This window comes from Oncorhynchus nerka, linkage group LG28 (assembly GCF_034236695.1).
Source record: "Oncorhynchus nerka isolate Pitt River linkage group LG28, Oner_Uvic_2.0, whole genome shotgun sequence".
Lineage (NCBI taxonomy): Eukaryota > Metazoa > Chordata > Actinopteri > Salmoniformes > Salmonidae > Oncorhynchus > Oncorhynchus nerka.
In genome coordinates, this window is record NC_088423.1 from 81,169,919 (window position 1) to 81,242,007 (window position 72,089).

The 72,089-nt window shown below is 47.0% G+C and overlaps 1 protein-coding gene across 1 annotated transcript; it reads left to right on the forward strand.

The window, feature by feature from the left end:
• The first annotated feature begins 1,128 nt into the window (after nucleotides 1–1,128).
• Nucleotides 1,129–42,362, forward strand: LOC115113771 (protein naked cuticle homolog 1-like). The gene is made up of 10 exons (XM_065013174.1): nucleotides 1,129–1,450; nucleotides 1,578–1,610; nucleotides 1,891–2,024; nucleotides 27,522–27,579; nucleotides 31,758–31,864; nucleotides 32,028–32,123; nucleotides 33,735–33,882; nucleotides 36,293–36,374; nucleotides 36,555–36,715; nucleotides 37,208–42,362. Exons 1-10 carry the CDS (start codon nucleotides 1,426–1,428, stop codon nucleotides 37,744–37,746), a joined length of 1,383 nt encoding a protein of 460 aa, XP_064869246.1. The 5' UTR covers nucleotides 1,129–1,425; the 3' UTR covers nucleotides 37,747–42,362.
• Nucleotides 42,363–72,089: the final 29,727 nt, after the last annotated feature.

The window sequence follows — 72,089 nt, forward strand, 5'->3', positions numbered from 1 at the left end:
GATATACAGGATTCAAATACAGCTGTGTCTGTCCTGAGCTCATCTGCATGGAAACTGTGACAGGGGGAGTAGAAAGATGAATGTGATTTGAAAGAACCTGAAACAACTGTCACTTGTTTAAACCATAACAGAGGTGTGGGGTGTTGGTTTCATTTGGAATAAACTTTTAACTTCATATTTACCACTGTATCAGTACAAAATAGCATTTGAAATAAATAGGAGAACGGTTAAATTAGAGACGCCCCAAAGCTTGACTTTTGTTGCATTTAGGGGAGCTCATGTCTCATTCGGGGGTCTGAGCCCCCTTGTAATTCGCACACTGTCCAGGCATGTGGGTTGGTGGTGCAGGTGGCTGCATGGCTTGATAGATCTAAACTGCTGCAGGAGGCTGACCAGGCCTGTAAACTTAAACATAGCCTTGACTGTTATAGAGGCCCGAGATCATTTAGGGGCCATTACACTTGGGCCACGTGGGAGCCATCCTGTGAAATTGTGCACTTTTTTTGTTAAAGCAATAATTGCCTTTTTTTGTAAGACCTTGTACAAGTCTCAAAGCTGTATGGGACTTCATGAGATTTGAAATGTAGCTAGTATTATATACAACAAAAAGGTGATGTGTCTCTAAACTGTGCTGTCAACAGGCTCATACAGTATGTTGTAAAATGTCTGAAGGGGATTTATGGTTTATCAAATGTATGCCTCAAATGAGTTTGTCTTGTGTTTATTTTAGTTTTAAAACTGGGATCATAAAGTGTTCTATAAGTGCCATAAATATTATAAATTGTATTCTATAAATATTAGTTTGTGTTTATTCAGGACTCTCTCCCAAAATGTGAACTATGAATTTTTTTTGTAAACAAGTTATTATAGGAAGCAATTAACCCAAAGTTTGTATGAGTCATAAAATATTATGTTTGTATGTCTATCAATCAAAGACATGTTTTTAATCATTATTTTTTTTAATCGTCCTGCGAAATATCCTTTTAGCCCTATTGCGCTGCTCTTCGACCACTGCGCCTACTTGGCTGGCTGGGAGTGGTGGTAGTGGTGACGGGGGCTGCTGCATTGCTGCTCTTTTTATATGTGGAAACTCCGAAAGAATCTCGGCTGGCTCTCATGTGCCGCCTTCGTCCAATAAAACAGAAGAGGGCCTGCCTGCAAATCGACTAATCTTGGGCGAGGTGTCAATCATGTTCATTCAGCGGTTGAAGTGCGGGTTTTGGTAACCGCCTCCTTTACGCTTGGAAGGGAGACGAAGGAGGGAGCTTTCTTCGGATCAAAGGCTGGTGTGGCGCTGTTGCCGTAGGATGTGCAGAGTGCAGCCTGCTGCTTTCTTTACGGACGCTTCTTGTATCGTCTGGATATCGCTGATTTCTGGATTATAAATACATTTGATGGTTTTCAATCCCAACTCAATGCAGAGAAATGGGTAAACTTCACTCGAAACATGGTAAGATATGATGTTTTACCGAAACATGTCACCCCTAATCGTTGATTTGAATGCTCACTTGCGGTAATACATTCGAGTAATGCCTATCTTTATGTTCTCTGTTTCTCTCGACAATTGTCCCGAAAAGCTGCGATTTGTAAACCGAGGGAAAGTCCGGAGGGTGAGTAGCCCACAGGCCTAGACTTAGGACAGGCTATATATTTGTTGTCTATATTTTATTATATTTGTTGAAAATATACATTGTTAAAAGTATGTCCAGTCTATCATCCCATTTATCCATGCACCAATAATGACCAACTCGTTGACAACATCAGACGAAGTCTGCTATCATTCAAGAAAAGTTAGAAAAAAAACACAATGCTGAAGAAATATGTTACATTGTAACCTAACCGTAACATGTTGTTTACATTGTAATAACACACCTTTTATGTTGATTTCAGGCGACAGTTTTGTAGTTAATGCCTGTTTGGCAAGGAAAGGAATTGACGATTGGCTCGTGAAACAGAAATACTATTGCTCACGGCTTGAGCAACAGGACTGTCACCACACGAATAAATGCGGCTTGTCTACTCGGGTAAGTTAAATACATGTTTCAATAAATTATTATGATTTCAAAAACAAGATTGTTAATCTGTTTGATGTTGATACAATGAAGCCTGTACGGTCCTAACTTTCTTAGCTTCCCATTCGAGGTTTAGCCAAGGCTGCAATTTATTTTTACTGGGATAAAGTTTGACTGAATTTATCGGTTGTTTCGAATTAAGTACATTAAAAATAAATACCATAGTACAAAAGTAGATTCTCAGTCACCTTATTGCAGTACACCAATGGAATGAGAATAGCCTTCAAATCTTCAGATGTTGCCCGCTTAATTTTTCTTCAAACACTCGTAAAGCAAAAAGTCATCTTCTGACGTAGACCTATTCAATGACATTCTCAAGCAATTTTGCTTATTTATATGTATTCTGTGCATTATGCAGAAGTTGAAAAGAAAACCAGAAATGTTGTAAAAAGAAAGTAGCAGTGTGTTTAGTTATAGGCTTTTTGAGGGAAAGTTATAGGCCAGACTAATAATCTCAGTAAAAAAGGAAAATAATAATATAAAACTGACATCATATAGATAGTCAGCACATGCACATGTCTTTTTTTGTTTGTTTACATAATCATTATTTGCTTTTTTGGCTAGACAACATAGATAGACATTCTTGACTCTCTCATCCAGACACATGGAAATGATTGAATGCAGTGGCACATTAGAAGTCTCATGCAGGTGTGGCAAGATAAAAGCTGCTATTTAAAATTCTGTGTGCACGAACTTCATCCTCTTCTTTACCTGTGACGTTCTTATCAGTGTGTGCATTTCATTCCCATTGTAAACTGCTAAGGATGTTTTGTGATTCTGGAGAATACAAGTGTGACATGTTATCTCAATGACATGGCTGTTGACAGTACACACTTGGCCCCATATACATGATAGACCAAATATTTAAGTGGGGAAACTTTGTAGGCTTGTCGAAACCTCTCTATTAACACATTTATTTCCCACAACACTTTTCAGTCTTTCAGCCATGTTTGTTTCAACATACAGTACAAAACAGCATATGTTAATACAACTTTTTACAAAAGGAGCCCTGACTTGCTACACACTGCTTGCGTTGGTAACTGTCTAATCATCAGACACTTTTGGTGCATGGGAACAAATGTGTCACACCACCAAGAACAGATGCTGCTAAAGTTTATACTCTAGGCAATAGATCACGGCTGAGTTGAAAGCATTGCAGTCTGACAGACCGGTGACAGGACTGCATTGTAAGGCTAGGATAGAGGTGGTGGAGGTCATGTCTGTTTCAGATTTGTCATCCCGGTAAACACACAGTGGTTACATTCCAAATGGCACCCGATTTCCTATATAGTGCACTACTTTTAACCAGAGCCCACTGGTCAAAAGTAGTGCACTATATAGGGACTAGGGCTCTAATCAAAAGTAGTGCACTATATAGGGACTATGGCTCTAATCAAATGTAGTGCACTATATAGGGAATAGTGTGCCATTTGGGACGTAACCTGTGTTGTTGTCGAGAGGAGAAATCCTTTTTTGGAAAAGCTTCAGAGGAGCTGGGTGTAAGCCTCTTTGGTTAGGGATGCTCACTTCACAAAGGCAGCATTTTTGAGGATTGGGAGCTCATCAAAAAATCCACCAGGACTTTTCCACTTCTCAGCTACTGAGCTCACTCAGCCCACTGGAACAGAGGGAAGCTAATACACTCTGTCCAGCAAAGTGGCCATCATGTTGTGACCACAGACATACCACCATTAGGATGTTTACATGCTACATTTCATGCTGCAGTTGCGTTCAATGAGAATCATGCATTCACTGTCACACTATTTCATGGACATTGAATTTCTAGTGAGCTGCTCATGCTTGTGTGCATGAAAAGCCTTGTGTTAACTGAATAAGAGGCGTTTGCTGTTGTTTCTCTGGTTGGATTATCCCAAGCATTTATCACCCCAGCACTTTACAACTTTGGCAATGCACACAAAGGAATGTATCTAAACTGAATCTTTTATGTGATTGCATATGCCTCTTTTTGCTTTGCTTCTTCTGATTTATCATGTCATTATCATAAGGAAGTGACCGATAGCAGCGCATACCAGACCAGTCTGGTTCATTTCATTTAAATGTCTCTGGTATGAGGAAGACACAGGGATATGCTGGTGAGGAGCCAAGTCAAGGACTCCTTCAGGGACTGACAATCAGCCTCATGCACGCTGGCAACATATCTTGATCAAAGTCCAACCTGTGTCTAAAGTACACAGTTGTTTTCTCTATCCCTGCCGTGAGGTGTTTTTAATAGCATCACATTGGTCGGCGGGCTGTGAAGGTGTGAGGCTCTATTAGCCCAGGGAGGGCTACGAGAAAAGCAGCGGGCTGTGAAGGTGTGAGGCTCTATTAGCCCAGGGAGGGCTACGAGAAAAGCAGCGGGCTGTGAAGGTGAGAGGCTCTGTTAGCCCAGGGAGGGCTACGAGAAAAGCAGCGGGCTGTGAAGGTGAGAGGCTCTGTTAGCCCAGGGAGGGCTACGAGAAAAGCAGCGGGCTGTGAAGGTGTGAGGCTCTGTTAGCCCAGGGAGGGCTACGAGAAAAGCAGCGGGCTGTGAAGGTGAGAGGCTCTATTAGCCCAGGGAGGGCTACGAGAAAAGCAGCGGGCTGTGAAGGTGAGAGGCTCTATTAGCCCAGGGAGGGCTACGAGAAAAGCAGCGGGCTGTGAAGGTGAGAGGCTCTGTTAGCCCAGGGAGGGCTACGAGAAAAGCAGCGGGCTGTGAAGGTGAGAGGCTCTGTTAGCCCAGGGAGGGCTACGAGAAAAGCAGCGGGCTGTGAAGGTGAGAGGCTCTGTTAGCCCAGGGAGGGCTACGAGAAAAGCAGCGGGCTGTGAAGGTGAGAGGCTCTGTTAGCCCAGGGAGGGCTACGAGAAAAGCAGCGGGCTGAGAAGGTGAGAGGCTCTGTTAGCCCAGGGAGGGCTACGAGAAAAGCAGCGGGCTGTGAAGGTGTGAGGCTCTGTTAGCCCAGGGAGGGCTACGAGAAAAGCAGCGGGCTGAGAAGGTGAGAGGCTCTGTTAGCCCAGGGAGGGCTACGAGAAAAGCAGCGGGCTGTGAAGGTGAGAGGCTCTATTAGCCCAGGGAGGGCTACGAGAAAAGCAGCGGGCTGTGAAGGTGAGAGGCTCTATTAGCCCAGGGAGGGCTACGAGAAAAGCAGCGGGCTGTGAAGGTGTGAGGCTCTGTTAGCCCAGGGAGGGCTACGAGAAAAGCAGCGGGCTGTGAAGGTGTGAGGCTCTATTAGCCCAGGGAGGGCTACGAGAAAAGCAGCGGGCTGAGATTTTTATGACTTATGCCCAGTTTGTATTGAAGTGCGAGTGATCAAGTGTAGCACTGAGTGCCGTGATGGGGTCAGCCTCAGGTCTGCTTGTTGTATGCACATGGTGTCAAAGCCACTAAGCCTGACATGCTGTCAGGCCTCTAATAAACATCTTCATATTGTAATCGGACCCTCCTTATGACATCATCATCGGGGTAGGAAGGGGTTCGGTGTTCTGTTCCGTGTAGTGTAGCAGCCCTCTGGGCACAGTTAGGGTATCCATGGGCCCTCTTCAGTTCAGCAGACTCACCAGAGGGAATTGTGGGATACATGTGAAAGGGTGGGATTGTTTTGTGGAGCTCTTTTTCATTCCCCAGATGGTGTGAAGTGATATTTGGCCTGGATGGAAAAGGCACCCCACTGAAAAAGTAGGATGGTTTTGAACAATTTGGGCTAGCAGGGTTTTCTGTTTTACAAATGATTTATTTCTATGTGCCTAATGGCTTTCCCAGCGCTGTGGGAAAATTAATAGAATAGGACGAAAAGTGTTCCTGACATCAATATTTATTTGGATGCTTTTCCCTTAGTTTTTTCCCTTCAACAAAGTGGTCTTTAGAACTTGAATATTTCATTGTAATGTTTTTAATATTTTGTTTGTTTGCTTTGACATGGCATTTCATGTGTTTATTTTAGGGCTTATTTTAGGGACCATCTGGCATTTTAGATTTATTCACAATTTTTTAAAATATTTTAAAACACTTAAGTATGACAAGGCTTGAAATGAATGAGATATTAACTAGCAAATGTCTTATAAATGATCTATAACTTAACCTTATCATGAAGCGTTAGCATTACGAAACTTGACAGGAAGTTTGTGGAAGTTACTGCTTTCCATAAGTCATAGTAAATACCCTAACCCCATAGCATTGTCAAATGAAAAGGGGCTAAAACCTTAGCTAGGTGAGAATGCAATGCAAACAACCCTCTTTTAAAAGCAGCCCATGTTGTATAGGATACATATACTTTATAGGCCGTTCTTTTTGCCTCCCGGCTGAACTGGGGTCCCGGAGAATGTGGGTCAGATGGTGGCAGCAGTGGGGAGTCTGAGACTGGAATCCTTTTGATCTGAAACCTCCCAAACCAAACTATCATATTCTTGAAAGGAGAGAGGGGATTACTGCCATAGCCTACCTCCATTAAAATGAAATGCCCATTTATGGAACATGTTTGTTTTGTAGAGCTTACATTAGCAAGGTTATCATTGGTTGAGGTATATATGCATTGAGTTGTGTTATGTGATAGGGAGAGGAGAGACTCCAGAGTCAAGAAAAGTTTTCTTGCATATAGATGTAGTGCATATAGAGGATTTTAAACTCACTTGTTCTTATGTATTCGAAATCAAAATGTAAGTAAGTAAGGGGAAAAAACTGTTTGTTTTTCGCAGTAACTTCTTTGTTGGTGTGTTATCCCAAACAGATGTGTCAGTTTCACCACTAAGGTTTACAGCTTTAATTCTGACTCTAAGCACAGTTTTTGTTTTTTACTATGCTGTTTTTATATCTCCTATACATTTTTGTAATCTAGATTATTAAGAAGAAGTAGAGAAGTCAACAGTATATGATTTGGCAGTTCCAATGCCTGTCTGGTTTGTTGGGTCTTAAGAAGTCTCTAAGCCCAGGTGTTGAAGGTCTCCTGCCCTCCCCTGTCTTCTCCGGTCCTCTTCAGGCAATGTTGTGAGTTGTACCCTAAACCAGTGGTCTGTCTAGGGAATTTGCAATGTGCTGAAAGCAAATGTAAAAGATTTAATTTGATGATTTGTTAACACATTTTCCCCCACACCCTTGCCAGTAACTTTCATCCTCCCTTAAGCCCCCTCCCCCCATCTCAGCTCTCTCCTCTCCACCTCTCCCATTTTCCCTCTCAGGCTCCATCTGTTTCTTGTGTTTACCCTGTGGCCTTGCCTGGTTGTTTCTGATGAAATTAGACTGCATTTGAAGTGGGCCAGTGAGGTGAATATATAGAGGCCCCCTCTGTGAGACCTAACCCTCTGTGTAGTAAAAGGAGGCCCCCAGTGATGCTACTGCTGGAGTCGCCAAACTCCTGCTCTGGGCTGACAATTCCAAAGCATATTTTTTCAAAACCTTCCATCTAAGGTTTAGGTTCTAAACCCATACAAAACTGGGACAAAATATCTTAAGTTACATCTGACAACTAATAGCATTCCGAAATGAATCACAGAGTAGAATTTCTGCCCACATCCCCGTGTTTCTCACTGGGTTCTAGCGCTCTGATTTTTGAAGTAAAGCTTTTAAATGTGCTACCCTCAGCCTCTGAGTCTGATAAAAGACATGGCAGTTCTGGGCTTCTTTTCTTACTTCTTCTCCTGTATTGTTTTTTTATTGTCTTCACAAAAGCACAGGGTCCTTGTCTCAGTGCTGAATGCACCTTTCAAATGCTTACTCCTCTCTTCCTTTCTCTCTCTCGCTTTCTGTCCTCTCTCGCTTTCTGTCCTCTCTCGCTTTCTGTCCTCTCCCCATGCATGTGCTGTTCCCACCAGCTGTCCCCCTATGTGCTGTGCGTGACAGTGTGTCATATACCCCTCTCCCACCAGGCCGTACCCCTCCACAACCCCCTGGGAGGACAGGCCTGTTGTTGGTCTTTGAAGAGGCTGGGAGAAGTTTGGAGTTGTTGTCTAAGAAATGAAAGCGTTTGCCTTTGGGGAGAGGGCTGGGGAGTAGGGGGACATGCACCTGGCTCTGTTATTACAATGAGAATAGAATAGAAGAGAGGAGAGGAAGTCTTGGGTTGTCCTTTACGTATCTGGGAGACTGGGAGGGAGAGGAGACACAGGTGGCATTACTGTCACTTCCCAGATCGTGTGTCACATAGATTGCATAGCTGGAGAAATTTCACCCTATGTGACAATGTGAAGCAGATAACCCTCATTGGGTGTTGTGAATGGGACTGCCGGAAATGGTTTTGGTGAAAGAAGGAGATGATAATGATATACTAAATGAGGTAAAAGTATTGATACACATACATTAGATCTGTTGGCCCTGTTGTTTACAACTTTCTGTTGTGTGTTGTGATTAGAGGTCGACCGATTATGATTTTTCAACGCCGATACCGATACTGATTATTGGAGGAAAAAAGCCGATACCAAAAAAGCCGATACCGATTAATCGGCCGATTAAAAAAATAATATATATATATATATATATTTTTTTTTAATAATGACAATTACAACAATACTGAATGAACACTTATTTTAACTTAATATAATACATCAATAAAATCAATTTAGCCTCAAGTAAATAATGAAACATGTTCAATTTGGTTTAAATAATACAAAAACAAAGTGTTGGAGAAGAAAGTAAAAGTGCAATATGTGCTATGTAAGAAAGCTAACGTTTCAGTTCCTTGCTCAGAACATGAGAACATATGAAAGCTGGGGGTTCCTTTTAACATGAGTCTTCAATATTCCCAGGTAAGAAGTTTTAGGTTGTAGTTATTACAGGAATTATAGGACTATTTCCCTCTATGCCATTTGTATTTCATTAATCTTTTAATATTGGATGTTCTTATAGGCACTTTAGTATTGCCAGTGTAACAGTATAGCTTCCGTCCCTCTCCTCGCTCCTCCCTGGGCTCGAACCAGCAACACAACGACAACAGCCACCATCGAAGCAGCGTTACCCATGCAGAGCAAGGGTAACAACGGCTAGAAGGCTCAGAGCGAGTGACGTTTGAAACGCTATTAGCGCGCACTAACTAGCTAGCCATTTCACTTCGTTACACCAGCCTAATCTCGGGAGTTGATAGGCTTGAAGTCATAAACAGCGCAATGCTTGACGCACAGCGAAAGCTGCTGGCAAAACGCACAAAGGTGCTGTTTGAATGAATGTTTACGCGCCTGCTTCTGCCTACCACCGCTCAGTCAGATACTTAGATACTTGTATGCTTGTATGCAAGTATGCAACGTAGGACACGCTAGATAATATCTAGTAATATCATCAACCATGTGTAGTTAACTAGTGATTATGATTGATTGTTTTTTATAAGATAAGTTTAATGCTAGCTAGCAACTTAACTTGGCTTACTGCATTCGCGTAACAGGCAGTCTCCTTGTGGAGTGCAACGAGAGAGAGGCAGGTCGTTGATGCATTGGACTAGTTAACTGTTAGGTTGCAAGATTGGATGCCCCGAGCTGACAAGGTGAAAATCTGTCGTTCTGCCCCTGAACAAGGCAGTTAACCCACCGTTCCTAGGCCATCATTGAAAATAAGAATGTGTTCTTAACTGACTTGCCTAGTTAAATAAAGGTATAAAAAAAATAAACAAATAAAATCGGGAAATCGGCGCCCAAAAATAAAGATTTCCGATTGTTATGAAAACTTGAAAACGGCCCTAATTAATCGACCATTAGGATTACTCGGTCGACCTCTAGTTGTGATACTCCTGGGCTACATCTCACACGGTTCTCCTCCATTCATTTTAGGTTGAGTATCTTCACAATATTGTTCCATTGTTGATTTTGTCTCAGTTTATTGTTGGGTTCCATGTCTGTGTGTTGTTTTGATCTGATTATTTTGATTTGTGAATGTGTAAAAATAGTGATTGAGCATGTGAGGTATGGGGGTGTGCAGGGGGACGGCATGAGACGTGTGTGTATGAGGGTGCCGTGTGTCTGGGATGGGCTGTCCGGATGCACTCAGGAGATCAAAGCAGTCCCTGGAATGTGCTCTGAATCCCCAGGGATTAGCAGCTGAGATTTGGGCTTTGTTTCCCCAAATATCTGCTCACTGTGGAGCTACAGATATCCCAGGATCAATTGGAAGTGTTTCTCTTCTCTCTCTTCTTTTATGATGCTTGGCTTTCAGTAGGAGTTGTTTGTATGCTAGAAGAGCTACTTTTTGTTGTTGTAATTTTAACACTACGGACCACGGATTGATATATTCTCTTTGACTCTCCCTTTGCATTTGTTTTGTGACAGAGTTTATAGTTCAGATTTTGAGATGGCTTATTGAATTGATGAGCGTGTGCATATTAAGTATCAGTGAAAGGCCTAATTAGCAGATTAACCATCTAAATATAGAGCTAATCACGCTGACATCATCACGCTGAGATGAGATGCTTGCTTCTCTTTATCCTTTTGATGTGTGGATGCATCAGACACAGAACAACAGATTTAGAAAGCAAATACAGATGTAGGATCTTAATTTGAGCCAGTTTCCTACAGCGGGAAAATAATCCTGCAGCAAAATTAAATGTGGATTATAATTAATGGATTTTTTTTAGGAGTTGATACATTTTTCATTAGGGAAAATCAAGTCTGAAATTTCAAATTGGAAATGACAAACTTTAGAAGCATTTTAAAAACTCATACACTACAAGTTTGCACTTCCTGCTTTGCAAAAGAGTGATCAAATTCAGATCCTCTATCGGTAAACTATATCCCCATTTTTTTTTTTTACACTGGCTGATTGAAAAGGGATGGTCACAGAGAGTGTTGGTAGTAATGGATGTTATATGGGACAGGAAGACTTGGTAAAGATGGCGCGTGTGAGGAAGGACCATGTATAGACTGAGTGGGAGAGAAGGAGAGGGGGAGATTGAGAGGGACAGAAACTCCTGTAGTGGCGTTGGGTTCCGCTGAGCATTCCATGTGAAGCTCAGTGCCCGTTTTAATCACACACTTAAAAGGCTCTGCTGAAGTGGGCGTTTAAGCGTTTAAACCCTGAATAATTATCTCTTGTTTGTTTATGTGGTCCCCCAGTGGGTTGCGCTCCGGCCCATATAGTAAGCACTGAATAATTTGACTGAGCAGTCAAAGTCGCTGCAATTATATGGCTCTTATAAATAGGACAAGATCATCATCTGGGGCGGCAGGTAGCCAAGTGGTTGAGCGTTGGACCAGTAACCTAAAGGTTGCAAGATCGAATCCCCAAGCTGACAATGTAAAAATCTGTTGTTCTGCCCCTGAACAAGGCAGTTAACCCACGGTTCCTAGGCCGTCATTGAAAATAAGAATTTGTTCTTAACTGACTTGCCTAGTTAAATAAAGGTGTATATATATATATATATAAAAAATCTGAGTAAAACTGCAATCACACACATAGTCAGGCACACTCTCTCTCAACATATTTATTTACTTGTTGATTTAGGATTAGTAACAGCCAAATACCAATTTAGTCTACTTCCACATTTGTATGTTTTCATTAGTAGGATGACACCAATGATGGTCTCCAGTCTACAACTCTTGGAGTAGTTACTCTCTGCTTCAGACACAGGATGACCACTAAAGGAAGTGGGGCATAGATAAACATTAAACAGCTCTGGGACCATTGTGGCCTCCTCCTGACATCCAGCGTGGGACGTAGGCCCTTCCCATGGCGCCTGGAGAGAGGTTGCCTACCTGGGCCTGGATTGTCTGTTAGGGGATGTTTTCGGCATGGGTTGGAGGGAGCTGGCATGGGCTGGAGGTTGCATTGGATTGTCTGTTAGGGGATGTTTTCGGTTGAGTGAAGCCCAAACACAGGACAGGAGCGGGGGGCCCAGCTGTAAAGGAAGGCACTGCTCTCCGGTGTGTTTATGCTCCACAGGTGCCTGAGTGAGGCCCAGAGAGGAGAGGACTTTACCCCACGTCACAGCCTGTCACTGGGTCAGGACGACCAGGGAGGAGTCCCTGAAGGCCCATTTGGCCTGGCTGTTAACCTTAACCCCATTACTCATGCTAAACACAGGCAGAGGAACCTCAACCGGAAGAGTGCTTGGTCTGTGTGAACTCTGAATGGAACTGAAAGTAAAGTGGCCACAGGCTGTCAAGCGTTTAACTGTGGCTACTGGTTTGTGGGGGTACGTGGCTGGTTGGTTCTTCATCCGTGACCTCTGATTATATTGTCCAGAGTTGTTTTTGTTGGTTTATGTCTGCATGTGACTGTGTGGATGACGAGGACAGCTGGGGGAATCTCCTGAGGGCTAATGCCAGTGCTCCGGGGACAGGGATGAGTGTGTAGGAACATCCAGGGGCCTGAGCTGTAGGCCTCCCCACCAGGCAGATGTTAACACATGCCTCACTGTCTTGCCTCTGCTACCCCATTTCAACTCTAATAGCACAACTTTAATTACTAAACACTGTAACATCTATGGGTCATTTCCACTCCAGAAGCTTCAGTGTTCTTCTAGCTGACGTCTGCCCAGACATTGGACTGTGGTGGGCCTAGCTTAGGTGTTCCCAGACATTGGACTGTGGTGGGCCTAGCTTAGGTGTTCCCAGACATTGGACTGTGGTGGGCTTAGCTTAGGTGTTCCCAGACATTGGACTGTGGTGGGCCTAGCTTAGGTGTTCCCAGACATTGGACTGTGGTGGGCCTAGCTTAGGTGTTCCCAGACATTGGACTGTGGTGGGCCTAGCTTAGGTGTTCCCAGACATTGGACTGTGGTGGGCCTAGCTTAGGTGTTCCCAGACATTGGACTGTGGTGGGCCTAGCTTAGGTGTTCCCAGACATTGGACTGTGGTGGGCTTAGCTTAGGTGTTCCCAGGCATTGGACTGTGGTGGGCCTAGCTTAGGTGTTCCCAGACATTGGACTGTGGTGGGCTTAGCTTAGGTGTTCCCAGGCATTGGACTGTGGTGGGCCTAGCTTAGGTGTTCCCAGACATCGGACTGTGGTGGGCCTAGCTTCGGTGTTCCCAGACATCGGACTGTGGTGGGCTTAGCTTAGGTGTTCCCAGACATTGGACTGTGGTGGGCTTAGCTGATGTTGCATCCCTTTCTGCGGTACACCTGGGGCAGATGGAAATACTATTTCAAATGCAGTGTGTCGATCACCTCCTCCTTCTGAGTGAGCTATCTATGTGAAACGGTTCTGCTTTAACTTTCTGCTGCACTATCAGTGGAACCTCACAGATTTTGAAATCTGTGAGTGAAATACAGCGGTTGCCTGAAGGGAGTGGAAGTGGAACAAACTGACGGTGCCGATTCATATTTGATGCTTCAATGCCAATCCGCCTGTATGCCGTCGATGTGATACTTTCACTTGAGATTATGAGGCCACTGCTAATGCTACACATTTCCCAAGATCTTTGAAACCAACAAAAGTGAGAGGTTCAATGATGGAGTTCTAGATTCTGTGAGTGGGGTGCTCAGAGATTTGTTTTGGTCCTTCCTGTTTGAGTTCCCGTTTCCTGATTGGTTTGTCACTGGTAACTTTTCCTGTGTGTGCGTGTGCGGTAGTGCACACACGTGCTGTACAGGCAATTGTTTGTGTGTGTGCTTGCAGGGGATTCAGTCAAGCACAAGCGTGAACAACATGCTCCACCAAAGTTCATTATCATGACCAACGGACAGCTAACCCTGACCACTAGTTCTGGTTAGAGCTATGACTAGAAACCCTTAAACCTGCCACTGGCACCAGAGTGCTCTCTGGAGTTGGAAGTGCTTATTTCTGCCCCTGTGTTTATTTGCTAAGTTGAGAAGTTGTCTGTAATTAGACATAATGTTTGTGTAAAGTTTAAAGCTCAACATGAGAGAGTTACATATGACGTGGACTAGGGAGGGTGTCTGTCTGGACTGGGCTGAAAAAGTCCTCCTATAGGCTCTAATAAAGTCTGTGTGGTCTAAGGTGTGGTGACTGTCTTCCAGGTCTCTGGGTTCCTTCTCATGTCAACCTTAGAAAGTTTTCACCTAAACCTTATTCCACCTTTGTTCTAGGTTTAAAAACTAGACACAACTATCTGGAAGTGGCTGTGAATGGTCCCTTTAGATAATGGCTTGGGACATTGAAAGAAGGGCAGTCAGAGCAGATGTAGGACCAGATGTAATTTCCTGACAAGGTAGAGAACAGAGGTGTGTTTAGCTGGATATCTCCCCAGTGCTCTGTCTGTGGTAAGGCTGAAGTGCCTGTCACTTTCTACTTCCCCTGAGGGCTATAGACCCCTTCCTCCCTCCCACATTCTGAAGCACGTTAGACCTGCGTCTGAACCCACACATACCCCTACAGCACCGCCTCCTAAACCAACTCATGATACTTCAACTAATTACCCAGACTTCCTAGACACACTGTGTCAAGCCCTCTGGAACGCATACAGCTCTCGCTCTCTGCTGCTGCTTGGCAGTATAGCTAGATGGTTCCAAAGAGCTCCATCATTTCCTGTGCGGAGGTGAGAGGTATGTGATTGCAGTTTTAACCCCCCAGACCCTCAGACAGAGATGAGGTGTAACACTGTCGCTGCTGCCCATACTGCTCCTCTCCCCTCATCTCTTCCATTCTTTTGAAATGTGCTTCACTTCACTCTGCATTCAAAGACAAGGGCTATAACATAGTGATTTGCTACTGTTGGCAGACTGGGCCACCTGTAAATCAAGGCCAAGTGACAAGCAGTCACCATTCCTTTCCAATCCCCCTGGGAATGGAGGCTTTCTCCCAGAGAGGGTTCATCATGGCTGGGCTGGCTGGTGGAGAATGTGTTCGAGAGTGAAGAACAAACGCAACCCATATTTATGTGAATTTTTTTCCCTTTTGTACTTGAACTATTTTCACATCGTTACAAGACTGTACATAGCCATAATATGACATTTGAATTGTCTCTATTCCTTTTGAGACTTTTGTGTAATGTTTACTGTTCATCTATTTCACTTGCTATGGCAATGTAAACATATGTTTCCAGTGCCAATCAAGCCCTTTGGGGGGTGGGGTGGGGGGTGGTGTGTATGACTGAGACTGACTATTGGCTATACTTAAACTCTTTAACATCATCCTTAGCTCTGGCATCTTCCCCAATATTTGGAACCAAGGACTGATCACCCCAATCCACAAAAGTGGAGACAAATTTGACCCCAATAACTACCTGTTGGGTATGCATCACAGCATACCTTGGGAAAATCCTCTGCATTAACAGCAGACTTGTACATTTCCTCAGTGAAAACAATGTACTGAGAAAATGTCAAATTGGCTTTTTACCAAATTATCATACGACAGACCATGTGTTCACCTTGCACAACCTAACTGACAAACAAACAAATCAAAACAAAGGCAAAGTCTTCTCATCCTTTGTTGATTTCAAAAAAGCCTTTGACTCAATTTGGCATGAATGTCTGCTATAATTGATGGAAAGTGGTGTTGGGGGGAAAACATACAACATTATAAAATTCATGTACACAAACAACAAGTGTGCGGTTAAAATAGGCAAAAAACACACATTTCTTCCCACAGGGCTGTGGGGTGAGACAGGGATGCAGCTTAAGCCCCACCCTTTTTAACATATATATCAACGAATTGGCGAGGGCACTAGAACAGTCTGCAGCACCCGGCCACACCCTACTAGAATCTGAAGTCGAATGTATACTGTTTGCTGATGATCTGGTGCTTCTGTCACCAACCAAGGAGGGCCTACAGCAGCACCTAGATATTCTGCACAGATTCTGTCAGACCTGGGCCTGTCAGTAAATCTCAGTAAGACCAAAATAATGGTGTTCTAAAAAAGGTCCATTCACCAGGACCACAAATACAAATTCCATCTAGACACTGTTGGCCTAGAGCACACAAAAACTATACCTTGGCCTAAACATCAGCCCCACAGGTAACTTCCACAAAGCTGTGAACGATCTGAGAGACAAGGCAAGAAGGGCATTCCATGCCATCATGGAACATAAAGGAACATCAAATTTGACATACCAATTAGGATCTGGCTAGAAATACTTGAATCACTTATAGAACCCCTTGCCCTTTATGGTTGTGAGGTCTGGGGTCCGCTCACCAACCAAGAATTCACAAAATGGGACAAACACCAAATTGAGACTCTGCATGCAGAATTCTGCAAAAATATCCTCTGTGTACAACGTAGAACACCAAATAATGCATGCAGAGCAGAATTAGGCCGAGACCCACTAATTATCAAAAAAACCCAGAAAAGAGCCGTTCAATTCTACAACCACCGAAAAGGAAGCGTTTCCCAAACCTTCCATAACAAAGCCATCACCTACAGAGAGATGAACCTGGAGAAGAGTCCCCTAAGCAAGCTGGTCCTGGGGCTCTGTTCACAAACACAAACACACCCCACAGAGCCCCAGGACAGCAACCCAATTAGACCCAACCAAATCATGAGAAAACAAAAAGATAATTACTTGACACATTGGAAAGAATAAACAAAAAAACTGAGCAAACTAGAATGCTATTTGGCCCTAAACAGAGAGTACACCGTGGCAGAATACCTTACCACTGTGACTGACCCAAACTTAAGGAAAGCTTTGACTATGTACAGACTCAGTGAGCATAGCCTTGAAAGGCCGTCATAGGCAGACATGGCTCTCAAGAGAAGACAGGCTATGTGCACACTGCCCACAAAATGAGGTGGAAACTGAGTTGCACTTCCTAACCTCCTGCCCAATTTATGACCATATTAGAGACACATATTACCCTCAGATTACACAGATCCACAAAGAATTCAAAAACAAACCCAATTTTGATAAACTCCCATATCTATTGGGTGAAATACCATAGTGTGCCATCACAGCAGCAAGATTTGTGACCTGTTGCCACAAGAAAAGGTCAACCAGTGAAGAACAAACACCATTGTAAATATAACCCATATTTATGCTTATTTATTTCCCTTTTGTACTTTAACCATTTGTACTTTAACCATTTGTACATCGTTACAACACTGTATATATACTTATGTCATTTGTATTTTATTATTTTGGATCTTCTGTGAGTGTAGAGTTTACTCTTCATTTTTACTATTTGTTTCACTTTTGTATATTATCTACCTCACTTGCTTTGGCAATGTTAACATGTTTCCCATTCCAATAAAGCCCCTTGAATTGAATTGAATTGAGAGCAGTCCACCTGGAGTTCATATGGTCTATCTACTGTATCTCCATGAACACCTTCTCTGCTGCTGGGCTGGGGGGAACCAACTGCAGAATAACATGAGCTTTAAAGACCCTTGATCAAGCAGCCATTTTCTCCTCCTCTCTGTGAGATACTTGTTTGATAAACAGCCTGATAAAAGCTAATTGGTGTGGTTACATATTTTTCAAAGCCCTAATAAATACCTTGCTTTATGCCTTGAGAAACAGGCAGGTTACAGTGGTGTGTGTTGCTGAAGGGGTTAGCAAGCTAGCAGAGCTGTAAAAGATTATCTTTGCAGGTGTAAAAGTTTTGTAAATGGGTCATTAAGGCGTTGGCTAACTTCACACATGAACCACGAAGAGGGAAGGAGGGAGGGAGATTAGCTCAAATCAGCATGTTTCTGAAGCACAGAAATGAGGGCTGTAAATCTCCACTAATATTCTACTGAGCCTTTTAAGGGGAAGCCTTTGATGTGGATGAGGTCATGTGACCAGCAATGTTAATCTGATTTGGTTAAAATGACTGCACACGGCCTGTCCACCAATCAGACTATAAAAGCCAGAGCCAGTCATTAGGGGAGGAGTCTTCTGGGGGGGCTGTCAACAGAGCTGGATTCACGCAGACGGGCCCACATGCAAGCAGGCACGGTCATGCACACACACACACACACACACAATTTTCTCTCTCCAGGCCCATGAGTTAAATCTGGGATCCAAAGGCATCACATTCAGCAATGTTATGTTATGCAGTTGGTCTGCACAGACACACCAAATGTCACTAAACATACCAGCATTAATCCATGAGGTTGGATACCACAACACCTCCAATCACAGGACTTTTTTCCCCTTCCCAGTGTTGAGAGCTGTCTGTGTGTGACCTGTCCAGTTAACTAGAGATAAGATGGTAAGCCCACTGGCATGCATCCTTCCAGGCCTCTCCATCTCTCCTAACCAGCCCAGTGTAGCCATCACTTAGCCCTGGTGCTGCTCACTGCATACCATACACACCATAAGGCAGCTTCCTCCAACCTGACTGGCTGACTGACTGCTGACGAATCCCCAGCCTGTGGCAATAATTTCCTTCCTGGGTCACAGGCAGGAAGGGAAGACACGTGGGTGTGCTGTGAGTAAGCAGTGTCAGGCATGGGGCCGCAGAGTATGCACCGTAACCTCGTCGACTGCAATGAAGGTGTCTGGTCCACTCTGCTCCTTCAGAAGTGTCCAATGAGCCACCGGCATCCTCCGACCATCTGGCATGGTGTTTCAAACGGGCGACCTGGAGTTCAGTCAGTGAGTTGTTATGGTCCAGTTAGAGTTCAAGGAAACATTCTCTGTTTCCTTGAAGAGGGTTTTATCTGATCAGGCTGGACTTGGCTCACAAGTTGAAAAGAACCTCCAGATCAAACCTTGGATTGCCTTGACATTCTTTGATCTCAGCGAAAACATTCAGTTGATTATCAAATGTGCATCAAATAGCATTGTAAAAGAAAACAGATATGTCTCTTTTCTTGGCATGTCAAACGGCCTCTCCTCTGCTTTTATGCAGTTGTGCATAATAAAGATCTATGATGTTGGAGTCCGTCCAAGTATCTATGATTTTGGAGGGAACCCAAGAAATACCTCAAAGTAGCATCAGATGTTTTGGCCCGAGAGGATAGGCTCTTCACAGTTGAACAACAGAACAGGTCTCTCTGGTTCTGGCTCATAGTTCTACATGCTACATGCAGACACCTACATTATGTTTACTCAGTGCACAACGATCTAACAGATGTGTTGCACAATAATTGGCTGTCTGCTTTCTCCACCCTGGTAGATGTGTCTTTCTGTTTCCTGCCAAGTTCACTACAGTATATGATTATCTGAGATCTTAATTTCAGGTGTGCAAACCGATCCTTTTTGAAGCCATGCTTAGAGGCAGTGCTCCGTTCACTACCTCACAACAACACTTTCTATCTTGGAACGATCTCAAGGCGTCGTGTTTTGTCAGTACGTGCCGCCTTGTCTGACTGTGGCTGTTAAATGTCAGGTAGAGACGAGTGAGGAGGAGGAGCGGTTCACATGAAGAACTAAAGCTGAGTCTTGGGTCATGTTCATTATGGCAACAGAAAACACATTTGCATTTCTTATTGGACAAATCCATGTAGTTCCACCCCATTTGACTCAGTTTTCAACCTGCTCTCTGGTGTCTGCTGATGCGGTCTGTTTTTCCAAACAGTACCACACAATTAAAAGGGTCACTGCACTTCTAACTCTCTGATCCGGATCCTCCTTCTCAAGGATATAGTCACAGCACCAGACCCAAACCTTTGAACCAGCCTCCGGAGAGTCTCAGCTTACTCTGTTGGGGGCGGAGAGGGGATGGGCATTTGCTCTCAAGATGTCCTGTTCCATTAACACTACACCTTAAGCTCATTTCCTAAAACCAATATACATTTTGTTCTTTTAGTTCTAAGATTTCAACGTCAGCCATTTGTGTGCAGCAACCTATAGTATTGCCATCAAGCCATTTGGAAATGTCTTGGCTTTAAAAACTAGCAGTTTTAGTTGATTTCTTTCATTATGAATTGAATGTATATATACATTTCAGATGTTCGCAATGGTGTGGTGTGGTTTTCTAGGGTATTCATGACCCTTTCCTTTTTTGAAACCTGGGCTCCCTAGTGGCGCAGCGGTCTGAGGCACAGCATAGCATCCCAGTGTTAGAGGTGTCACTACAGACATCCTGGTTCGAATCCAGGCTGTATCACAACCGGCCGTGATTGGGAGTCCCATAGGGCGGTGCACAATTTGCCCAGCGTCGTCCGTGTTTGGCCGGGGTAGGCCATCATTGTAAATAAGAATGTGTTCTTAACTGACTTGCCTTGTTAAATAAAGGTTACATTTCCTCTGGCTTCGGGTAAGGCCTATGGGCTGTGATCCTCTATCTCTGTCAAAAGGACCCAGCAGGCCTAACAGACAGACAACCAGACAAACATGGCCACCAACCATTCCCTTGTTCTCCCCTCTCTCTTGTCTTCCTCACATTCCCTAAATGGCCTTCCATGTGTTGTTTCCCTCCCTGCTCGGCATGGTGGGCCTGTCTTGCTCCAGCCTAAATGTCAGACCTGAAGGTGTTCTCCAGTTCCAGCACTGCCTGGGAGAGCAGAGCAGAGAGCAGCGGGAGGCTCCCAACTCAACGCTTCACTCTCATCATTTGTCCTGGGTTTTGAAGGAGTGCTAGTAACACTGCTCCAACCCAACGCTGCTCCTGAGGCCTCCTGTTTGCCTCCACCGAACCCTGCGCCCCGGCTGGCTGGCGCACGATCAGGGGGAGCTGTCGTCGGCCGCCCAAGTAAATTGTCAGCCGCCTGTGTTGGGTGGAGGCAGACAGCGTTGAGACCAGGACCTTGTAGGACTTTCCACAACCCCACACTTACACACGTAAACACACACATGGTAGTTACACACGCACTCATACACTGAATGCACTCACAACCACACAGTCACACACATGTAATTACACACGCATTTATGCACACGTGCACGTACACACACACGGCCCAGTCTGTCTGTGAACACAGTGCCTGGGTAAGGCTGGCGGGCCCCCATGGCAACCTCATGCACTAACTTGCCAAACTTCAGTCAGTCTATGATTTGCTCTTCACCCCTGCAGTCAGTGGTTCCTTGGCTCACTTAAACTCTCAATATAACCAATGTTAGTTCTTAAAAATATTATTATTTGTAAATACGCAAATCTGGGTTTTCCTTTATTTTTCTTTATTTTCCCTTATTCAAATCCATATTTATGTGTCTCATTGTGGGTCCGCCATTTTGATTCAAAGGTCAAATCAAACAACCCTAGTAGACGGAGCGGGCAGCCTGTCCAGTACTGATGTAGCTAGCTGGGACGCTGTAATGCAGCATAGTCACACTGTGTTCCTGTCTTGTGCTGCTCTAGGAATAAATCACTTTCTGCGAAGGGGCTTTAACAACTTTAAAACACACTGGGGCCATACAATCCTCCATCCTCCAAGCCCAGAAGAGAAAACGCTCTGAAGGGTCTGGCTCCTGTTGAAAGCAAAATGCTTTAAACTTTGGTTTCCACAGAACATTAAACATCATGTCTGGAAAATTGTTTTTGGTGGTCCCAAGTGTTGGAGGAGAGGCTTGTTCATGTGCTTACAGCATTTCATGATACTCTGAAGCTCTGGAGTAGCACCCAAATACGTTCTGCAGAGCTGGGAAAGTGACACTTCACTGTAGTCTTCGTAAAACCTTCATAAACACTCCATAACACCAGTCGTGAACACACAGAAAAAAAGCCAAAAGACCTTTACACGTACAGTATCACGCAATGTTCATCATCTGAGCAATTCATTCTCCTCGACCAGTGCTTAACTGAGTAGCTGGGCCTTTACTTTTTTGTTTTGTATAGAGTTAGACCAGGGAAGCACGTTTGATTAGCATATATAGTATGGAAGACTATTACTGAAGGTATGAACGATACAGGAAGAGGCAGTGTTCATTGAGGTCTACTTGAGATGATCAAAGTGGTGCAGCTCTTGGCCTTGTCCCTGACTCTGTTTACCTTAAGCTGCACTCCTATTGTGACCCTTGACCCCACATAGGTCACCAGACAGGCCTGTGATTGGCTCATTGGCCTGACACGACAGGTCAAAATGGATGGCTCTTTTTAAGGTCAGCTGATTACCATGCTTATAGCCAGTGGAAAACACGGTCATTGAAGATAAAGAATAAAGGTTGGCTGAACAAAAGATGCTATCACTGAAAAACATTTTAACAATAGTATAAATTATTCTTTAATATAGTCACTTGTGTATTTGATCCCACATTGACCCTGAAGCAGAGGATGAAACAACATTGAAGTGGGAATTTAAAAAAATCAGTAAGGATCCTGTGTGAAATCTGCCATTTATTGAGCCAGCAAAGAATCCATCAATGAACTAAAACAAGTCCTAAACCTTTTTTAGAACCCCCTAAAAGAGGACAGAGGTCACTAGTCAGTATTCGCTAATCCTCAAACCTGGGGGCTGTGGGGTCCCTCTGAGCTCCCCAGGAAGAAAAGAGCAGTCAGTCCCACAGTAGAGAGGGGTTCGGGCCTGAGGGGTGCGGGCCTGAGGGGTGCGGGCCTGGGCCAGGTCCTCCATTGATCTAAATGGAGATGCTGAGGTGGCAGGGAGGGGCTGAAGACAATGGAGTGCTCAGTGTGTCACCACCAGAGTCTGAAGTGAGGTTCAGGGGATTAAACTTAATTCTCATAGCGCTGAATAAAGCTGGTCAAGCCCTCTGCCTGCCTGGTGAGGAGGTGAGGACCTGAGCCTCACGGAAAGTGTTATTGTAGCTCCATTAAAGCCTGCTGACTGGGCCACAACAGGCCCTGGAGCTGCTGAACAAAGAGAGTGGCCTTAGTGTTCCTTTGGGACAAGGCCCTGAAAGAAAGAACGAGAGACATTGTCACTTCACTGCTAAGACCAGAGGAATCTTAAGATGGGGAATTTTGGGCAGTTCTGGAATTTTAGGCAGTTCTGGAGTTCAAACTTTGTGTCGAGAGGGGGAGTGAGTGAGAGGAGAGGGGGAGTGAGTGAGTGAGAGGAGAGGGGAGTGAGTGAGAGGAGAGGGGGAGTGAGTGAGAGGAAAGAGGGGGAGGAGAGGGTGAGAGGAGAGGGGGAGCGAGTGAGAGGAGAGGGGAGTGAGTGAGAGGAAAGGAATGGGAGAGGGGGAGCGAGTGAGAGAGGAGAGGGTGTGAGTGAGTGAGGAGAGAAGTGAATGGGAGAGGGGGAGTGAGTGAGAGAGGAGAGGGGGAGGAGGAGTGAGGAGGAGGGGGAGAGAGAAGAGAGAGAGGTGAGTGAGGAGAGGGGGAGCGAGTGAGGAGGGTGAGAGAGAAGAGAGTGAGTGAGTGAGAGAGGGGGAGTGAGTGAGAGGTGAGGGGGTGTGAGTGAGTGAGAGAGGAGAGGGCGAGCGATGGAGGAGAGAGGGGGAGTGAGGGAGGGTGAGTGAGAGGAGTGAGTGAGAGAGGAGAGATAGTGAGGAGAGGGTGAGGAGTGAGGAGAGGGGGACTGAGTGAGTGATGAAGGAGATGGGGAGTGATGTAGGAGAGGGGAAGTGATGGAGGAGAGAGGGGAGGAGTGAGTGAGTGAGTGAGTGAGTGAGTGAGAGGAGTGGAAGTGTGATGGAGGAGAGAGGGGGAGTGGAAGTGAGAGAGAGGAGAGGGGGAGTGAGAGAGAGGAGAGGGGGAGTGAGAGAGAGAGAGAGAGGATAGGGAGAGGAGAGGGGAGTGAGAGAGGGGGAGAGTGAGAGGTGAGAGAGAGATGAGAGGGTGAGTGGGTGAGGAGAGGGGGAATGAGTGAGTGATGGAGAGGGGGAGTGATGGAGGAGAGAGGGGGAATGAGTGAGAGAGGAGAGGGGGAGTGATGGAGGGATGGAGGAGAGAGGGGGAATGAGTGAGAGAGGGGAGTGGGTGGGTGAGTGAGTGAGGTGAGAGCGTGAGGAGTGGAAGAGTGATGGAGGAGAGAGGGGGAGGGGTGAGAGAGGAGAGGGGGAGTGAGAGAGAGGAGAGGGGAGAGGGGGAGAGGGGGAGGGAGAGAGAAAAGAGAGAGAGGGAGTGAGAGAGTGAGAGATGAGAGGGTGAGTGGGTGAGGAGAGGGGAATGAGAGAGTGATGGAGAAGAGGGGGAGTGAGAGAGGAGAGGGGGAATGAGTGAGAGAGGAGAGGGGGAGTGATGGAGGAGAGAGGGGGAATGAGTGAGAGAGGTGAGTGAGTGGGAGGGTGAGTGACAGGGTGAGTGACAGGGTGAGTGGAGAGGTGGAGTGAGTGAGTGAGAGGGGGAGTGAGAGAGAGAGAGGGGGGTGGAGAGGGAGAGAGAGAGGAGAGAGGAGTGAGAGAGGAGAGGGAGAGTGAGTGAGTGAGGAGAGGGGGAATGAGTGAGTGATGGAGAAGAGGGGGAGAGAGAGGAGAGGGGGAATGAGTGAGAGGGGGAATGAGTGAGAGAGGAGGAGTGATGGAGGAGAGAGGGGGAATGAGTGGGAGAGGAGAGGGGGAGTGAGAGAGGTGAGAGAGGAGTGAGTGAGTGAGTGAGTGAGTGGGGGTGGGGGAGTGAGAGAGAAAAGAGAGGGTGAGTGAGAGAAGAGAAGGGGAGTGAGAGAGGAGAGGGGGAGTGAGTGAGAGAGAGAGGATAGGGGGAGTGAGTGAGAGAGAGGAGAGGGGGATTGAGTGAGTGAGTGAGAGGAGAGTGGGAGTGAGTGAGGGACATGGGTAGTGAGTGAGAGAGGAGAGTGGGGGAGTGAGTTAGTGATTGAGATAGGGGAGTGAGTGAGAGAGAGTGAGAGAGAGTGAGTGAGTGAGTGAGTGAGAGGGGGAGTGAGTGAGGGGAGTGAGTGAGTGAGTGAGTGAGTGAGTGAGTGAGTGAGTGAGTGAGTGAGTGAGTGAGTGAGGGGAGGGGGAGTGATGGAGAGTGGGAGGGAGGAGGGAGAGAGAAACGAGAAGGGGTGAGAGAGGGAAACGAGAGGGGGAGGGGGAGTGAGAGAGCGAAGGAGAGGAAAGGAGTGAGAGAAAGGAGGGAGTGAGAGCGACACGAGATGGGGGTGAGGGAGGGAGGGGCAGGAGAGAGGGCATAGGGAGTGAGAGAGAAATGAGAAGGGAGTGAGAGAGAGAAACGAGAGGGAGTGAGAGAGGAACGAGAGAGAAACGAGAGGGGCAGGGGAGAGGGAGTGAGAGAGAAAGGAGAAGGGGGCGAGAAAGGGGTTGAGGTTTTTACCGAATGTATAAAAACATTTTCAACATTAAGCAGCGATGCCAAGAGCAGATCCCGGAGTAACCCCAGCATACTAATAATACTGCTGCCATCCATCATCACAGACAACAACCAATTAGCACATTCCTCTTTCCCCTGTTCTCATGTTCTTGGCTAATCCCTCCATTTTGTGTCATTCATCAAAAACAGAAAATGTTTTCGACTCAATACTGAGTGTGAGCGTGAGAGGCTGGAGGAATGTTGATTGAGGGGTGATTTTTCTGGGTGTTTATGGAAGGAGGCTGTGGCCTGGGCTGGGTCCTGGGCTGGGGTTACTGTACAGGCCTGGACCTTAATTGTAAAGAGTACTGTAGACCTGGAGCTCTGGCTGTGGTGCCAATGCTGGCTGCAGTACTACTGACAATTAAGTTGTCAGCTGGCGCTCCAGAGCCCTCCTCCTCTGACCTGAAGAACTCTGCCTGCCTGTCTGACCTGCAGAGACAGTCCTGACGCCACTCAGGGACAGCCATCTGACTGCAGCTCTCTCTGTCTCTCTCTCTCACACACACACACACACACACACACACACACACACACACACACACACACACACACACACACACACACACACACACTACAGCTTAATCTGTGCTACATTCAGAGCCCCCTGCTGAGGATCTTGTAAATACGAGGCATTCAGAAATGCTTTACAGATGTGTGCTGGCAGCAGGATTTCAGCAGCGTTGAGATATTGAGGTCTCTGAGTGTGTTCTTATGTTGGCCAGGGATATCTTTTAAAGCAGCATACACATGGAGAGCCTCTCCTGTTACTTATCCTGTCTGCTGCAGACTGCTCTGCTGGCTGCCTCGCAAAGGCAAAGCAGGGGCTGAGTGCCTAAGCAGCAACACAACACTACTTCATATAACTCTCTCCCCACCGCCCCACCGCCCACTCCCTCCTATCTCCATCTCTACTCTCAATTCTTCCACACAGTCAGTGTCTGATTTTTATCTCCTGGGCTGGCTTCTTTTGGGCCTGACCATATTAGTCTGGGCCTAGTTTAAATAGCAGGCTGGTAAGGTTTCAGCTCCGTGGGGGAGAGAGGAACCTGGCTACATCCTGAAGAGGTTTTAATGATTCAGACAGCCTCAGTCAAGCTGTGTTCCAAATGGCACCCTACTCCATATTTAGTGCACTATAGTTAGTCAGTCAGTCAGTCAGTGATGTGGTGTATACTCCTCCTGAGGTGCGACCCCACTGGGTACACTGCAGAGCTGCTCTACTAGGCTGACTGGGCTAGGATCACACCAGCTGAACTCTACCTCTCTACTGGATTAAACCCAAATCTCTCCTACACGTTCTCACTGTCATAAATCCACCTCTTTAACACAGAGAGGGGAGTGGGGAGAGAGCTAGTAGCTCCACATAGACTAGATCAAGCAGCTCAGGTGTTGTTTTAGTGGTTTTTTATTTGATTGCTGGAGTAGGTACTTCACACAAAGGATAGGGTGTACTGTGTTTATAATGTAGTTAGTATGTCTCTGGGTTTATATCTCTGTAGGTTTATGGTGTGAGAGAGTTTTCATTATTATGTATGTCTATACCAGAGCGAGAGAGAGCGAGAGCTTTTTCCGATGTGTGTAAAAGAGAACTCTCAGATCAGGGGTGTGTGTCTGAAAGAGAACTCTCAGATCAGGGGTGTGTGTGAAAGAGAACTCTCAGATCAGGGGTGTGTGAAAGAGAACTCTCAGATCAGGGGTGTGTATGAAAGAGAACTCTCAGATCAGGGGTGTGTGTGTGAAAGAGAACTCTCAGATCAGGGGTGTGTGTGAAAGAGAACTCTCAGATCAGGGGTGTGTGAAAGAGAACTCTCAGATCAGGGGTGTGTGTGAAAGAGAACTCTCAGATCAGGGGTGTGTGTGAAAGAGAACTCTCAGATCAGGGGTGTGTGTGAAAGAGAACTCTCAGATCAGGGGTGTGTGTGTGTAATGGTTATTGGGCCAGATGACTGTAATGCCACAGAGACACCTGAGTTGGCATTTTCCATGGTGAAGCCCTGTGCTCACATATCACGCAGTCCCATTGGTATGCACTCACAGACACGGCTGCCAGGAGGGGCTCGGGTCGGGTGGACTGAAAAAACAATCCCACCAGCGTATCGCTACCCCCAATGACGATAGACCCCGTCACGGAAATAACCTCACAGACAACCCACAATTCCCCACAAGAAGATTGTGACCAGTGATTTGAGGCCGTTCTTTGACCAACTCCAGTACTGTGTGTCAGTGACAGTCAGTCATACGCTCACTCTGTTTAGATTCTTCAATTACAGTACTGTCTTCTCTAACTTTATGGTTCTGCTCAGCTTCAACTCACAGTTGTCAAACATATACAGTGTATATAGAGCTGAATACTGTCATTTGGATTTAGCCATGTCAGTATGTATTGGCGGCTCTAATGTAGATCTCCAGTGTCCATCTAGAATAGTTTGTTTATATGGTGACTACTCTTCCTCTTTACTGTATGTATGACAACAAACATGGAAATAAACTCTGTAGCTAAATCTGGTGGAATATATATTTGTTGTGCTTGGTCCGTGACAAATACACTAAAATAAATGTGTTTCTGTTTCTCTTTCTCCAGGATGTGTTGGACAAGGCGTGTGCAGAGGGGATCAGTGATGAACATTACCGTTTAGAAGGTATGACCCCCCCCAAAGCTCCTGAAATGTGCTGATGAGGTGGATGTATGGAACCCCTCCCCCAGCTCCTCTCTCCCCCCTTTACCTACCTTCTCCTTGGCCCTCCCCTCCCACTCTGTGCTTTGCAACCCACCTCCATCTATTCTGTTTTCCCCCTGTGTGGTGTGATCTTGGATTAAAGAATCAGGGTGAAAGGCCTCCCCCTTCATCTGAAAAGAGTACCAGAGCTCTGTTGTGCTACCTAACTGGCAGTAGGGGAGACTGGGATGGGACCAGCCCAGAGCTCTGTTGTGCTACCTAACTGGCAGCAGGGGAGACTGGGATGGGACCAGCCCAGAGCTCTGTTGTGCTACCTAACTGGCAGCAGGGGAGACTGGGATGGGACCAGCCCAGAGCTCTGTTGTGCTACCTAACTGGCAGTAGGGGAGACTGGGATGGGACCAGCCCAGAGCTCTGTTGTGCTACCTAACTGGCAGCAGGGGAGAGTGGGATGGGACCAGCCCAGAGCTCTGTTGTGCTACCTAACTGGCAGCAGGGGAGACTAGGATGGGACCAGCCCAGAGCTCTGTTGTGCTACCTAACTGGCAGCAGGGGAGACTGGGATGGGACCAGCCCAGAGCTCTGTTGTGCTACTTAACTGGCAGCAGGGGAGAGTGGAATGGGACCAACCCAGAGCTCTGTTTTGCTACCTAACTGGCAGCAGGGGAGAGTGGGATGGGACCAGCCCATAGCTCTGTTGTGCTACCTAACTGGCAGCAGGGGAGACTGGGATGGGACCAGCCCAGAGCTCTGTTGTGCTACCTAACTGGCAGCAGGGGAGACTGGGATGGGACCAGCCCATAGCTCTGTTGTGCTACCTAACTGGCAGCAGGGGAGACTGGGATGGGACCAGCCCAGAGCTCTGTTGTGCTACTTAACTGGCAGCAGGGGAGAGTGGAATGGGACCAACCCAGAGCTCTGTTGTGCTACCTAACTGGCAGCAGGGGAGACTGGGATGGGACCAGGCCAGATATGTGGGTCAGGGTGTCTCGGCTGGCTAGTTTTGTCGTTGAGTTGAGCTAGTTCAGGCTGGTTTATTTTAAGGGGTGGGCCAGGTATGCTTTGGTCCTCATTTAATTTATTTTTTATTTTTGAACCTTTATTTAACCAGGCAAGTCAGTTAAGAACAAATTCTTATTTTCAATGACTGCCTCATCACTGTCTTCTCCTCATAAACGTGCCTAAAGAGCTGGTGAAAAGCACAATGAATACAACCTATTATGGAACATGTAGCTATGATAATGTTAGATGACCACACACCAGACCTTGTCCATGTCAAAATCCCTCCGTGTGTCCGCTTCGGAGCCATCTTGGTCCCTTTCTCTTCCCCTCATTCTCAGAAGAGTAGAAACACCATGGTTCTCTTACAGACTCTGTAAAAGTACAATTTGTTGTACATTTCAGTAAGAACTTATGAGAGACATCTTATTATTAAAGTAGTTCTTGATTTCCATTTGGTACAATTCTTCTTTAGACCTGGGGGTTCATTGCTTAAATCACATTTAAACATGAATGAAAGCCTTTATGGAGCATTCCGGCTTCTTGATTCTTTATAACCCTGGAAAGAAAGTGGTTTGTTGAAGGGGAAAGGGACAGACATAGAGAGCCAGAGAGAGGTTACGGATGATCGTTAGGCCAAAGCACATATGAAAGCTTGTCTTTCCTCAGGGCTTCAGTAAGCATTTTCAAAGAAAGTTTGTGAGGATTAAAAAATAACTTGCTTGCAAAATTGCAAAGCGGGATGAAGCAAAAGGGATCCAGGATGGTAGTGTGTTTTGACTCTTTGGATCTTGCAGTTACGTCCTCTGTGCCTTTTCAAATGTAGTTTTCACAAGGCCATTAACTGAGGCTTAGATAACTCAATCAGCTATATAAACCTGTATCTCTGTGTCTGGTCACACTTGCGTGACTCTCAGCTTTCACTTCTGTGTGGATGGTCTGAGAGTGAGTGACAGCGGTCTTGTGTGTGTGTAATGGCAGGGCTGTTGGATCAGGCATGATGGCATTTTGAGAGTGCCAGCCCAGCCCCTCCTCCACTCCCATCAGATCACCAGCCAATCCTCTGGCAGCATTTAGTTCCACTCATGAAGAGCAGGCCTACTGTATTTCAGTGACGTCTGAGAGGTCTGAGAGGGAGATAGCAGATTATGTCTACATAGGGGATAGGGTGCCCTCTTGGACATAGCCTACAGTATTCCTCTGGGTCTTTTCATTAGCCTGGAGATAAGCATCACCATCTCCACATTGGGCTTGTTACCCAACAGATTTGCCCCCTCGCATGGCACAATGGTACCTTTGAGCATCTGTGATGATCAAAGACGGGGTTCAATTTTCCTCCTTCAAAAAGTTTTTGCTCCCCGGGACGCTGCCTTTCATTGTGCCTGCAGCCGAGAGGACATGAGACGGGACAGACATGATTGATCTGCTTGGATACGGAGGAAAGAGAACGAGGCTGTTGTGTCTGTCTGTCTGCTCCTTTGGCGACCACAACAAACGCTGTTTCAGATTTGACTTGGCTTAATTAATTAGTGATTCTGTTTTACAGCCGTCTGGTCTGATCCTTGGCCAAAAGGTTTGAGAATGGAACTTCAAAGTGCAACAGGGGGGAGGGGGTTGAGGGGGGGGGGGCTGTGTGTGTGTGTGTGTGTGTGTGCATGCGCAGTAACCCAGCCATCTCCTGATCCTGATTGGTCAGGCAGGAGCACAAGCAAAACCAAATGGCCACCAACTGCGTCCCAATGAAATGCCACCCTATTCCGTAAATAGTGCACTACTTGGACCCATGGAGTGACTCTGTGTATTCATGGCCTCTGCCCTTGGCCTATCAGTCTCTTTTTAATTTGTAGTACCCAGGTCTGAAACATCTCAGAGGTTTTAGTTGGATTCGGATGTGATGAGAGGATATGAAAGGACTGTGACATGTTACAGTAGGAGATGTTGGTGGGCTGACATACACTATACAGGTTTGATACTGTAGTTGGGGCCTACTGTTGATGAGGATGTGCGTAGCGGTGGAATAGGATGTGTGTGTGACAGACGAGGTGAGGCCTCCCTATGGACGCTGTCTGTCTGGGCTATATGTCTGGAAGCTATAATACTCAGTGAAACATCCAGCATTATGAGCTCAGCTACAGTGGGCACAGAGACCGAGGCAGGGCTCCCACGGGGTTCTTTGATGTTCAGATCAGATGATGTTCCCACTTTAGAATGTAATATCTTAAGCCACATTATACAGTAGCATCATGTCCTGTTGTTGGCATGTAGGGCATGTTATGTCTGTTCAGTTCCATGTTCTATTCCTCCACCTCCTCTCCCATTCCTGGGGCTATGCTAGCACTTTCCCATGGCAATGATGTGCATCCAAGCCCAGGAGTATTTTGTGTCTGTGCCTTATGCTTATTTATACACTGGATTCTTGACGTAGCTTACTGTAATATATCTACTGCTGTACATATCTACTGCTGTACATATCTACTGTTGTACATATCTACTGTTGTACATATCTACTGTTGTACATATCTACTGCTGTACATATCTACTGTTGTACATATCTACTGTTGCTGTACATATCTACTGTTGTACATATCTACTGCTGTACATATCTACTGCTGTACATATCTACTGTTGTACATATCTACTGCTGTACATATCTACTGCTGTACATATCTACTGCTGTACATATCTACTGTTGTACATATCTACTGTTGTACATATCTACTGTTGTACATATCTACTGCTGTACATATCTACTGTTGTACATATCTACTGTTGTACATATCTACTGTTGTACATATCTACTGCTGTACATATCTACTGTTGTACATATCTACTGTTGTACATATCTACTGCTGTACATATCTACTGCTGTACATATCTACTGCTGTACATATCATTCTTAGTTGATCTTGTGTACATTCTCCCTACAGTGCTATTTGGGTTGTCAATCAGATTCATCCCACCGTTGTTGATTTCTTGTCTTTTTTTGTATTTTCTTTCCTTACATTTTCTTTGACATTTTACTGCATTGTTAGGAGCTAGTAACATTAACATTTCACTGCACCTGCTACAACATCTGCTAAACTGTGTACGCGACCAGTAAACTTGTATTTGATCATTTGGTTGCGTGTCTGTTCTTACAGTGGCTCTGCCCCCGGAGAAGACGGTGGACAGTTGCTGTGTGGAGGAGAAGATGCAGGGGAGAGCGAACCAGGCGCCCACAGGCACACAGAAACAGCTCCAGTTGGAAGTGAGTGTGAAGTTGAACTGTGAACCACCAACATGGACCATTTATTAGTGCTTCTGGGAAGAACTAGAGCGACAATATAATACTCTTTCAGGGATGGAAGGAGGCACACTTGCACACAGTCGTGAATGTATTGATACTTATATGGCAATGCGATTCGTTTCAGGAGCTTGAGTGTGCCGTCTCTGTAGAGGAAGACAACAGACAGGAGTGGACATTCACGCTGTATGATTTTGACAACAATGGCAAGGTCACCAGAGAGGTGAGGGTTCAAACACATTTTATATTCAAACAGACTCTAACACATAACAGGGCACTTTCCTTTCCCCGCCCATGATCTTTTCCTCTTTCACACACACACACACACACACACACACACACACACACACACACACACACACACACACACACACACACACACACACACACACACACACACACACATACACACACATACACACACACACATACACATACATACATACATACATACATACATACATACATACATACATACATACATACATACATACATACATACATACATAGACTAAGGGAGACACAACCAGATGAAGTTACATTCATCCATTTCAATAATACAGCCACTAGGAACCAAAGAGACTTTTTCCTTCCCAGCGATAGATACCTAGTGGCTGGCTGCTGCCTTGTAAAGATCTGAGCAGTGCAGTCAGAGAGGCCTGTATTTTTGGAGAGCTGAGTTGAAACGGTGTGAAGAGACAGAAGCCGTCCTCTGTGTGGTGGGATGGTTGGATCTCCAGTTTCTCTGGCATCGCCCATGGCCCCGCGGCACATGAGACGGCAGGCGGCAGCTCACACAAAAAGAAGAAGAAGGAAATGGCTTTCTTCTCCAGCTCCCTTTCTTTATTTCTTCAGACGTATGAAAAAAATGGAAAACTAAAAGTGACATAGGAAGCTTTTTTTTTTACGCCTTAGCGTTTGAAACGGTATCTGGAGCCAGTCCCCAAAGAGCTCATAATAGGCCTTTATGTTGCATTGAGAGAGAGGCAAGGCAATAGGAATGCAGGCATTTGGACGTTTTAGAGGAGCGAGAGCAGAAGCTAGGCTAACAGGCCCAAAAAGGTCCCTATTTCTGAGTGGTTTTGTAAGCCCCTTTTCTCAGCAGTGACAGTCCAGGGAACATTAGTAGAAATGCAGTAATTACCTTCAGAGGGAAAATGCTAACAAGACTTGAAATATGTATAATTAAACATACTATGCTATTGATCCATCTGTGGATGTTCATGTTGCTCTCTTCCTGAACAGGCTTTTAAAGACTTAAGCGAGTGCAGATTTCAGATGTCTGCTCTATGCTCACGGACTTTGTGTGTGGATGTTATTCAGCCTTTCTACAGGAATCCCACCCTACAGGATGTTCCCTCTTATGTTCTCTCTTTCTTATTCTGTCTATGTCTGACTCTTAGCCCTGAGGCAAAGGTCTGTGCTATGGCCCTCAGCTACTCGACTCATTCAAAGAGCGAGAAAGAGAGAGATATTGAGAGGGAGAATACTTTTAAAAGCTCTTAATTGAACCATTTCCAAAGTTACACAGAAAGCCTACAGAGAGAAAGGGTAATGGAGGCTCTATTAAGAACAGAGCTGCTATAGAGTGGGTTGTGCATCATTTCATCTTTTAGCACTTCTCCTCCCACCTCCCAGACATATCTTGTCATGCATTTATCCTATATTTGTACTCTCTGCCTGATCACTTTACAGGTGGAACACTGAAATAAAACAACTGACAACTCAGCATGTACTTCTCTTCATCTCTCCTGTTTTCCTGTAACAGACTACAGTAACTGAGTTGTTGGCTGTACACTAACAAAGACCATCTCGCGCTCTCCCTTCCCCTCAGGACATCACCAGCCTGCTCCACACCATCTATGAGGTGGTGGACACATCGGTCAACCATTCCCCCAGCAGCAGCAAGACACTGCGGGTCAAGCTCTCTGTGGCCCCCGACTCCAGCCAGCGCTGGCGGAGCTGCACTCAGGGCCCCGCAGGTAACCACCAGGCTGGGGGAGGATCACAGGGCTGGGAAGGGGGAGGGAGGATGGGGAGACAGAGGGGGAAGAAGAGGTAGGGAAGGGGAGAGAGCGGTGTTCTTTGGGCTCCCCTACTTGACTGTTCTGCTGTCAGCACATCCAGAGTCTTGTTTGTTGTCATGCGGAAAGGCACCTGCTTCAGGCATGTCAGACTCTCTCTCTCTCTCTCTCTCTCTCTCTCTCTCTCTCTCTCTCTCTCACTCTCTCGCTCTCTCGCGCTCTCTCGCTCTCTCGCTCTCTCTCTGCCCGTGTCTTCATCCATTGCTCTCCGGCACAATGGGGTTCATTTTTAATGATGGGAGTAGTGACAGAGCTGAGAACCCTCCAGTGCCTTCAAACACTCTGAAAGAAACCTTAAGAGATGCACCAACTCCTTTTGATAACCACAACCATTTTATTTTTCTCCAAAGTGTTTCTTCTTCTCCCTCACCCCCCACTTCTCAGAGCTGTCGGTAAAATATAGCTACATTCCATGTAACTTTTCTAACTGACGACTTGGTAAGCAAGCATTGAGATTTTCCTTTAAATTGCTACAAAATATGACGCCCTGTTTGTTTACTTCCTGTTGTTGTGTCTATTTATAACGTCAAGGGATTCAAAAGAAGCAGGCTTTGAAAACGAAACATTAGCTGTCAGTCTTCACACTAATTTCAGCTGTCTTCATGCTAATTTCAAACCACAACATATCACACTTCATTAATAAACTCTGGGTTATATATACAGTACCAGTCAAAAGTTTGGACACAACTACTCATTCCAGGGTTTTTCTTTATTTTTACTATTTAATAGTGAAGACATCAAGACTATGAAATAACACATATGGAATCATGTAGTAACCAAAAAAGTGTTAAACAAATCAAAATATATTTCATATTTTAGATTCTTCAAAGTAGCCACTCTTTGCCTTGATGACAGCTTTGCACATTCTCTCAACCAGCATCATGAGGTAGTCACCTGGAATGCTTTTCAGTTAACAGGTGTGCCTTGTTAAAAGTTAATTTGTGGAATTTCTTTCCTTCTTAATGCGTTTGAGCCAATCAGTTGTGTTGTGACAAGTTAGGTGTAGTATGCAGAAGATAGCCCTATTTGGTAAAAGAACAGCTCAAATAAGCAAAGAGAAATGACAGTCCATCATTACTTTAAGACATGAAGGTCAGATAATCTGGGAAAATTTGAAGAACTTTGAAAGTTGCTTTAAGTGCAGTCCCAAAAAACATCAAGCGCTATGATGAAACTAGCTCTCATGAGGACCGGAACGAGAAAGGAAGAGTTACCAGCCTCAGAAATTGCTTCACAGAGTTCAAGAAACAGACACATTGAAACATCAACTGTTCAGTAGAGACTGTGTGAATCTAGCCTTCATGGTTGAATTGCTGCAAAGAAACCACTACTAAAGGACACCAATAAGAAGAAGAGACTTGCTTGGGCCAAGAAACACGAGCAATGGACATTAGACTGGTGGAAACCTGTCCAAATTTGAGATTCTTGGTTCCAACCGCCGTGAGACGCAGAGTAGGTGAACGGATGTTCTCTGCGTGTGTGGTTCCCACCCTGAAGCATGGAGGAGGTGGTGTGGAGGTGCTATGCTGGTGACACAGTCTGTGATTTATTTTGAATTCAAGGCAGACTTAAACAGCATGGCTACCACAGCATTCTGCAGCATTACGCCAGTCCCACTAAGCACAAACCAGATGTGATATAATTGTTTTTCAACAGAACAATGACCCAGCACACTTCCAGGCTGTGTAACGGCTATTTGACCAAGGAGGAGAGTGATGGAGTGATGCATCAGATGACCTGGCCATCCCAATCACCTGACCTCAACCCAATTGAGATGGTTTGGGATGAGTTGCACTGCAGAGTGAAGGAAAAGCAGCAACAAGTGCTCCGCATATGTGGGAACTCCTTCAAGACGGTTGGAAAAGCATTCCAGGTGAAGCTGGTTGAGAGAATGCAAGGAATGTGCAAAGCTGCCATCAAGGCAAAGGGTTGCTACTTTGAAGAATCTCAAATATATTGTGATCGTTTTAACATATTTTTGGTTACTACATAATTCCATATGTGTTATTTCATAGTTTTAATGTCTTCACTATTATTCTGCAATGTAGAAAATAGTACAAATAAAGAAAAACCCTTGAATGAGTAGATGGGTCCAAACTTTTGACTTGTACTGTATATATTTTTTCTTTGTCTTATATGAGGCCTGGAGTAAATAAATGAAGCATTGTTGTTTTTTCTCTTTTATAGATCTTCAAAGTAAAAGGCTGTGAACAAAGATTTCTTTCTTCTGAGAGAAATAGACATGCGTGTGTGCGTGTGTGTGTGTGTGGCTGTTCTTTTTGATAATGTCCTGCTCACTCTCTCACAGACATGCCCCACCCCAGAACCAAGACTGACAAGTGCATTGAAGACCTTAAAAGTGCAGAGAAGAAGTCTCGAGCCCTCCTCAGGTAACAGATGTTTTACAGCCTGCATCAAGGATTTACAAGACAATAATGTGTATCTGTGCATTTTTGACACCAATAACAACATTTCTTTTGACACCGACAGAATGTATGTTTTGCAATGCATCTAAAAGAGCTAAAATACTGCTTCAAGCTGTTGTAAAGTCGCATCTCTCTCCCCTCCAGGCGCCATCACAGTGACCACCACACTATCCAGCACCAGGTTTTGACCCAGCAGGGTCAGAGTCAGGGCTGCCAGCGCCACTGTGTGGATGAGAACCTGGAGCGCAGGAACCACTACCTCGACCTGGCCGGCATCGAGAATTACACATCCCGCTTTGGAGCAGGTGAGCTGGTCTGGGGGGGGGTGATGATGGAGAGATTGGAGACTAGAGGCACTGACCGATCACAGCACCCGGGTACTTTGAAGCTGTGTCCAGATAGAGGGAGGCCTTCATTACGCCAGCACCTGAGTGGAGGGAGACAGGCAGGCAGGTCTGGCCAGTAAAACATCTGGACCCACCGGGGCACAATACGATATGTCATCAGGGGCCAGGCTTCATCATGAAGTGAATTAAATTCTGTTTAATATGGGGCTGCTTTTGTTTAAATGTCTGTGTTGACGGGGAGTTTTTTTTAGTGTGACACCCTCTAGTTCAAAGAAGAAAATACTCTTTGTCCCGTGAAAAAAAAAAAGCAGAAAAAATGGGAAAAGTAAAATAGTATTGGGACTGGTAATATTAACGTTTATGAGTTCTCAGTCTTTCAATGAAGTTAGTGATTTATCAATTGACCCATCATGGGTTATTTATCCTGACCTGTATTTCTCCCCTCTCCAGCCCCCACCACAGAGCCTGTGAAAGCAGAGCCTCAGACCCGACCATCGAACCAGACCAGGTCTCGCTCTCATGAACCAGAGAACGGCCACACCTACTCCCACCACCGTCGCTCACAGGTGGCCATGGAGAGCAGCGCCGCCCCAGGCCCTGACACCCTTTGTCCCCCACGACCGAGTAAAGACTCAGGTAAACACGCCCTGCGCTCCCCCAAGACCCACAGCCGGACACACCCCACACAGACCACCACAGGCAGGGTGATGAGGAGCAGAGGGGCCCCACCTCCCCCGGCCCTACCCAGCCAGGCCCCCCCTCACCAGTCCTCAGCCCCCTACCGCAGGCACAAGCAGAGGGCCAGGGAGGGCCAGCAGCAGTACCAGGCCCTGGGGGCTCCAGTGGGGCCTGTGGTGGAGAAGGAGCAGGTGAGGGTCCTACCTAGTGTGCTCCTCTATGAAGGAGGGCTGGCCCAGATGGTTCAAAGGCACGAGCATCATCACCACCATGAACACCACCACCACTACCACCACTTCTACCAGTCCTGAGGCAGCCAGCCAGCTCCCTGCCCTGCTGCACCAGAGCACCTTCTCACAGCCCCACCTCAACCTGGCTCCACTGCCAGGCCAGTAGATCCTACAGACAGACAGACAGACAGACAGGCCCCTCCCACACAGCACAGCAACAGCACAGCCAGAACTGTGTCACTGTTAGGGGGAGTTGGGTCTTGCATGGCCCTGTGGGCTAAGAGGACAGGACATCAAGAGTAGTTGGACAGACAGGGGGAGGACAGGGGGAGGTGCAGGGTGAAGAGGGTTATTATGGGGTTGTCCAGTCATGAAGAGTCCCTGTGAGGCAGCGGGACAGTGTCTTGGTCTTCAGGTGTGCCAGGAGCAGGACACAGCAGAGGGATGTAACAGGGGAGCCTGAGAGGAACAGAAGGAGAAAAGAGACTTGACTGTAAATCCTTCAGAGGACTCCTCTCATCCCTCTCTGTCTGTCTGGTTCTCTGAAAGCCTCTACTCTGATGGACTAGGTGACTTTACGAAGCCATACTGGCCATCCTCACATACCTCTACGTTTTGGGGAATGAGAGGTGAGGGTCTGGTTTGGAGAGCGAGAGCGAGAGAGATTTGTGTGTATGAATATACAGTGTGTGTGAGAGCATGTGTTACCTGTCTGCTGTGACGCCACTGAAAACCACTTGAAAAGCACTTGTGGGTGCAGTTGCATTGGAGACACTTTGGGCTGTCAGAACAGAGGGCTGACAGGCATCGGCTGGATATGATGAAGACAAGATCATCCAGCTCCTGAATCTCACATGCAATACAGGACCCTCCCTGAGAGAACGATGTTGAAATGTTCAGTGAGAATAGAAGACTGTAATCAGCTGCTACCTCTAGTGTTATTAATGGAATTGTTGGTGTTATTATTATTGTTAATAATCAGATGCTATTTTTCAGTTACATTTTGTTTTATTTTTTAAAGATGACACAATCTGCAGTAATGTAGTGTTGAAACGCTCCTACATTTTTTACCTACATATTGTATATATTATCAACATTATAATCTTTATTTATAATGTGACGTTTGTATCAACAATCTACATTTATTTCTCACTCAACCCCATTTTCCCAATGTACCCTGTTGAAAGACCACTATGTATTCAATTTAGACCATCAAAGATACAACTCTGACTCCCCCTAATATCACCACACACAGTTCTTTCACACCAATAGTCAGTGTACACCTTCTCAAGTACATCTCTGCCTTCTGAACAGTGTCTGTCTAATCGTTGTGGTCAGCAGTTCACAGTAAGGCTCTTTCTCATTAGCTGAATCATAAGTATGTGGTGGTTGACAATCCACAGCAGTCCCATGATCCTCCAGGTCTGATCATAACACATGACTCTAACCGCTGTCCCCTCATGAGGCATCCCCCTGTCCCCAGCTGTCAGCACCTGTTTCACCAGGCCGCCATCACGCCATGTGTCCCCAGCACTCAGGCAACAAGGCTCTGTTTATGATGCTGGCTGGACTGGGATGGAGGCTCTCAGCTGTCTGTCTCATTCCTCTGGTGCGAGGTGACACCAGGCCCTGCCCGCAGGCTCCACCAGGACCATAACTCACCCTGCTGAAGGCCTGCTGTCGGGTAGGCAGCTCCAACCACACAGGACCTCTCAGATCTTCTCCCACCCTAGGTGAACCATCAGAGCCATACACCACTGTTTAGGACAGGTTACTATGGTATGCCTGCATCTAGTCCAGGAGCTCCTGACTGAGTATCATCTGGTCAGGGTAAAGAGGAAAATACTGTAATCAGCAATGTTCCCTCTATTTTTTTTCATCACTGAGCAAATTTCAGGCCTGCTGAGCAAACTTGAACATTGTGAAAATTCGGTGCAACTTACGAAGCACGTTTAATGTGAACACTGAGGCTGTACCCGATTAGGGTACACCTTTAACAGTGGTCAAGTAGGCTACTGTGGCTTTTTGATAATAATGTAGGCCTACTTGACTGGCCAACCATCAAAAACAATGGAGACAATTCACCCCATAATATGTTAACATGGAATAGCTGTTCTATCGTTTAGCCTACAGTAGCGGACAGTGTGTGGTGTTCAATGTAGGCTACATTCTATGAGACTATTGAATACTACATGTAGGGCTTGACATTAGCCTGTTTATCCACTTGTCCTTCAGACAAGGAGGTGATTGAAAATGTTGTGTTTGATGCAAGAATCCACTTTATAAAATGAAAAGCATCATTATTCACATACCATTATTACAGAGAATCAGGCAAAAATATTCTACCCTCTGCCTATTGGCTACACTGCCCGTTTAAGATAAATAAGCAATTTGCTTTTCAAAGATGTCTAGAAATGCACATGTTTTGTGCTCTTGTAGGAAGCAATCAGTCCCCCATTGCTGACTAGAAATGATCTATAACTGGGCTAATAACTCACTAACTAGTGAAGGATATGACCACAGGTACACATGTTGCTACATGCAGCTCTGGCTTTGATCTCATAACAAATTCATCTACTCACCACCACTCATGCTGTATAAACAGTTCAAAGTAAATGGCACAGATCCATATATGCCAATGGTCTATTTGCATATAGGCCTACTGCAGCTCTGATTGGTTATGGTCCACCCGTCTGTGTAGAGTATGGCCTATGTTGTGCCTGTCAATGCAATAAAATCCTACTCCGATGCGTTCTGCCTACAACACATCTCTTGCATGGTTTTGTTTCGGTATGTTGCATTGAAAGTGCCTAATATTGCATTGATTCGATCACAATTCCCACAGTAAACGGAAACGTTGATTGTGTTAACTAATGGGGGAAAACTCTAGACAGTTTGCTTCTCTTTGCGGGCTGATATTTCTTCTGCACGGCAGTCCTGGGGGAGCTGCATGCCTGCTCTCTCGCGCATCTGAGAGGGAACATTGGTAGTCAGTATGAGCTAATAGACATTGCTACTGGCTATGCGTTGTGAGTAGGTGTGAAGAGTTCACTAATTCCCCTACACCAGGTGTGTGGACATCAAAGCCAACTTTCCACTCTGGGTCATGTCTAGGTTTAGAGCTTTTACTACAAGTTTCCATTAGTGTGTGTTTTGGGTCATTTGGGGGAATCTGGTGCATTCCAGGCTTGTCCTGAGCTCCAGTGCTGCACTCCCTCACACAGCTGCAGGCTGTGCATTAGCAGAGGCACCAGTCAGGCTGGCCTCACCACAGGACACAGTCACCCCCAAGGGGAACGCAGCTGCACCCCATTCCACAGCCCCTCTCTCCCCTAGAATGCTGCCGCTCTGCAATCTGCTTGGCACTAGCATCTGTCTGGATTAGCATGGCAGCACCCCATCTGACAGGGCCCATCGCAATACTGTAACTCATGTTGTTGTCTTCACACCATGACAACACCACAGCTAAACAGTACAGGTGTTGATACTAGCACCTGCCCATAGGATAGACATGCTTCAGGTGGAAATGGCTTGTGGCTGCATTGGGGACTATATCAAGCCAGTGAGAGGCAGAGGGCTTGCGTCTCCCTTCATGGTGGTCCTCATTAGGCGTGTGTGTGTGTGTGTGTGTGTGTGTGTGTGTGAAGGTGTCTGCAGTGATCACCCTCAGACAGACACCATGGCTAATAGGCAGGGATCTGCTTGGGTTCTCATCCTCAGTTAAACTTACAAATCCTCCGCCATCTTCCCCCAACACCACAGACACTAGATGAATGGTGCCATGTGCCTCTAGAGTACTGTGGTATTAGTGGGGCAGCCGCTGGAACAGATATCTCTGTGGTGCTTTTGAAATGCAGCCCTATTCCCTATATGATGTACAACTTCTGAACAGGGCCCAGGGTCTGGTCAAAAGTAGTGCACTGTGCCTCTTTAAAGGGACACTCCAGCTTCACCGGCATCTAAAGTTCTGCTCCAGAATGACCCACTGTATCTTCTCCATCTGTAAATGTATTCAGTTTTGGTATTTACAGACAAGACTGAATTTAATTTTCTCACTGTATTGCACCACTTCTCCATCTGTAAATGATTTCAATTTTGGTATTTACAGACAAGACTGAATTTAATTTTCTCACTGTATTGCACCACTTCTCCATCTGTAAATGATTTCAATTTTGGTATTTACAGACAAGACTGAATTTAATTTTCTCACTGTATTCCACCACTAAGTTAAGTTTTGTCAAATTAATGTATCTCCATGTTAAACTAATGTATATAGTATATGGACTGCAGAAAGGTTATACCAGTATCGTGTAGAAGGAATAAACGTATTTATAATAATTGAATGACTGAGCAGAAATACAGTATTTTTGCCAAGCTATCACACTTGCCTACTATATTGTCACTTCTCTACAGTATCCACTGTGTCAATCAGTGCTATCAGGGAAGGGTAGTTGTCTCTCTCTCGCTCTCACTTCCTTCACTTCTTCTTGGTGATAGTTGTAAATGAAACATGTCTAACACTTGCTGTTCAGTTCCTCAATAGCAGACCAGACCCTTTCTCTCTTTTCCCTAATGGCTTTTTCATGACTTTGTTTAGTTTATATAGACGGTTTTTGATTAATTGCTTTATTTATTTGATAGCAGAACTGTGCCAAGGGAGATACCCTTTCATTAAAGTATGAACCTGTTCCCTAGAATACGTCTGCTGACTCCTTTATGTGGCTTTGTGCTGTGCGTATTTGTGTTGGATGAATATGGATGAGGGAGGGAGTGTGTATGTGTGATCTAAACCACCGCAGGTCGCATATCTGTCTTGGAATCTGTTTCTGCTGGACCTCTGTGCCCGTGGTGTTTTTTCTGCATACATTTCCTCATTGTGGTGTTTGTGCGTTTGGGTTTATTTCGGGCTGTTTTATCCGCTTGTGTGTGCGTTAGTCTGTGTGTGTGTGTTTTGATGTGCCTTGTATGCGTTTGTTTGATGTGGCTGAATGTGGGGATGAGGGAGTCGGAGGACAGGGGATTGGGGAAGGAGGGGGGATGATCCTTTCCATCCCACCCCATGGAGCCTCGGTGGGCTCCCAGATCTGGCTGGCAACAGCTGTCCTCCGTGCCACGCTCTCTACATGCACACCCTTTGATATGCAGCTTAAGCTCTTATCTCTCATTGGGACGAGCACAGAGTGTCCACGGCAACGTGTCTCTCGGCAACGTGACCTGCCATTCTCTCCCAAATACAGCCCATTTAAATCAACCACGTTTTGTGTCTGGAGAAGTCGGCATCATGATAAAGAGTATCTATCCCTCCGACACTGACACATCAAACCATTTCCAAAGCTCCCTTTCTTCATTTCATCTTTTAGTACATCAATCGTATCCCCAGCCCACTGCAGGGTCTACATGGAGATGTTAGCCAGGAGTGGGTATAGAAAACACAGCAATATCTAAGATCAGTCTTTCCAAGTCATTTGCATTCTTGGACTTGTTTGACTTTGACATGTCTTTTTGAACTCTGGTATTATGTTTATTAACTAACGCACAAATTGGAAATTGCACTGCTATAATTTCTAAGGTGTTTGATTTGCTCTGTACTGTAAGTATTTGCTCTGCTGAATTTCTGTTCTCCTTTTTGCCATCTAATGTATGTGTCATCTCCTGTTAATCCTCTCCGAGCAAAGCAGAGTGGAGCAGGCAGGTTGGTTTAGTATGATGAGCACAAGAGAGATATCACCACAGGAATAATTAGACTGACCTCAGATCAATATCTGGCTCAGTTGCTTGCTTTGGCTCTTTCTCTGCCTCTTTCTCTCTCTCTCTCACTCTCACTCTCACACTCACACTCACACTCTCTCACTCTCTCTCTCACTCCCCCTCTCCTCTCTCTCTCACCCCCCCTCTCCTCTCTCACTCCTCCTCTCTCCTCTCTCACTCACTTCCCCTCTCCTACATCTCTCACTCACTCCCCCTCTCCTCCATCACCCCTCTCTCCTCCATCACTCTTCTTCTCTTCTCTTCTCTCTCTCTCTCTCTCTCCTCACTCACTCCCTCCCCTCTCCTCACTCACTCCCCCTCTCCTCTCTCACTCACTTCCCCTCTCCTACATCTCTCACTCACTCCCCCTCTCTCCCCCCTCTCTCTCTCTCTCTGTCTCTCTGTCTCTCTGTCTCTCTCTCTCTCTGTCTGTGTGTGTGTGTGTGTGTGTGAGCATTCAGATGAACCCAGGTCAGAGGGTTATTATAGAGCCCTGATCATTTACAGACCACTGTAATACAGCCATTACTCTGTGATGGCCCCTGAGAGACATGGGGAGAACACGTTGGAAAGAAGGCAGTTAGGATGGTGCTCTGTTCACTCAGCTGAGGAAGAGCTCCATTCCCATCACACAGTGGATATTTAAAGCTACAATATCAAATCATTACTCATTCATACAGTTGAAGTCAGAAGTTTACATACACTTTAGCCAAATACATTTAAACTCAGTTTTTCACAATTCCTGACATTTAATCCTAGTAAAAATTCCCTGTTTTAGGGGAATTAAAAATTCCCCGTCAGTTAAGATCATTACTTTATTTTAAGAATGTGAATTGGCAGAATAATAGAGATAATTATTGCTTTATTTCATCTTTTATTTCTTTCATCACATTCCCAGTGGGTCTGAAGTTTACATACACTCAATTAGTATTTGATAGCATTGCCTTTAAATGGTTTAACTTGGGTCAAACGTTTTGGGTAGCCTTCCACAAGCTTCCCACAATAATTTGGGTGAATTTTGGCCCATTCCTCCTGACAGAGCTGTAACTGAGTCAGGTTTGTAGGCCTCCTTGCTCGCACACGTTTGTTCAGTTATGCCCTCAAATGTTCTATAGGATTGAGGTTAGGGCTTTATGATGGCCACTACAATACTTTGACTTTGCTGTCCTTAAGCCATTTTGCCACAACTTTGGAAGCATGCTTGGGGTCATTGTCCATTTCAAAGACCCATTTGCGACCAAGCTTTAACTTCCTGAATGATGTCTTGTGACGTTGCTTCAATATATCCACGTAATTATCCCCACCTCATGATGGCCTCTATTTTGTGAAGTGCACCACTCCCTCCTCTAGCAAAGCACCCCCACAACATGATGCTGCCACCCCCGTGCTTCACAGTTGGGATGGTGTTCTTCGGCTTGCAAGCCTCCCCCTTTTCCTCCAAATATAACGATGGTCATTATGGCCAAACAGTTCTATATTTGTTTCACCAGACCAGAGGACATTTCTCCAAAAAGTATGATCTTTGTCCCCATGTGCAGTTGCAAACCGTAGTCTGGCTTTTTTATGGTGGTTTTGGAGCAGTGACTTCTTCCTTGCTGAGCGACTTTTCAAGTTATGTCGATATAGGACTCGTTATACTGAGGATATTGATACTTTTGTACCCGTTTCCTCCAGCATCTTCACAAGGTCCTTTGCTGTTGTTCTGGGATTGATTTGCGCTTTTCGCACCAAAGTACGTTCATCTCTAGGAGACAGTCTCCTTCCTGAGCGGTATGACTGCTGCGTGGTCCCATGGTGTTTATACTTGCGTACTATTGTTTGTACAGATGAACGTGCTACCTTCAGGCGTTTGGAAATTTCTCCCAAGGATGAACCAGACTTGTGGAGGTCTACAATTTTTATTCTGCGGTCTTGGCTGATTTCTTTTGATTTTCCCATGATGTCAAGCAAAGAGGCACTGAGTTTGAAGGTAGGCCTTGAAATATATCCACAGGTACACCTCCAATTGACTCAAATTATGTCAATTAACCTATCAGAAGCTTCTAAAGCCATGACATCATTTTCTGGAATTTTCCAAGCTGTTTAAAGGCACAGTTAACTTAGTGTTTGTAAATTTCTGACCCACTGGAATTGTGATACAGTCAATTATAAGTGCAATAATCTGTCTGAAAACAATTGTTGGAAAAATGACTTGTGTCATGCACAAAGTAGATGTCCTAACCGACTTGCCAAAACTATACATTTTTTAACAAGAAATTTGTGGAGTGGTTGAAAAGGGGGTTTTAATGACTCCAACCTGAGTGTATGTAAACTATCGACTTCAACTGTATGTGCACCTCTGGTTACTCTAAGGCTGCATTTATACAGGAAGCCCAATTCAAATATTTTTTGACCAATCAGATTAGCTCTGAAAAAGATCTGAGGAGAAAAGATCTGATGTAATTTGTCAAAATACTAATTAATGGAAAAAATATTTTATAATATATTTTTGTGACCTCAGTGCAGTTTGCTTAATTTCTTGTGGAATGTGAACATTCCAAACCCCTCAAACCCCTCAAACCCCTCAAAGAGCCCAGAAACTAACCAAACTGAGACCATCTTGAGAGGTGGTCTGAGTTCGGTTCGCTTGAATTCCAAGGTTCGGTTCCGTTTAAAGGGCAATGTGAACAAAAAGCTCACCAGGTTCGCTTGTCATTATTACCACACACTAGACTACTGTTACACCATTTCCCCTGCCATAACCCCTCACACTAGACTACTGTTACACCATTTCCCCTGCCATAACCCCTCACACTAGACTACTGTTACACCATTTCCCCTCCCATAACCCCTCACACTAGACTACTGTTACACCATTTCCCCTGCCATAACCCCTCACACTAGACTACTGTTACACCATTTCCCCTCCCATAACCCCTCACACTAGACTACTGCAACACCGTTTCCCACGCCATAACCCCTCACACTAGACTACTGTTACACCATTTCCCCTCCCATAACCCCTCACACTAGACTACTGTTACACCATTTCCCCTCCCATAACCCCTCACACTAGACTACTGCAACACTGTTTCCCCTGCCATAACCCCTCACACTAGACTACTGCAACACCGTTTCCCACGCCATAACCCCTCACACTAGACTACTGTTGCACCATTTCCCCTCCCATAACCCCTCACACTAGACTACTGTTACACCATTTCCCCTCCCATAACCCCTCACACTAGACTACTGTTACACCATTTCCCCTCCCATAACCCCTCACACTAGACTACTGTTACACCATTTCCACTCCCATAACCCCTCACACTAGACTACTGCAACACTGTTTCCCCTGCCATAACCCCTCACACTAGACTACTGTTGCACCATTTCCCCTCCCATAACCCCTCACACTAGACTACTGCAACACTGTTTCCCCTGCCATAACCCCTCACACTAGACTACTGTTGCACCATTTCCCCTCCCATAACCCCTCACACTAGACAACTGCAATACCATTTCCCCTTCCATAACCCCTCACACTAGACGACTGCAATACCGTTTCCCCTTCCATAACCCCTCACACTAGACGACTGCAATACCGTTTCCCCTTCCATAACCATTCACACTAGACAACTGCAATACCGTTTTCCCTGCCATAACCCCTCACACTAGACAACTGCAAAACCGTTTCCCCTGCCATAACCCCTCACACTAGACTACTGCAACATTGTTTCCCCTGCCATAACCCCTCACACTAGACTACTGCAACACTGTTTCCCCTGCCATAACCCCTCACACTAGACTACTGCAACACTGTTTCCCCTTCCATAACCCCTCAGACTAGACAACTGCAATACAGTTTTCCCTGCCATAACCCCTCACACTAGACAACTGCAATACCGTTTCCCCTGCCATAACCCCTCATACTAGACAACTGCAATACCATTTCCCCTTCCATAACCCCTCACACTAGACGACTGCAATACCGTTTCCCCTTCCATAACCCCTCACACTAGACAACTGCAATACCGTTTCCCCTGCCATAACCCCTCACACTAGACAACTGCAATACCGTTTTCCCTGCCATAACCCCTCACACTAGACAACTGCAATACCGTTTCCCCTGCCATAACCCCTCATACTAGACAACTGCAATACCGTTTCCCCTGCCATAACCCCTCACACTAGACTACTGCAATGCTGTTTCCCCTGCCATAACCCCTCACACTAGACTACTGCAACACTGTTTCCCCTGCCATAACCCCTCACACTAGACAACTGCAATACCGTTTCCCCTGCCATAACCCCTCATACTAGACAACTGCAATACCGTTTCCCCTTCCATAACCCCTCACACTAGACAACTGCAATACCGTTTTCCCTGCCATAACCCCCCACACTAGACAACTGCAATACCATTTCCCCTGCCATAACCCCTCACACTAGACAACTGCAATACCGTTTCCCCTTCCATAACCCCTCACACTAGACGACTGCAATAACGTTTCCCCTCCATAACCCCTCACACTAGACAACTGCAATACTGTTTCCCCTTCCATAACCCCTCACACTAGACAACTGCAATACCGTTTCCCCTTCCATAACCCCTCACACTAGACAACTGCAATACCGTTTCCCCTGCCATAACCCCTCACACTAGATTACTGTTACACCATTTCTCCTGCCATAACCCCTCACACTAGACTACTGCTACACTGTTTCCCCTGCCATAACCCCTCACACTAGACTACTGCAACATTGTTTCCCCTGCCATAACCCCTCACACTAGACAACTGCAATACCGTTTCCCCTGCCATAACCCCTCACACTAGACAACTGCAATACCGTTTCCCCTTCCATAACCCCTCACACTAGACAACTGCAATACCGTTTCCCCTTCCATAACCCCTCACACTAGACAACTGCAATACCGTTTTCCCTGCCATAACCCCTCACACTAGACAACTGCAATACCGTTTCCCCTGCCATAACCCCTCACACTAGACTACTGCAACATTGTTTCCCCTGCCATAACCCCTCACACTAGACTACTGCAACACTGTTTCCCCTGCCATAACCCCTCACACTAGACTACTGCAACACTGTTTCCCCTTCCATAACCCCTCACACTAGACAACTGCAACACTGTTTCCCCTGCCATAACCCCTCACACTAGACTACTGCAACACTGTTTCCCCTTCCATAACCCCTCACACTAGACAACTGCAATACCGTTTCCCCTTCCATAACCCCTCACACTAGACAACTGCAACACCGTTTCCCCTGCCATAACCCCTCACACTAGACTACTGCAACATTGTTTCCCCTGCCATAACCCCTCACACTAGACTACTGCAACACTGTTTCCCCTGCCATAACCCCTCACACTAGACTACTGTTGCACCATTTCCCCTCCCATAACCCCTCACACTAGACAACTGCAATACCGTTTCCCCTTCCATAACCCCTCACACTAGACTACTGCAACACTGTTTCCCCTTCCATAACCCCTCACACTAGACAACTGCAATACCGTTTCCCCTTCCATAACCCCTCACACTAGACAACTGCAATACCGTTTTCCCTGCCATAACCCCTCACACTAGACAACTGCAAAACCGTTTCCCCTGCCATAACCCCTCACACTAGACTACTGCAACATTGTTTCCCCTGCCATAACCCCTCACACTAGACTACTGCAACACTGTTTCCCCTGCCATAACCCCTCACACTAGACTACTGCAACACTGTTTCCCCTTCCATAACCCCTCAGACTAGACAACTGCAATACCGTTTTCCCTGCCATAACCCCTCACACTAGACAACTGCAATACCGTTTCCCCTGCCATAACCCCTCATACTAGACAACTGCAATACCATTTCCCCTTCCATAACCCCTCACACTAGACAACTGCAATACCGTTTCCCCTTCCATAACCCCTCACACTAGACTACTGCAACACCATTTCCCCTGCCATAACCCCTCACACTAGACAACTGCAACACTGTTTCCCCTGCCATAACCCCTCACACTAGACAACTGCAATACTGTTTCCCCTGCCATAACCCCTCACACTAGACAACTGCAATACCGTTTCCCCTGCCATAACCCCTCACACTAGACTACTGCAATACTGTTTCCCCTGCCATAACCCCTCACACTAGACTACTGCAACACTGTTTCCCCTGCCATAACCCCTCACACTAGACAACTGCAATACAGTTTCCCCTGCCATAACCCCTCATACTAGACAACTGCAATACCGTTTCCCCTTCCATAACCCCTCACACTAGACGACTGCAACATTGTTTCCCCTGCCATAACCCCTCACACTAGACACTGCAACTGCCCCTGCCATTTCCCATAACCCCTCACACTAGACAACTGCAATGTTTCCCCTTCCATAACCCCTCACACTAGACTACTGCAACATTGTTTCCCCTGCCATAACCCCTCACACTAGACAACTGCAATACTGTTTCCCCTTCCATAACCCCTCACACTAGACAACTGCAATACCGTTTCCCCTTCCATAACCCCTCACACTAGACAACTGCAATACCATTTCCCCTGCCATAACCCCTCACACTAGACTACTGTTACACCATTTCCCCTCCCATAACCCCTCACACTAGACTACTGCAACACTGTTTCCCCTGCCATAACCCCTCACACTAGACTACTGCAACATTGTTTCCCCTGCCATAACCCCTCACACTAGACAACTGCAACACTGTTTCCCCTGCCATAACCCCTCACACTAGACAACTGCAATACCGTTTCCCCTTCCATAACCCCTCACACTAGACAACTGCAATACCGTTTCCCCTTCCATAACCCCTCACACTAGACAACTGCAATACCGTTTTCCCTGCCATAACCCCTCACACTAGACAACTGCAATACCGTTTCCCCTGCCATAACCCCTCACACTAGACTACTGCAACATTGTTTCCCCTGCCATAACCCCTCACACTAGACTACTGCAACACTGTTTCCCCTGCCATAACCCCTCACACTAGACTACTGCAACACTGTTTCCCCTGCCATAACCCCTCACACTAGACTAACTGCAATACCGTTTCCCCTGCCATAACCCCTCACACTAGACTACTGCAACACTGTTTCCCCTTCCATAACCCCTCACACTAGACAACTGCAATACCGTTTCCCCTTCCATAACCCCTCACACTAGACAACTGCAATACACTGTTTCCCCTGCCATAACCCCTCACACTAGACTACTGCAACATTGTTTCCCCTGCCATAACCCCTCACACTAGACTACTGCAACACTGTTTCCCCTGCCATAACCCCTCACACTAGACTACTGCAACATTGTTTCCCCTGCCATAACCCCTCACACTAGACTACTGCAACACTGTTTCCCCTGCCATAACCCCTCACACTAGACTACTGCAACACTGCAACATTGTTTCCACTGCCATAACCCCTCACACTAGACTACTGCAACATTGTTTCCCCTGCCATAACCCCTCACACTAGACTACTGCAACACTGTTTCCCCTGCCATAACCCCTCACACTAGACTACTGCAACACTGTTTCCCCTGCCATAACCCCTCACACTAGACTACTGCAACACTGTTTCCCCTGCCATAACCCCTCACACTAGACACTGCAACACTGTTTCCCCCATAACCATTCACACTAGACAACTGCATAACCCCTCACACTGTTTCCCCTGCCATAACCCCTCACACTAGACTACTGCAAACTGTTTCCCCTGCCATAACCCCTCACACTAGACTACTGCAACATTGTTTCCCCTGCCATAACCCCTCACACTAGACTACTGCAACACTGTTTCCCCTGCCATAACCCTCACACTAGACTACTGCAACACTGTTTCCCCTTCCATAACCCCTCACACTAGACAACTGCAACACCGTTTCCCTGCCATAACCCCTCACACTAGACAACTGCAATACTGTTTCCCCTGCCATAACCCCTCACACTAGACAACTGCAATACCATTTCCCCTCCATAACCCCTCACACTAGACTACTGCAACACTGTTTCCCTTCCATAACCCCTCACACTAGACAACTGCAACACCGTTTCCTGCCATAACCCCTCACACTAGACTAACTGCAACACTGTTTCCCTGCCATAACCCCTCACACTAGACAACTGCAATACTGTTTCCCCTGCCATAACCCCTCACACTAGACAACTGCACACCGTTTCCCTGCCATAACCCCTCACACTAGACTACTGCAATGCTGTTTCCCCTTCCATAACCCCTCACACTAGACAACTGCAATACTGTTTTCCTTGCCATAACCCCTCACACTAGACAACTGCAATACCGTTTCCCCTGCCATAACCCCTCACACTAGACTACTGCAACATTGTTTCCCCTGCCATAACCCCTCACACTAGACTACTGCAACACTGTTTCCCCTGCCATAACCCCTCACACTAGACAACTGCAACACTGTTTCCCCTTCCATAACCCCTCACACTAGACAACTGCAATACCGTTTCCCCTGCCATAACCCCTCACACTAGACTACTGCAACATTGTTTCCCCTGCCATAACCCCTCACACTAGACTACTGCAACACTGTTTCCCCTGCCATAACCCCTCACACTAGACTACTGCAACACTGTTTCCCCTGCCATAACCCCTCACACTAGACTACTGCAACACTGTTTCCCCTGCCATAACCCCTCACACTAGACTACTGCAACATTGTTTCCCCTGCCATAACCCCTCACACTAGACTACTGCAACACTGTTTCCCCTTCCATAACCCCTCACACTAGACGACTGCAATACCGTTTCCCCTTCCATAACCCCTCACACTAGACTACTGCAACATTGTTTCCCCTGCCATAACCCCTCACACTAGACTACTGCAACATTGTTTCCCCTGCCATAACCCCTCACACTAGACTACTGCAACATTGTTTCCCCTGCCATAACCCCTCACACTAGACTACTGCAACACTGTTTCCCCTGCCATAACCCCTCACACTAGACTACTGCAACACTGTTTCCCCTGACATAACCCCTCACACTAGACTACTGCAATACTGTTTCCCCTGCCATAACCCCTCACACTAGACAACTGCAATACCGTTTCCCCTGCCATAACCCCTCACACTAGACAACTGCAATACCGTTTCCCCTTCCATAACCCCTCACACTAGACTACTGCAACACTGTTTCCCCTGCCATAACCCCTCACACTAGACTACTGCAACATTGTTTCCCCTGCCATAACCCCTCACACTAGACTACTGCAACACTGTTTCCCCTGCCATAACCCCTCACACTAGACTACTGCAACACTGTTTCCCCTGCCATAACCCCTCACACTAGACTACTGCAACACTGTTTCCCCTGCCATAACCCCTCACACTAGACTACTGCAACACTGTTTCCCCTGCCATAACCCCCCTCACACTAGACTACTGCAACATTGTTTCCCCTGCCATAACCCCTCACACTAGACTACTGCAACACTGTTTCCCCTTCCATAACCCCTCACACTAGACTACTGCAACACTGTTTCCCCTGCCATAACCCCTCACACTAGACAACTGCAATACCGTTTCCCCTGCCATAACCCCTCACACTAGACAACTGCAATACCGTTTCCCCTTCCATAACCCCTCACACTAGACAACTGCAATACCATTTCCCCTTCCATAACCCTCACACTAGACTACTGCAACATTGTTTCCCCTGCCATAACCCCTCACACTAGACTACTGCAACACTGTTTCCCCTGCCATAACCCCTCACACTAGACTACTGCAACACTGTTTCCCCTGCCATAACCCCTCACACTAGACTACTGCAACACTGTTTCCCCTGCCATAACCCCTCACACTAGACTACTGCAACACTGTTTCCCCTGCCATAACCCTCACACTAGACTACTGCAACATTGTTTCCCTGCCATAACCCCTCACACTAGACTACTGCAATACTGTTTCCCCTGCCATAACCCTCACACTAGACTACTGCAACACTGTTTCCCTGCCATAACCCCTCACACTAGACAACTGCAAACACTGTTTCCCCTGCCATAACCCCTCACACTAGACTACTGCAACATTGTTTCCCCTGCCATAACCCCTCACACTAGACTACTGCAACACTGTTTCCCCTGCCATAACCCTCACACTAGACTACTGCAACATTGTTTCCCCTGCCATAACCCCTCACACTAGACTACTGCAACATTGTTTCCCCTGCCATAACCCCTCACACTAGACAACTGCACATTGTTTCCTGCCATAACCCCTCACACTAGACTACTGCACATTGTTTCCCCTGCCATAACCCCTCACACTAGACAACTGCAATACCGTTTCCCCTGCCATAACCCCTCACACTAGACTACTGCAACACTGTTTCCCCTGCCATAACCCCTCACACTAGACTACTGCAACATTGTTTCCCTGCCATAACCCCTCACACTAGACTACTGCAACACTGTTTCCCCTTCCATAACCCCTCACACTAGACTACTGCAACATTGTTTCCTGCCATAACCCCACTCACACTAGACTACTGCAACACTTGTTTCCCCTGCCATAACCCCTCACACTAGACTACTGCAACACTTGTTTCCCCTGCCATAACCCCTCACACTAGACTACTGCAACACTGTTTCCCCTGCCATAACCCCTCACACTAGACTACTGCAACACTGTTTCCCCTGCCATAACCCTCACACTAGACTACTGCAACATTGTTTCCCCTGCCATAACCCCTCACACTAGACTCTGCACACTGTTTCCCTTCCACCCCTCACACTAGACAACTGCAAACACGTTTCCCCTGCCATAACCCCTCACACTAGACAACTGCAATACCGTTTCCCCTGCCATAACCCCTCACACTAGACTACTGCAACACTGTTTCCCCTGCCATAACCCCTCACACTAGACTACTGCAACATTGTTTCCCCTGCCATAACCCCTCACACTAGACTACTGCAACATTGTTTCTGCCATAACCCTCACACTAGACCATAACCCCTGCCATCACACTAGACTACTGCAACACTGTTTCCCCTTCCATAACCCCTCACACTAGACAACTGCAATACTGTTTCCCCTGCCATAACCCCTCACACTAGACAACTGCAATACTGTTTCCCCTGCCATAACCCCTCACACGTACTAGACAACTGCAATACCATTTCCCCTGCCATAACCCTCACACTAGACTACTGCAACACTGTTTCCCCTGCAACACTTCCATAACCCCTCACACTAGACAACTGCAACACCGTTTCCCCTGCCATAACCCCTCACACTAGACTACTGCAACACTGTTTCCCTGCCATAACCCCTCACACTAGACAACTGCAACACCGTTTCCCCTGCCATAACCCCTCACACTAGACTACTGCAACACTGTTTCCCCTGCCATAACCCCTCACACTAGACTACTGCAACACTGTTTCCCTGCCATAACCCCTCACACTAGACTACTGCAACACTGTTTCCCTGCCATAACCCCTCACACTAGACTACTGCAACACCATTTCCCTGCCATAACCCCTCACACTAGACTACTGCAACACCGTTTCCCCTGCCATAACCCCTCACACTAGACTACTGCAACACTGTTTCCCCTGCCATAACCCCACTAGACTACTGCAACACTGTTTCCCCTGCCATAACCCCTCACACTAGACAACTGCAACACTGTTTCCCCTTCCATAACCCCTCACACTAGACAACTGCAATACCGTTTCCCCTTCCATAACCCCTCACACTAGACAACTGCAATACCATTTCCCCTGCCATAACCCCTCACACTAGACTACTGCAATTTCTCCTGCCATAACCCCTTAGACTACTGCCACTGTTTCCTGCCATAACCCCTCACACTAGACTACTGCAACATTGTTTCCCCTGCCATAACCCCTCACACTAGACTACTGCAACACTGTTTCCCTGCCATAACCCCTCACACTAGACTACTGCAACACTGTTTCCCTTCCATAACCCTCACACTAGACTACTGCAACACTGTTTCCCCTGCCATAACCCCTCACACTAGACAACTGCAATACCGTTTCCCCTGCCATAACCCCTCACACACACTAGACTGCAAACATTGTTTCCCCTGCCATAACCCCTCACACTAGACTACTGCAACACTGTTTCCCCTGCCATAACCCCTCACACTAGACTACTGCAACACTGTTTCCCCTGCCATAACCCCTCACACTAGACTACTGCAACACTGTTTCCCCTGCCATAACCCCTCACACTAGACTACTGCAACATTGTTTCCCTTCCATAACCCCTCACACTAGACAACTGCAACACTGTTTCCCCTGCCATAACCCCTCACACTAGACTACTGCAACATTGTTTCCCCTGCCATAACCCCTCACACTAGACTACTGCAACACTGTTTCCCCTGCCATAACCCCTCACACTAGACTACTGCAACACTGTTTCTGCCATAACCCCTCACACTAGACTACTGCAACACTGTTTCCCTGCCATAACCCCTCACACTAGACTACTGCAACACTGTTTCCCCTGCCATAACCCCTCACACTAGACTACTGCAACACTGTTTCCCCTTCCATAACCCCTCACACTAGACTACTGCAACACTGTTTCCCTGCCATAACCCCTCACACTAGACTACTGCAACACTGTTTCCCCTGCCATAACCCCTCACACTAGACTACTGCAACATTGTTTCCCCTGCCATAACCCCTCACACTAGACTACTGCAACATTGTTTCCCCTGCCATAACCCCTCACACTAGACTACTGCAACATTGTTTCCCCTGCCATAACCCTCACACTAGACTACTGCAACACTTGTTTCCCCTGCCATAACCCCTCACACTAGACTACTGCAACACTGTTTCCCCTGCCATAACCCCTCACACTAGACTACTGCAACACTGTTTCCCCTGCCATAACCCCTCACACTAGACTACTGCAACACTGTTTCCCCTGCCATAACCCCTCACACTAGACTACTGCAACACTTCCCCTTTAACCCTCACACTAGACATAACCCCCCCTCACACTAGACAACTGCAACACTGTTTCCCCTGCCATAACCCCTCACACTAGACTACTGCTACACCGCTTCCCCTGCCATAACCCCTCACACTAGACTACTGCAACACCGTTTCCCCTTCCATAACCCCTCACACTAGACTACTGCAACATTGTTTCCCCTGCCATAACCCCTCACACTAGACTACTGCAACACTGTTTCCCCTGCCATAACCCCTCACACTAGACTACTGCAACACTGTTTCCCCTTCCATAACCCCTCACACTAGACTACTGCAATACTGTTTCCCCTGCCATAACCCCTGCCATAACAATACCGTTTCCTCCCCTCACACTAGACTACTGCAACACTGTTTCCCCTGCCATAACCCCTCACACTAGACTACTGCAACACTGTTTCCCCTGCCATAACCCCTCACACTAGACTTGCAACATGTTTCCCCTGCCATAACCCCTCACACTAGACTACTGCAACACTTGTTTCCCTGCCATAACCCCTCACACTAGACTACTGCAACACTGTTTCCCCTGCCATAACCCCTCACACTAGACTACTGCAACACTGTTTCCCTGCCATAACCCCTCACACTAGACTACTGCAACATTGTTTCCCTGCCATAACCCCTCACACTAGACTACTGCAACACTGTTTCCCTGCCATAACCCCTCACACTAGACTACTGCAACACTGTTTCCCCTGCCATAACCCCTCACACTAGACTACTGCAACATTGTTTCCCCCCTGCCATAACCCCTCACACTAGACTACTGCAACATTGTTTCCTGCCATAACCCCTCACACTAGACTACTGCAACATTGTTTCTGCCATAACCCCTCACACTAGACTACTGCAACACTGTTTCCCCTGCCATAACCCCTCACACTAGACTACTGCAACACTGTTTCCCCTGCCATAACCCCTCACACTAGACTACTGCAACACTGTTTCCCCTGCCATAACCCCTCACACTAGACTACTGCAACACTGTTTCCCCTGCCATAACCCCTCACACTAGACTACTGCAACACTGTTTCCCCTGCCATAACCCCTCACACTAGACAACTGCAATACAGTTTCCCCTTCCATAACCCCTCACACTAGACAACTGCAACACTGTTTCCACTAGACAACTGCCATAACCCCTCACACTAGACTACTGCAACACTGTTTCCCCTGCCATAACCCCTCACACTAGACTACTGAACACTGCAACACTTTCTGCCATAACCCCTCACACTAGACTACTGCAACACTGTTTCCCTTCCATAACCCCTCACACTAGACTACTGCAACACTGTTTCCCCTGCCATAACCCCTCACACTAGACTACTGCAACACTGTTTCCCCTGCCATAACCCCTCACACTAGACTACTGCAACATTGTTTCCTGCCATAACCCCTCACACTAGACTACTGCAACACTGTTTCCCCTGCCATAACCCCTCACACTAGACTACTGCAACACTGTTTCCCCTGCCATAACCCCTCACACTAGACTACTGCAATACTGCAAACACTGTTTCCCCTGCCATAACCCTCACACTAGACTACTGCAACATTGTTTCCCCTGCCATAACCCTCACACTAGACTACTGCAACACTGTTTCCCTTCCATAACCCCTCACACTAGACTACTGCAACACTGTTTCCCTTCCATAACCCCTCACACTAGACTACTGCAACATTGTTTCCCTGCCATAACCCCTCACACTAGACTACTGCAACACTGTTTCCCCTGCCATAACCCCTCACACTAGACTACTGCAACATTGTTTCCCTGCCATAACCCCTCACACTAGACTACTGCAACATTGTTTCCCTGCCATAACCCCTCACACTAGACTACTGCAACACTGTTTCCCCTGCCATAACCCCTCACACTAGACTACTGCAACATTGTTTCCCCTGCCATAACCCCTCACACTAGACTACTGCAACACTGTTTCCCCTGCCATAACCCCTCACACTAGACTACTGCAACACTGTTTCCCCTGCCATAACCCCTCACACTAGACTACTGCAACACCGTTTTCCCTCACACTAGACAACTGCAACATATAACCCCTCACACTAGACAACTGCAACACTGTTTCCCTGCCATAACCCCTCACACTAGACTACTGCAACACTCCCTGCCACCCTCACACTTGCATCCCTCCACCAGACTACTGCAACATGTTTCCCATAACCCCTTACCATAACCCCCCCTCACACTAGACTACTGCAACACTGTTTCCTGCCATAACCCCTCACACTAGACTACTGCAACACTGTTTCCCCTGCCATAACCCCTCACACTAGACTACTGCAACATTGTTTCCCCTGCCATAACCCCTCACACTAGACTACTGCAACATTGTTTCCTGCCATAACCCTCACACTAGACAACTGCAACACTGTTTCCCCTGCCATAACCCCTCACACTAGACTACTGCAACACTTGTTTCCCCTGCCATAACCCCTCACACTAGACTACTGCAACACCATTTCCCTGCCATAACCCCTCACACTAGACTACTGCAACACTGTTTCCCCTGCCATAACCCCTGACACTAGACTACTGCTACACTGTTTCCCCTGCCATAACCCCTCACACTAGACTTCTGCAACACTGTTTCCCCTCCCATAACCCCTCACACTAGACTACTGCAACACTGTTTCCCCTGCCATAACCCCTCACACTAGACTACTGCAACATTGTTTCCCCTGCCATAACCCCTCACACTAGACTACTGCAACACTGTTTCCTGCCATAACCCCTCACACTAGACTACTGCAACATTGTTTCCCCTGCCATAACCCCTCACACTAGACTACTGCAACACTGTTTCCCTGCCATAACCCCTCACACTAGACTACTGCAACATTGTTTCCCCTGACATAACCCCTCACACTAGACTACTGCAACATTGTTTCCCCTCCATAACCCCTCACACTAGACAACTGCAACATACCGTTTCCCCTGCCATAACCCCTCACACTAGACAACTGCAACACTGTTTCCCCTGCCATAACCCCTCACACTAGACTACTGCAATACCATTTCCCCTTCCATAACCCCTCACACTAGACAACTGCAACCCCTCCATAACCCCTCACACTAGACTGCAATACTGTTTCCCCTGCCATAACCCCTCACACTAGACAACTGCAATACCGTTTCCCTTCCATAACCCCTCACACTAGACTACTGCAACACTGTTTCCCCTGCCATAACCCCTCACACTAGACAACTGCAACACTGTTTCCTGCCATAACCCCTCACACTAGACTACTGACCCCTGCCATAACCCCTCACACTAGACTACTGCAATACATAACCCCTCACACTAGACTACTGCAACACTGTTTCTGCCATAACCCCTCACACTAGACTACTGCAACACTGTTTCCCCTGCCATAACCCCTCACACTAGACTACTGCAACACTGTTTCCCCTCCATAACCCCTCACACTAGACTACTGCAATACTGTTTCCCTTCCATAACCCTCACACTAGACAACTGCAACACTTGTTTCCCTGCCATAACCCCTCACACTAGACAACTGCAACACCGTTTCCCCTGCCATAACCCTCACACTAGACTACTGCAACATTGTTTCCCCTGCCATAACCCCATCACACTAGACTACTGCAACACTGTTTCCCTGCCATAACCCCTCACACTAGACTACTGCAACACTGTTTCCCTTCCATAACCCCTCACACTAGACTAGACAACTGCAACACTGTTTCCCCTTCCATAACCCTCACACTAGACAACTGCAATACTGTTTCCCTGCCATAACCCCTCACACTAGACTACTGCAACACTTGTTTCCCCTGCCATAACCCCTCACACTAGACTACTGCAACATTGTTTCCCCTGCCATAACCCTCACACTAGACTACTGCAACACTGTTTCCCCTGCCATAACCCCTCACACTAGACTACTGCAACACTGTTTCCCCTGCCATAACCCCTCACACTAGACTACTGCAACACTGTTTCCACCTGCCATAACCCTCACACTAGACTACTGCAACACTGTTTCCCCTGCCATAACCCCTCACACTAGACTACTGCAACACTGTTTCCCTGCCATAACCCCTCACACTAGACCCACTGTTTCCCCTGCCATAACACTCACACTAGACTACTGCAACACTGTTTCCCCTGCCAACCCCTAACCTGCAACATTGTTTCCCCTCCATAACCCCTCACACTAGACTACTGCAACACTGTTTCCCTGCCATAACCCCTCACACTAGACAACTGCAATACTGTTTCCCTTCCATAACCCCTCACACTAGACTACTGCAACATTGTTTCCCCTCCATAACCCCTCACACTAGACTACTGCAACATTGTTTCCCCTGCCATAACCCCTCACACTAGACTACTGCAACATTGTTTCCCCTGCCATAACCCCTCACACTAGACTACTGCAACACTGTTTCCCCTGCCATAACCCCTCACACTAGACTACTGCAACACTGTTTCCCTGCCATAACCCCTCACACTAGACTACTGCAACACCATTTCCCCTGCCATAACCCCTCACACTAGACAACTGCAATACCGTTTCCCTGCCATAACCCCTCACACTAGACTACTGCAACACCGTTTCCCCTCCATAACCCCTCACACTAGACTACTGCAACACTGTTTCCCCTGCCATAACCCCTCACACTAGACTACTGCAACATTGTTTCCCCTGCCATAACCCCTCACACTAGACTACTGCAACACTGTTTCCCCTGCCATAACCCCTCACACTAGACTTCTGTTACACTGTTTCCCCTCCCATAACCCCTCACACTAGACTACTGCAACACTGTTTCCCCTGCCATAACCCCTCACACTAGACTACTGCAACACTGTTTCCCCTGCCATAACCCCTCACACTAGACTACTGCAACATTGTTTCCCCTGCCATAACCCTCACACTAGACTACTGCAACACTGTTTCCCTGCCATAACCCCTCACACTAGACTACTGCAACACTGTTTCCCCTGCCATAACCCCTCACACTAGACTACTGCAATACCGTTTCCCTGCCATAACCCCTCACACTAGACAACTGCAACACTGTTTCCCCTGCCATAACCCCTCACACTAGACTACTGCAACACCGTTTCCCTTCCATAACCCCTCACACTAGACTACTGCAACATTGTTTCCCTGCCATAACCCCTCACACTAGACTACTGCAACACTGTTTCCCCTGCCATAACCCCTCACACTAGACTACTGTAACACTGTTTCCCCTGCCATAACCCCTCACACTAGACTACTGCAACACTGTTTCCCCTGCCATAACCCCTCACACTAGACTACTGCAACACTGTTTCCCCTGCCATAACCCCTCACACTAGACTACTGCAACACTGTTTCCCCTGCCATAACCCCTCACACTAGACTACTGCAACACTGTTTCCCTGCCATAACCCCTCACACTAGACAACTGCAACACTGTTTCCCCTGCCATAACCCCTCACACTAGACTACTGCAACACTGTTTCCCCCTCACACTAGCCATAACCCCTCACACTAGACTACTGCAACATTGTTTCCCTGCCATAACCCCTCACACTAGACTACTGCAACACTGTTTCCTGCCATAACCCTCACACTAGACTACTGCAACACTGTTTCCCTGCCATAACCCCTCATAGACTACTGCAACACTGTTTCCCTGCCATAACCCCTCACACTAGACTACTGCAACACTGTTTCCCCTGACTACATAACCCCCTCACACTAGACTACTGCAACACTGTTTCCTGCCATAACCCTCACACTAGACTACTGCAACACTGTTTCCCCTTCCATAACCCCTCACACTAGACTACTGCAACATTGTTTCCCCCTGCCATAACCCCACACTAGACTACTGCAACACTGTTTCCCCTGCCATAACCCCTCACACTAGACTACTGCAACACTGTTTCCCCTGCCATAACCCCTCACACTAGACTACTGCAACACTGTTTCTGCCATAACCCTCACACTAGACTACTGCAACACTGTTTCCCTGCCATAACCCTCACACTAGACTACTGCAACACTGTTTCCCCTTCCATAACCCCTCACACTAGACTACTGCAATACCGTTTCCCCTGCCATAACCCCTCACACTAGACTACTGCAACACTGTTTCCTGCCATAACCCTCACACTAGACTACTGCAACATTGTTTCCCCTGCCATAACCCCTCACACTAGACTACTGCAACACTGTTTCCCCTTCCATAACCCCTCACACTAGACTACTGCAACACTGTTTCCCTGCCATAACCCCTCACACTAGACAACTGCAACACTGTTTCCCCTGCCATAACCCCTCACACTAGACTACTGCAACACCGTTTCCCCTGCCATAACCCCTCACACTAGACTACTGCAACACTGTTTCCCCTGCCATAACCCCTCACACTAGACTACTGCAACACTGTTTCCCCTGCCATAACCCCTCACACTAGACTACTGCAACACTGTTTCCCCTCCATAACCCCTCACACTAGACAACTGCAATTGTTTCCCTGCCATAACCCCTCACACTAGACTACTGCAACACTGTTTCCCCTGCCATAACCCCTCACAATAGACTACTGCTACACCGCTTCCCCTGCCATAACCCCTCACACTAGACTACTGCAACACAGTTTCCCCTTCCATAACCCCTCACACTAGACTACTGCAACACTGTTTCCCCTGCCATAACCCCTCACACTAGACTACTGCAACACTTGTTTCCCTGCCATAACCCCTCACACTAGACTACTGCAACACTGTTTCCCTGCCATAACCCCTCACACTAGACTACTGCAACACTGTTTCCCCTGCCATAACCCCTCACACTAGACTACTGCAACACTGTTTCTGCCATAACCCCTCACACTAGACTACTGCAACACTGTTTCCCTGCCATAACCCCTCACACTAGACAACTGCAATACTGTTTCCCCCTGCCATAACCCCTCACACTAGACAACTGCAACACTTGTTTCCCCTGCCATAACCCCTCACACTAGACAACTGCAACACCGTTTCCCTGCCATAACCCCTCACACTAGACTACTGCAACACTGTTTCCCCTTCCATAACCCCTCACACTAGACAACTGCAATACTGTTTCCCCTTCCATAACCCCTCACACTAGACAACTGCACTGCATAACAACTGCAATACCTTTCCCCTGCCATAACCCCTCACACTAGACAACTGCAATACTGTTTCCCTTGCCATAACCCTCACACTAGACTACTGTTACACCATTTCCCTGCCATAACCCTCACACTAGACTACTGCAACACTGTTTCCTGCCATAACCCTCACACTAGACTACTGCAACACTGTTTCCCTGCCATAACCCCTCACACTAGACAACTGCAATACTGTTTCCCCTGCCATAACCCCTCACACTAGACTACTGCAACATTGTTTCCCCTGCCATAACCCCTCACACTAGACTGCAACACTGTTTCCTGCCATAACCCCTCACACTAGACTACTGCAACACTGTTTCCCCTGCCATAACCCCTCACACTAGACTACTGCAACACTGTTTCCCCTGCCATAACCCCTCACACTAGACTACTGCAACACTGTTTCCCCTGCCATAACCCCTCACACTAGACAACTGCAACACCATTTCCCTGCCATAACCCCTCACACTAGACTACTGCAACACTGTTTCCTTCCATAACCCCTCACACTAGACAACTGCAACACTGTTTCCCCTGCCATAACCCCTCACACTAGACTACTGCAACACTGTTTCCCCTGCCATAACCCCTCACACTAGACTACTGCAACACTGTTTCCCCTGCCATAACCCCTCACACTAGACTACTGCAACACTGTTTCCTGCCATAACCCCTCACACTAGACTACTGCAACACTGTTTCCCCCCCTGCCATAACCCCCCCCTCACACTAGACTACTGCAACACTGTTTCCCTGCCATAACCCCTCACACTAGACTACTGCAACATTGTTTCCCCTGCCATAACCCCTCACACTAGACTACTGCAACACTGTTTCCCCTGCCATAACCCCTCACACTAGACTACTGCAACACTGTTTCCCCTGCCATAACCCCTCACACTAGACTACTGCAACATTGTTTCTGCCATAACCCTCACACTAGACTACTGCAACATTGTTTCTGCCATAACCCCTCACACTAGACTACTGCAACACTGTTTCTGCCATAACCCCTCACACTAGACTACTGCAACACTGTTTCCTGCCATAACCCCTCACACTAGACTACTGCAACACTGTTTCCCCTGCCATAACCCCTCACACTAGACTACTGCAACACTGTTTCCCTGCCATAACCCCTCACACTAGACAACTGCAACACTGTTTCCCCCCATATAACCCCTCACACTAGACAACTGCAACACTGTTTCCCCTGCCATAACCCCTCACACTAGACTACTGCAACACCGTTTCCCCTGCCATAACCCTCACACTAGACTACTGCAACATTGTTTCCCCTGCCATAACCCCTCACACTAGACTACTGCAACACTGTTTCCCTGCCATAACCCCTCACACTAGACTACTGCAACACTGTTTCCCCTTCCATAACCCCTCACACTAGACTACTGCAATACTGTTTCTAACCCCTCACACTAGACTACTGCAACACTGTTTCCCCTGCCATAACCCCTCACACTAGACAACTGCAACACCGTTTCCCCTGCCATAACCCCTCACACTAGACAACTGCAACACTGTTTCCCCTTCCATAACCCCCTCACACTAGACTACTGCAACACTGTTTCCCTGCCATAACCCCTCACACTAGACTACTGCAACACTGTTTCCCCTGCCATAACCCCTCACACTAGACTACTGCAACACTGTTTCCCCTGCCATAACCCATCCTCACACTAGACTACTGCAACACTGTTTCCCCTGCCATAACCCCCTCACACTAGACTACTGCAATACTGTTTCCCCTTCCATAACCCCTCACACTAGACAACTGCAACACCGTTTCCCCTTCCATAACCCTCACACTAGACAACTGCAACACTGTTTCCCCTGCCATAACCCTCACACTAGACTACTGCAACATTGTTTCCTGCCATAACCCCTCACACTAGACTACTGCAACATTGTTTCCCCTGCCATAACCCCTCACACTAGACAACTGCAATACTGTTTCCCCTTCCATAACCCCTCACACTAGACAACTGCAACACTGTTTCCCTTCCATAACCCCTCACACTAGACAACTGCAACACCGTTTCCCTGCCATAACCCCTCACACTAGACAACTGCAACACTGTTTCCCCTGCCATAACCCCTCACACTAGACTACTGCAACATTGTTTCCCCTGCCATAACCCCTCACACTAGACTACTGCAACACTGTTTCCCCTGCCATAACCCCTCACACTAGACTACTGCAACACTGTTTCCCCTGCCATAACCCCTCACACTAGACTACTGCAACATTGTTTCCCCTGCCATAGCCCCTCACACTAGACTACTGCAACACTGTTTCCCCTTCCATAACCCCTCACACTAGACAACTGCAATACCGTTTCCCCTGCCATAACCCCTCACACTAGACTACTGCAACACTGTTTCCCCTGCCATAACCCCTCACACTAGACTACTGCAACATTGTTTCCCCTGCCATAACCCCTCACACTAGACTACTGCAACACTGTTTCCCCTGCCATAACCCCTCACACTAGACTACTGCAACATTGTTTCCTTCCATAACCCCTCACACTAGACAACTACTGACAACACTGTTTCCTGCCATAACCCCTCACACTAGACTACTGCAACACTGTTTCCCTGCCATAACCCCTCACACTAACTGACACTGTTTCTGCCATAACCCCTCACACTAGACTTGCAACATTGTTTCCATAACCCCTCACACTAGACAACTGCAATACCATTTCCCTTCCATAACCCTCACACTAGACTACTGCAACACCGTTTCCCTGCCATAACCCCTCACACTAGACTACTGCAACACTGTTTCCCTGCCATAACCCCTCACACTAGACTACTGCAACATTGTTTCCCCTGCCATAACCCCCTCACACCTACTGCCATATAACCCCTCACACTAGACAACTGCAATACTGTTTCCCCTGCCATAACCCCTCACACTAGACTACTGCAAAAACTGTTTCCCCTGCCATAACCCTCACACTAGACTACTGCAATGCTGTTTCCCCTGCCATAACCCCTCACACTAGACTACTGCAACACTGTTTCCCCTGCCATAACCCCTCACACTAGACAACTGCAATACCGTTTCCCCTGCCATAACCCCTCACACTAGACAACTGCAATACCGTTTCCCCTTCCATAACCCCTCACACTAGACAACTGCAATACCATTTCCCCTGCCATAACCCCTCACACTAGACAACTGCAATACCATTTCCCCTTCCATAACCCCTCACACTAGACAACTGCAATACCGTTTCCCCTTCCATAACCCCTCACACTAGACGACTGCAATAACGTTTCCCCTCCATAACCCCTCACACTAGACAACTGCAATACTGTTTCCCCTTCCATAACCCCTCACACTAGACAACTGCAATACCGTTTCCCCTTCCATAACCCCTCACACTAGACAACTGCAATACCGTTTCCCCTGCCATAACCCCTCACACTAGACAACTGCAACACCATTTCCCCTGCCATAACCCCTCACACTAGACTACTGCAACACTGTTTCCCCTGCCATAACCCCTCACACTAGACTACTGCAACATTGTTTCCCCTGCCATAACCCCTCACACTAGACAACTGCAACACTGTTTCCCCTGCCATAACCCCTCACACTAGACAACTGCAACACTGTTTCCCTTCCATAACCCCTCACACTAGACAACTGCAATACTGTTTCCCCTTCCATAACCCCTCACACTAGACAACTGCAATACCATTTCCCTGCCATAACCCCCTCACACTAGACAACTGCAATACCGTTTCCCCTGCCATAACCCCTCACACTAGACTACAACATTGTTTCCCCTGCCATAACCCCTCACACTAGACTACTGCAACACTGTTTCCCTGCCATAACCCCTCACACTAGACTACTGCAACACTGTTTCCCCTTCCATAACCCCTCACACTAGACAACTGCAACACTGTTTCCCCTGCCATAACCCCTCACACTAGACTACTGCAACACTGTTTCCCCTTCCATAACCCCTCACACTAGACAACTGCAATACTGTTTCCCCTCCATAACCCCTCACACTAGACAACTGCAATACCGTTTCCCTGCCATAACCCCTCACACTAGACTACTGCAACACTGTTTCCCCTGCCATAACCCCTCACACTAGACTACTGCAACACTGTTTCCCTGCCATAACCCCTCACACTAGACTACTGCAACACTGTTTCCCCTGCCATAACCCCTCACACTAGACTACTGCAACACTGTTTCCCCTGCCATAACCCTCACACTAGACTACTGCAACATTGTTTCCCTGCCATAACCCTCACACTAGACTACTGCAACACTGTTTCCTTCCATAACCCCTCACACTAGACAACTGCAATACCGTTTCCCTGCCATAACCCCTCACACTAGACAACTGCAATACCGTTTCCCCTGCCATAACCCCTCACACTAGACAACTGCAATACCATTTCCCCTCCATAACCCCTCACACTAGACTACTGCAATACCGTTTCCCTTCCATAACCCTCACACTAGACAACTGCAATACTGTTCCCTGCCATAACCCCTCACACTAGACAACTGCAATACCGTTTCCCCTTCCATAACCCCTCACACTAGACAACTGCAATACCGTTTTCCTGCCATAACCCCTCACACTAGACAACTGCAATACCGTTTCCCTTCCATAACTACTAGACAACTGCAATACTGTTTCCCTGCCATAACCCCTCACACTAGACTACTGCAATGCTGTTTCCCCTGCCATAACCCCTCACACTAGACTACTGCAACACTGTTTCCCTTCCATAACCCCTCACACTAGACTACTGCAATACTGTTTCCCCTGCCATAACCCCTCACACTAGACTACTGCAACACTGTTTCCCCTGCCATAACCCCTCACACTAGACTACTGCAACACTGTTTCCCCTGCCATAACCCCTCACACTAGACTACTGCAACACTGTTTCCCCTGCCATAACCCCTCACACTAGACTACTGCTACACTGTTTCCCCTGCCATAACCCCTCACACTAGACTACTGTTACACCATTTCCCCTCCCATAACCCCTCACACTAGACTACTGCAACACTGTTTCCCCTGCCATAACCCCTCACACTAGACTACTGCAACACTGTTTCCCCTGCCATAACCCCTCACACTAGACTACTGCAACACTGTTTCCCCTGCCATAACCCCTCACACTAGACTACTGCAACACCGTTTCCCCTGCCATAACCCCTCACACTAGACTACTGCAACACCGTTTCCCCTGCCATAACCCCTCACACTAGACTACTGCAACACTGTTTCCCCTGCCATAACCCCTCACACTAGACAACTGCAATACAGTTTCCCCTGCCATAACCCCTCACACTAGACTACTGCAACACTGTTTCCCTTCCATAACCCCTCACACTAGACAACTGCAACACTGTTTCCCCTGCCATAACCCCTCACACTAGACAACTGCAACACTGTTTCCCCTTCCACAACCCCTCACACTAGACTACTGCAACACCGCCATTCACACCACCAATTATAACCCCTCACACTAGACTACTGCAACACTGTTTCCCCTGCCATAACCCCTCACACTAGACTACTGCAACACTGTTTCCCCTTCCATAACCCCTCACACTAGACAACTGCAACACTGTTTCCCCACCCATAACCCTCCACTAGACTACTGCAACACCGTTTCCCTACCTGCAATTATAACCCTCCACTAGACTACTGCAATACTGTTTCCCCTTCCATAACCCCTCACACTAGACAACTGCAACACCGTTTCCCACCATAACCCCTCACACTAGACTACTGCAACACTGTTTCCCCTGCCATAACCCCTCACACTAGACTACTGCAACACTGTTTCCCCTGCCATAACCCCTCACACTAGACAACTGCAATACCATTTCCCCTTCCATAACCCCTCACACTAGACCTGCAATACACCCCTTCCATAACCCCTCACACTAGACAACTGCAATACTGTTTCCCCTGCCATAACCCCTCACACTAGACAACTGCAACACTGTTTCCCCTTCCATAACCCCTCACACTAGACTACTGCAACACACTAGACAACTGCAATACCGTTTCCCTGCCATAACCCCTCACACTAGACAACTGCAATACTGTTTCCCATGCCATAACCCCTCACACTAGACAACTGCAACACCGTTTCCCCTGCCATAACCCCTCACACTAGACTACTGCAATGCTGTTTCCCCCTGCCATAACCCCTCACACTAGACTACTGCAATACCGTTTCCCCTTCCATAACCCCTCACACTAGACTACTGCAACACCGTTTCCCCTGCCATAACCCCATCACACTAGACTACTGCACACTGTTTCCCTGCCATAACCCCTCACACTAGACTACTGTAACACTGTTTCCCCTGCCATAACCCCTCACACTAGACTACTGCAACACTGTTTCCCTGCCATAACCCCTCACACTAGACTACTGTTACACCGTTTCCCTGCCATAACCCCACACACCAGACTACTGACAACACCATTTCCCTCCCATAACCCCTCACACTAGACTACTGCAATGCTGTTTCCCCTGCCATAACCCTCACACTAGACTACTGCAATACTGTTTCCCTTCCATAACCCCTCACACTAGACTACTGCAATACCGTTTCCCCTGCCATAACCCCACACTCACACTGCAGACTACTGCTAACACTGTTTCCCCTGCCATAACCCCTCACACTAGACTACTGTACACTGTTTCCCCTGCCATAACCCCTCACACTAGACTACTGCAACACTGTTTCCCCTGCCATAACCCCTCACACTAGACTACTGCAACACCGTTTCCCCTGCCATAACCCCTCACACTAGACTACTGTTACACCATTTCCCCCCATAACCCCTCACACTAGACTACTGCAACACTGTTTCCCCTGCCATAACCCCTCACACTAGACTACTGCAATGCTGTTTCCCCTGCCATAACCCCTCACACTAGACTACTGCAACACTGTTTCCCCTGCCATAACCCCTCACACTAGACTACTGCAATACTGTTTCCCCTGACATAACCCTCACACTAGACTACTGCAATACCCTGCAATCCGTTTCCCTGCCATAACCCCTCACACTAGACTACTGCAACACTGTTTCCCCTGCCATAACCCCTCACACTAGACAACTGCAATACCGTTTCCCCTGCCATAACCCCTCACACTAGACAACTGCAATACCGTTTCCCCTTCCATAACCCCTCACACTAGACTACTGCAACACTGTTTCTTTAACCCTCACACCAACTTATCCCTCCACTAGACAACTGCAACACCGTTTCCCCTCCACCCCTCACACTAGACAACTGCAACACCGTTTCCCACCATAACCCTCCACCAGACTACTGCAACACCGTTTCCCCACCAATTAACCCTCACACTAGACTACTGCAATACTGTTTCCCCTTCCATAACAACCCCTCACACTAGACAACTGCAACACCGTTTCCCCACCAATATCCCTCCACTAGACTACTGCAACACCGTTTAACCCACCAATTTCCCTCCACCAGACTACTGCAATACTGTTTCCCCTTCCACAACCCCTCACACTAGACAACTGCAACACCGTTTCCCCACCAATTATCCCTCCACCAGACTACTGCAACACTGTTTCCCTGCCATAACCCCTCACACTAGACTACTGTACACTGTTTCCCCTGCCATAACCCCTCATACTAGACAACTGCAATACCATTTCCCCTTCCATAACCCCTCACACTAGACTGCAATACCGTTTCCCTTCCATAACCCCTCACACTAGACAACTGCAACACTGTTTCCCCTGCCATAACCCCTCACACTAGACAACTGCAATACCGTTTCCCCTTCCATAACCCCTCACACTAGACAACTGCAATACTTGTTTTCCTGCCATAACCCCTCACACTAGACAACTGCAATACCGTTTCCCCTGCCATAACCCCTCATAGACTAGACAACTGCACTACTGTTTCCCTGCCATAACCCCTCACACTAGACTACTGCAATGCTGTTTCCCCTGCCATAACCCCTCACACTAGACTACTGCAATACCGTTTCCCCTTCCATAACCCCTCACACTAGACTACTGCAATACACGTTTCTGCCATAACCCCATCACACTAGACTACTGCTACACTGTTTCCCCTGCCATAACCCCTCACACTAGACTGCAACACTGTTTCCTTCCATAACCCCTCACACTAGACTACTGCAAACCCCCTCACACTAGACTACTGCAACACTGTTTCCATAACCCCTCACACTAGACTACTGCAACACCGTTTCCCTGCCATAACCCCTCACACTAGACTACTGTTACACCATTTCCCCTCCATAACCCTCACACTAGACTACTGCAACACTGTTTCCCCTGCCATAACCCCTCACACTAGACTACTGCAATGCTGTTTCCCCTGCCATAACCCCTCACACTAGACTA

Bases quoted from the DNA above. Each gene is read 5' to 3' on its own strand.
- LOC115113771 (XM_065013174.1), top strand. From the start codon at position 1,426: ATGGGTAAACTTCACTCGAAACATG. The intron at 32,124-33,734 runs GTGAGGGTTCAA...CCTTCCCCTCAG, and splicing joins ATGGCAAGGTCACCAGAGAG to GACATCACCAGCCTGCTCCA. The intron at 36,716-37,207 runs GTGAGCTGGTCT...TCCCCTCTCCAG, and splicing joins CACATCCCGCTTTGGAGCAG to CCCCCACCACAGAGCCTGTG.